At 35.0% G+C, this 72,089-nt stretch overlaps 1 pseudogene; it reads right to left on the bottom strand.

Moving 5' to 3' along the window:
- Positions 1-49,133: 49,133 nt before the first annotated feature.
- On the bottom strand, positions 49,134-58,876 carry LOC118022420 (annotated as a pseudogene).
- Between the last annotated feature and the right edge of the window lie 13,213 nt (positions 58,877-72,089).

Here is a 72,089-nt window from a genome sequence, read left to right as displayed (position 1 = left end):
CAGGCACCAATTTGTGGCGGTTAAAAACATGATTCCTAAGTTATTTGACATGACTCACTTCAAGAGGCAGGGTCTGTGACACTTCCTTTTGAACAGAATGGGCTTGTGACTATTTCAAGACACAAACTCTACTGAAAATTATGCTGCATGACTTCCAAGACTTGATCATGAAAGGTAATGCACCTTCTGCCTTGATTGTTGGAATACTCGAAATTGAGGCCCTCAGCCTACCTTTAAGAAAATTGACTAACTTGACATCACCATGCTGTGAAGAAGGCAAGTGACAAAAAAAAAAAAAAAAAGTCCATGTGCAGGTGCTCTAGCTGGCACTCTTAATCTTGGAGTCATCTTAAAGCATATATCAGAAACATGAGTGAACAAACCATCAGATGATTCCAGCTTCCACCTGCTGAGTTATTCTATCCAAACTTTGAATCTTTCCAGCAGAGGTCCCAGACATCATGAAGCAGGGAATGATGCCATGCTGTTATGCTTCATCCTGCTTTATTACCTGAATTTCCAACCCACAGAATTCATGAGCATAATAGTGTTTGTTTTAAGCTACTAAGTTCTGGGATAATTTGTTACATAGCAATAGTAACCATAACAGAATCGTGGTGCCTGGAAGATAGGTGCTATAATAAAAGTCTTAAACATGTGCCTTGGTTTTGGAAACAGGTGTCCAGCAGAAGTTTAGAGGACCATGGGATGCTTAATTTTATGTGTCAACTTGACTGGCCCATGGGTGCCCAAATATTTGGCCAAACATTATTCTGGGTATGAAATTAATATTTAAATTATTAGACCAAGTAAAGCAGATTGCCCTTCCTAAGATGGGTGGACTTAATCCAATCAGTTAAAGACCTGAATAGAACTAAAAGGCTGAGAAGAACAAACTGTTTCTGCCTGACTGACTGAACTGGGACATACATCTTTTCCTTCAGACTTAAACTAAAAAAATTGTTTTTTGTGGGGTCTCAAGCCTTTTGGCTTTCAGACAGAAACTTCCACCACAGGCTCTCTTGGATTTCCAGATTGCCAACTTGAGATCTTGGTAATTCTTAACCTTTGTAATCATGTGAGCTAGTTCCTTACAATAATTATCTTTATATCTATACAACTCTATATCTATCTATCTATCTATCTATCTATCTATCATCTATCATCTCTCTATCTGTCTAATCTCCCATTGCTTCTGTTTCTCTGAAGAACCCTGATTAATACAGACCTTGAAAAGATGATTTGTGAGAGCTTGGAAAACATCAAGGAGACTGTTGATAAAGAATAGGGAATTTGGGAAGAAACTGTTATTGGAGGTTGACAAAAAGGGTGACCATTGTTACTGGCATAAAGTTTGGCAACACTCTCACTGATGATGAGAAAAATAGCTAAGGGGATTTACAAGCTTCATATGACAAGATACAAGAGTAGCAAAAACTGAAAGAAAACTTGTGTTTTTAAGCAAAATTTAGAGGAAATATGAAGAGGAAATATGAAATTTTTTATTTAAAAATAAAACTATTTCTCCATCCCCATCTTTCTCAGCAGAAGAGTCTCGCATTAGAAAAATGCTTCAGGGAAAATATCAAATCCTGATTCCTCTCAGGTAAACATCTCAGGGTTAAGATGAAGTCAAGGGAATGACCATAAAAACTCTTTGGTAGAACTTAGAAAGACTGTAAATGGTGCCTTACAAGCCCTTTGAAGAGATAAAAGCCATCTAAGGATCTTAAAACCATCCTTGGCAAATTCCCTCTGTTAAATAGCAGGTATTCTGAGAATTTTAAGATCTTGTCTCCATCAGCCTCACAGGAAGCCAACACAGTTGAGTTTATCTTAAAGAGAATTGTGGGTATGACTTTTGTCTAATTAAGTGGAATATAGATCAAAACATAGGAAATCCACAAAATGTTTAAAGAAATTGGTCAGTTTTGATTGAAAGAAGCAGAGAGAGTCCAAAATAAAAAGAGGCCTTTGGACGTGCCACATTTCATGAGCAGGAAGCAAGCTTGAGAGGGCTTCTCATTTGAAGTACAGATCAAATTTTATAGAAAAAAAGAGAATAAAATAAAAGTAATAACCATGAGCTACAGAACAGAACTAAGAGTCTCTAAAAACTGCTTTAAGGAAATAGGAATACACCCTAGTCAAAGAACTCACAACAAATATGCAGCTGGATTTCAGAATTGTTATGGACCAGTGACTGCTGTGTGTCTCTTATTTCCCTCCTTTTTGAATAGGAGCGTCTATGGAGGTTACTCAGCCATTGTATGTTAAATATGTATTATACAGATAACTTGTCTGTTTTAGGTTCTTCAGATTGAAAACAACCACATTAGATGACTGTATCCAAGAAGCCAACTGGAAAGTTTACATGGCAAGATCCTGGAGTTGCAATTGATGATGAAATAGAGTGAGACTTCAGAGGGCTTGGGAGAAAAAAAAAATAATGATTGTATTTTGTACCTTGCAATGCAAGGGAAGAAATGCAAATAATGGTGGCTGAAGGTGAACTGTGGTGGTTTGAAAACATGAGCCCAAAATTGTCTGATGCTACTACCATTAAAATATGGAATCTATGCATTATAACACAAGGAGATAATCTTAGGATATAATCTTAAACAAAGGGAAGGCTATAACCTTAAACAAAAGAAAAACAACTTGTGACATGCAAGGGAACTCTCACAGGACTATCATCAGAGTTTTCAGCAGAAACTTTGCAGGCCAGAAGTGAGTGACACAATATAGTCAAAATGCTGGAAAGAAAAAAAAAAAATTCAAACTGAAATATTCTACCTAACTAACCTATCATTCAGAATTGAAGGAGAGAGAAAGAAATTTCCAGACAAGCAAAAACTAAAAGAGTTTACCACCAGTAAAACAGCCTTACAAGAAATGTTAAAGGGACTTCCTTAGTCAGGGAAAAAGGGCACTAATTAGTAATGAGAAATCGTATGAAAGTATAAATCTCACTAGTGAAGGCATATATACAATAGAGGTCGTGGATTAATCACTTAAAAGCTAGTGTGAAGGTTATAAAATGAAAGTAGTAAAAATAACATTAACTACAACAATTAGTTAAGGAATACACAAGATAAAAATATGTAAAATATGACATCAAAACCGTAAAATTTGGGGGGAAGGTTAAAATTGTAGGATTTTAGACTATGTTCAAACTTAAGTTGATACCAACTTAAAACAGACTGTTTTATAAATATATTATAAATATACATTGTTATATGTAAACCTTATGGTAACCACAAAGCAAAAACCTATAGTAGATACACAAAAGATAATGAGAAGGGAATCTAAGAATACCACTATAAGAAATCATCAAATCACAAAGGAAGAGAGCAAGAGAAGAAGAACGAAACAGAGGAACAACCAAACAGCCAGAAAACAATTCACAAAATGGCAGTAAGTACATATTTATCAATAATTACTTTAAATGTAAATGGACTAAATTTTCTAAGCAAATATATAGAGTGGCTGAATGAATAAAAAACAAAACTCATCTATATGCTGCCTACAAGTGACTCACCTCAGACATAAGGCATATAAAAACTGAAAGTGAAGGGATGGAAAAAGATATCCCACACAAATGAAAACCAAAAGAAATGTGGTGCAGCTATACTTTGGTAACAGACAAAATAGACTTCAAAACAAAGACTAGTAAGAGACAAAGAAGGTCATACATAATGATAAAGGAGTTAATCCAACAAGAAAATATAACATTTATAAATATTTATGTGCCTAACATAGGAGCATCAAAATATAGAAAGCAAATATCTAAAGAGAGAAATTGATATCAATGCAATAAAAGTAGGAGACCTTAATACCCCACTTATATCAATGGATAGATCATCCAGACAGAAAATAATCAAGAAAACATCAGCCTTAAATGACATGTTAGAACAGATGGACTTAACAGACACATTCTACCCAAAAGCAACAGAGTACACATTTCTCTCAAGTTCATACGGAACATTCTCCAGGATAAATCAGATAATGGGCCACAAAACAAGTCCTATCAAAATAAAAAAAAAAATGAGTATTAAGCATCTTTCCCTATCACAGTGGTATAATACTAGAAATCAATTACAGGAAAGAAAACTAGAAATTTCACAAATATGTGGAGATCAAAAATATGTTACCTAACACCAAATGGGTCAATGAAGAAATCAAAAGTGAACTCAAAAAATATCTTGAGACAAGTGGAAATGAAATACAACACACCAAAACATGGGAAGCAACAAAAACAGTTCTAAGACAATAGTTCATAGCAAGAAATGCCTACCTCAAGAAACAAAAAAAAAATCTCAAATAAACAACCTAACTTTACACCTCAAGGAACTAGAAAAAGAAGAACAAAGCCCAAAGTTAGAAGAAAGGAAATAACAAAGATTACAGCAGAAATAAATAGAGACTCAGATGACAATAGAAAAAAATCAATGAAACCAAGAGCTAGAAGAAAACTCGGGAAAAGCCCCTTGACATGGGATTTGATAATAATTTTTTGGAAATCACACCTTTGGAAAGTACAAGCAACAAAATAAAAGATATACGAGTGGGACTACATCAAACTAAAAAGTTTCCACACAGGGGTGCCTGGGTAGCTTAGTTAAGCAACTGCCTTTGGCTCAGGTCATGATTTCAGGGTCCTGGGATCTAGCCCCTTGTTGGTCTCACTGATCAGCAGGGAGTCTGCTTCTCCCTCTTTCTCAGCCCCTCCTCCCTGCTCATGCTTTCTCTCTCTCTCTCTCTCTCTCAAATAAAATGAAAATCTTTAAAAAAATAAAAAATAAAAATTTTCCTCACAGCAAAGGATACATCAACAAAATGAAAAGGCAACCTACTGAATGGGAGAAAATATTTGCAATTCATGTATCTGATAAGGGGTTAGTATCCAAAATAGATAAAGAATTCACACAATAGTAAAAATAAATAATAGTAATAATCCAATTTAAATAATGAGAAGAAAAAAATAAAGAAAATTAAAAATGGGCAGAATATCTGAATAGACATTTTTCCAGAAAACAAATACAGAAGGCAAACAGGTACATGAAAAGATACTCAACATTACTAATCATCAGGGAAATGCAAATCAAAACTACAATGAGATATGACCTCACACAGTCAAAATGGCTATTATCAAAGAGAAGATAAGTGTTCAATAGGATGTAGAGAAAAGGAAGCCACTGTGCTCTGTTGGTGGAAATGTAAATTGGTGTAGCCATAATGGAAAACAGTATGGATGTTCCTCAAAAAATTAACAACATAACTACCATATGATCCAGGTATACCACTTCTGGGTATTTATCTGAAGAAACAAAAACACTACCTCAAAAAGATATATGCACCCCATGTTCATTCAGTCTTATTTACAATAGATAAGATATGGAAACAAGCGTCTATTGACAGATGAATGAATAAAGAAAATACACACACACACACACACACACTGGAATATTATTTAGCCATAAAAAAGAATGAACTCTTGCCATTTGCAACAACGTGGATGGGCTTTGAGGGCATTATATTAAAAGATATAAGTCAGATAGAGAAAGAAAAATACTGTACGATTCCACTTATACCTGCTATATATATATATATGATGTACATATGTGTATACACACACACACATAAATAAGCACATAAATACAGAGAACAGACTGGTGGTTTCCAGAGACAGGTAGTGGGGGGTGGGCAAATGGGTTAAGGAAGTCAAAAGGCACAAACTTGTGGTTATTAAATCAATCAATCAATCAATCATGGGGATGCAATATATGGCATGGCAACTATAGTTACCAATACTATATTATATGTTTAAAAGTTGCTAAGGCTTTAGCAGTAGACATGCAAGCAGCAGCCCTAGTGGTGGAGGTGGTCACAGCTGCAGCAGAGGAATTGGTGGATGTGGCTATGGAGGCTTCTACCATAGTGATGGATATAGAGGAAATTATAATTCTCAGGGGGTTGACTGGTGGGGCAACTGAATCTGCTTTGCAACAAAATCACCCTTTCAAACAAGCTAATAAGCAAACCACATGTAACTTAGCCAGACTATATCTTATAGCTTCAAGACCTTGCAGTACATTACCAGCTGTGAGTCTCCTGAAAATTCAAGGGAACTTCAAAGTTACAAGAAGAAAGGAACAATCAACAGCCGTATTCAGAAACTGGTTTGAAGACTTAAATGCTATAGTCTGGATTAACTGCCCTCCTGCTTATTCTCACCCCAAGCTGCATTTATAATTTTGTGACTGAGGATAATTTGTTTGTTAATGTACAAATGTGACTTTAACTTTAGACAACTTATTATTTTGACGTCCTGTTGACTCAGTAATGCTCAAGATAGCAATTGTTTTGAAAAACTAAATTTACTGAACTTGGGCTAAAATCAAACCTTGGCACGTAGGTGTGTTACAACTACACAAATCATCCATTCATCTGTAGATAGTAATAAGAAAAAAAAAAAAAACAAAACTTAGGCAGTAGCCTGTGTTAGGACTTTTGGGTACTTGCAAACTGGGGAGAAAAACATCTTAAGGCAGAATTAGTTTCTAATGTGGCAAACTGGACTAAGTTAAAGCTCTGACTTGCTCACTCTACCCTGGATAGGCACTTAGAATCTTGTAGTTTTTAAATATAAGCCATTCCAGTCATGAGGTGGCATGTGTGAATACATTCATATATATTTTCAAAGCATTCTTCAAAGTTAATGTAAATAAGTGCAGCAAATACTCTTTTAATGTTTAGGTTATTAATTTTAAGCTAAGCAAATGTGGGCATACTATGACAGGAAAAGTTTAAAGATTTGATAACAAAAGTGTTTGAAGGAGATTTCATCTGATTAGATTCTTCTAATGCCTGCCACAAATAAAATTGAAATAGTAGGACAGCTGACCATGGCAGTGACCAGTCTTTTTTTGGACGTGGTTGGATTTTGGTCTTTAATGCATGCTAGTGTTAATGTTTTTTGGTCAAGAGGATATGAGCAGGAGGGATTATACAGCAGGCTTTATTTTAATGCAGACTCACATTACTCTGTTTAAGCTGTGTTGAAATGTTAAAATGGCTTACACCTGTAAGCTTTGTAAATCAAAATAACAAGAAACTGAAATCTTTGAGATCACACAGGTTGGAAATACGTACTAACACACATAGGATGTTATTTCTAGATAGTGCAGTTTTAGTCTATTTTAGTTGCATAGGTTTCCATTATATTTATAGTCTCTTTAAGATAAATTTGGCCAAAGATGATTGTCCACCACTAAAAATGCCTCTGCCTCTTGGGATTCTGTGCTGCTTTTGTGGCCAGAATGTAGTGATCTTTAAAAACCAAGCAGGCAAAAATTTTCATAAAGTGCAATAGATTTTCAAGTATATTATGCCCCGTTCTAAAAACCATCAAGTAGGTGCACTTGACAGTATTGAGGCCATTTGTTACGGTGTTATTTCAATTAGTATAGGTTTAGACACTTGTATATTTTGCCAATAGCTTTATACAGCTTATTGTATATTCAGAAAATGTTATATATGCATCTTGTGTATGTGTCCTTAAACTTCCAATCTTATTTTGTCTCTTGGAGATTGTTGAACACAGCTTGTTAAAAAGTAGACTCTAAAATTTTATTTGGGAGCACAGATTGACAGCTGAGAAGAAAACTATTTGCACATGACAGATTTTTAGATACTTTTTGCTGCTACTTTGTGTAATATTTATTGAACATTTTGACAAATCTTTCTGTAAGTCTAAAAGTGAATTCTTTTAAAGTTTAAAGAAAATGAAAAGATAGTACAAAAACACTAGCATTTGAATGTTGAATATCACCATATGTGAAATAATATATTCTGGGGTAGTGTGTGTTTTTAATGTTAAGTTCTAATAAACAATTGAGCCAAATTAAGCAGACCTGGCATTGGTGATGTGGCTAGTTATAACTTTCTGGCAAAATTTAAGACAAAATTAGCAAGTTGAAATTAAAGCATGCTTAGGTTTTGATACATTTGTCTTAAAATATTAATGAAACACTTCTGAGCACTGATATGAAGTGTCCACATTCTCAAAGGTTCTGTGAGTTTTCTTTAGTCATGTGTTTTGTTTGGTTTGGTTTTCAGTGACTGTCTGGCATATTTGCAATCCTCAAATATGTAGTTAGTTATCTTTGTGTATTGCCATAATTAGTGACTTTTACATTCAGTTTTATCAGCCAGCAATATTTTCAGTAAATAGGAATGGATTTAAACTTGCTGAATGTAGAAACACTGAACCTCAAGTCACTGTAACTTAGGAATTGCTTATTGTATTAGTTTTAGATGCTAGCACTGCATGTGCTGTGTTTATTCAGATTTCACTAGAATAAAAAGTTAAACACACCCCAAAATAAATAAATAAAAGTTCCTAAGAGAGTACATATTAAAAGTTCCCATCACAATAATAAAAAAAATATTTTGTAACTGCGTATGGTGACAGACTTATTACGGTGATTGTTTCACAATATAAATAAATAGTAAATCATTATGTTGTACACCTGAAACTAATATAATGCTGTATGTCAATGAAACTTCAATTTAAAAAAAGAAAAAAAGGTGGGATCTATGTCCACTGCTCTTGCATCTGGGTAAAAGTAACTAAATGGCTGCCTAAAGTGATGCTGGGTGGTGTCTAAAGCTGGGTCATAAAAAGCAATGCAGCTTCCAATTCGTTTGTTGGAAAACTCACCCTCAGAACCTGTGTCTCCATGTAAGAAGTCTAACTACCCTTCTTACATGGGAGGATTCAATGACACATAAAGAGGTCATGTGTAATTTACTCAGTTGGCAATCCTACTCTTCTGATCCTCCCAATTCAGGTGCCCAACATCTGAATGAATGAGCTTTTAGAAAATCCCAGTCCCTGGTACTGAAGCCACCTCAAGAGTCACACTTGGAGTCACAGCCACAAACAGTAAAGCATCTCACTACATACAGATTCCTGACCCACAGAATTCATGAACACTATAAAATGGTTGCTTTAACCCATTAAGTTTGGGGACAACTCATTACACAGAAATAGCAACTAAAATATGATCTCATAGAGAAGCTGCGAGTTATCATGAAAAGTACATAAAACAATTCCTATTGAACATGTAGTATGTGTTCAATAATTAGTAATAGATTAATAACGATGATTATAAGTATATGAATGTATGTGTGTGTGTGTGTGTACAGCACTGATATCCCCAAAGAGTATCGCAAGGGGAAAAAAACTTTGCATAGAACATTTTATGTAGAATTGAACCAGGCCAGTACCTTTAAGTTCAACAGTTATAACAAAGAGTCATCATTATATAGTTGAAGACCATTTAAAAGCTATTCAGCATGATGTTATTTTGTTAAGTGTTACTGTGATTTAGAAAAAAATACTATTTTTTTCAATAAGTACTCAAGTTCGCAAAATTTTCCTATACATGTAAACTTTCAAAAACTTTCCCATTCAAAATCATTGGTTATTTTAGTTCTTCCTAGCATGGCCTATTCTTTATAACACCTAAAGAAGTGGTAAAAAAAAAAAAGGCAATTAAAAACACTGCCAAATTAAAGATGAAGTACAAAGAATTATCAAAATAACATTTATCTACAATATTCAGATTTAAAAACCCATGAAATGCTGAAAAATATTAGCATAAGTAAAGAACACTTGGCGATATGTACATGGAATAGAAGTGAAATTGCTCTACAAATTCTTGACTATAGAGAATTCTTGGTCTAGCAGCTATGAGACTGAGGTTAAGACAGCAACAAAAAGCCATAAGGTTAGGTTTCACTTATCTAAGGCAGACATGGTCTGTACAAGTAGAGGTCAGAGTTTTGGCAAACTCCAAATAGCAATGAATTAGCTTTTTGTTTTTTTAATCACTATCATTATAAAAGGCTCCTTCTATGATGCCATGTGACCTTAAATATTTCCTCATCACCTCATTATTAATGGAAAGTATTAATTAATCATGTTCACTATGAGTAATAAAATATGTTGATGAGAAATATATAGTGAACACAGGGAATTGATTTCTTTAGCACTTTTATTTATTAAGCACATAATGGTGTTTATTTTGTCTCAATGAATCTTCCTTGCATTAGGAACTTTAACTCATTTTAATTCTCATAACTATATAAGGTAGTCCTCATATTTTACACATAAGGAAACTCAAGCACAGATGTTAAGCAATCTCACCAAGATCCCACAGCTAAGTGGCAAAGCTCAGATTTGAACCCAACATGCTTTTAACTACCTCACTAATCTCTTCAAAAATCAACTTTCAGATAACCCAGCGCAAGCCTTCACCAAGGCACACAACACCGTTGATGTTTCCCATCAGGTGCCGTTGACCTACTGGCCCCGATTATTTTGAAAATGTAATTCCCTTCTGATGCCATGTCCCTGACATAAAAAATTGTGATGTACCATCCCAGAGAAGATCCCTTGCTGTCTTCTGTGTTGGTGTTCCGGCATCCAGTTGTTCCTGGTCATGCCGTTGACCGCTTGTGAGGAGCTCAGTGGAATTGGCAGACATATCCCATTTTTAGCCATTCCACTGAATGACTGTGGTGTTTTGTTTCCACATTGAGGGATTCCCCTATTTTTTTGTTGTTGTTAAATGCTAAATAAAAAAATAGCAATGTGTGTGGGTTCTCTCCCCAGTGTAATATGGTAACATGTAACTTGCAGTGTTATCCAGCTCTCAAGGCAGGCTTGGTGAAAATGTAAGACACACAGCAGTGAGTCGGACTCAGATGTTGTGCTTCATGTAAACAGCTCAGCTTCTTCAGGGAACAATAATGACAAAATAAAAGGGCAAGTATTTAAGAAGTATATGTAACACATTAAAACTCTTTCAAGTAACTTAAGGTATTATGTTGTGGCCTAGTAGAAATGGGAAAAGGCATGGTTGGGGTCCACTGTTAAACAAGGTGACAGAAGTTGTAGGGTTACCTTTTTGGCAAGCTGCCATAGTGTTCAAACATGCATATCATGGCATCCCAAATTCCCCTTCACTTGAACTTTGTAAAACTGTGTATGGAACTGTAATGAACTTTTGATATTTCTTAATAAAGTTATTGAAAATCAAAAAAAAAAAAGGGACGCCTGAGTGACTCAGTCGGTTAAGCGTCTGCCTTTGGCTCAGGTCATGATCCCAGGGTCCTGGGATCAAGTCCCACATCGGGCTCCTTGCTCAGCAAGGAGCCTGCGCTTCTCCCTCTGCCTGCCTCTGTCTCTCTCTCTCTCTGATAAATAAATAAAATCTTAAAAAAAATTAAAAAAAAAACTGCCTCTCAACATAGGCAGAATCAAGTAACAAGCAAGATATTCTTTCTACATCTAAGGCATGAGTTTCTATTATACTCCCATTGGACACCAAACAAAATGCTTGAGTTAGATGGCAACACCAACAGTCAGAGGTGAATCCTTTGCTGTGTAATTGACTAAATAGATGCAGAAATCACTTCCTCCAAAACTTGAATGAACTATAGTAGTAGCTTCATAGCAAATGGTCATATAGAAAGTAGTTTCAGATTAAAATAAAACATATTGCTAGAATCTGAATTTCTAAAGCTTCGTAAAGTTTAATAAATTTCTATCATATTTTATAATCTCATGAAAATTAATTTTGAAAAAAAATAGAAAGTAAAACTGTGTCATGGACCTAAGCATATAACTTTCATACACTAAACATTCGTAGCCATTCACGGCTCTATGGAACTTGTTTAGGCGTAAACCTGCTTAGGTTTAGAGGTAGGAATAATTGCAATAATCCTATCTGTAAAGAATTTGATAATTTGTGAAAACATATACTGCTGCCTCACCTACCAAATATCTTTTTATTCTGCAACTCACACATGAGCTTCATTTTCTGTGCCTTGCAGCATTGCATGTCCGATGGTTAACTGGTGCCAGTATTTTTTTTTCCCTAAGAAACTCTCTTTCTGATGCTGACATCAAAAGTACAAATCCCAAAGAATTCAAAGTGTTCCTTTATATCAGAGAATGTGTACGTATTCTTTGACAGTGGTTGCATGAAGAGATCCTCTGCAATTCTTTTCTTCACCTTCCTTATCCGGATTTGCAAGTTTTGATGAATGGAATGATCAATGTGAAAAGTGAGAGGCTGAAAGCCCAAGTCAGACACCCAGCACCCAGGAACACGGTCCTTTTCTTCAATCTCCTCGTCACTCTTTTAAGAACAAAGTCTTATCATCAGTTCTACCCTCATGTCACGCCTATTTCAATTATTTAACAGAGTTGCAGAGACAGGAAAGAGAATGAGGATTGAATAGATGTCATTTCTCATCTTCACCTGGAGGTTATGTAGGCTGCTCCACGTAGCTCTGGGTGGGTATTCGCAGGCATGAGGGGGAGGAAACAATACTCACACTGCTATCTACCCCTGACCCGCTTCAGCAGTACTTCAAATTAAGGGATTCTAAATCCACGTTGGCATTGTCGGTGCTGCAAAAAGTTGAGTTAAATGTTGGATAATCAGCAAGCTCTAAAAATCCTAGCTAATCAAACATGTGTGGCTTTACCTGCTCTTCCCATACCCCAAGACACCTCCACATCAAGATTTTTGATCAACAGTCTTTGAAACAAAATGATCACATTGAGTCTCATTAAACAGCCATGAATTCAAAGTAAATTTTTTTTAAATGCACACCAGGGAGGAGTTTTAACAGTCTACCTGCCAAACAAATGAAAAAGCAAATAAACAAAAAGCAGAATCAAATCTGTAAATACAGAGAACAAACTGATGGTTGCCAGAGGCTGGGGGATGGGGGGTAGGGGTGGATGCAAAATGGGTGAAGGGGATTGGGAGATACAGACTTCCAGTTATGGAATGAGCACAGGAATAAAAGGCACAACATAGGGAATATAGTCAGTGCTATTGTAATCCAGTTGTATGGTGACAGATGGTAGCTACACTCGTAATGAGCATACCATAATGTATAGAGATGCTGAATCACTATCTCGTACACCTGAAGCTAATATAACAATGTGTATCAACGATACTCAAATTTAAAAAAAAATTAAAAATAAACAAAATATTTTAAAAATTAAAATACTGTCCAAGGTGTATCAGCAATTACTGTCTTCATTTAATTGTCAATAAAATGTGTTATTCAGTCTTACTTATTAATGCAATTACAACATCTGTTTTAAACAAGAAAAGCTAATGTGCATTATGGTTATTTCATTGCTGAAAGCAAATAATAATATGGAAATTTCCTAGTTTCATTATATAAAACTATTTTAATACTCTTAGTATACTCAGTGGAATTCACTATAAGCATGTGGGACTCTAATATTCAGTTGAGACTTAGAAGTTGGAAAGTACGCTTCTGAAGAAAAGAAAAGAGAACTAGCCTTCCTACCCCCTAGCATTCTCCATAAAGTGTTTCACATCTGCTAAAGATGTATTTCATTTGGTTAATACAGAGCATTCCAGATAAATGTGCACAGTTTACTCATAAATTAATGTTTGTGATTACTTTATCTGGATCTCAGCTATTTCCAAACTCAGAAGTCAGTTGCTACTCAAGTAACAATACAGAAAACTATTGTAACTACCTTTGACAAAGAATCATTTGGCACCCTGTTATGTTGTGATATAACATTCAACCCCCCCAAAAAATGGTTTAAACAATAAAGGAATTGAACCACTTCATTGGAAGGTGGTTTGGTTTTAAATAGGGGTTGGTTTCAAGCAAGGACTAACCCAGTAGCTCATCCATATATCACTCAGAACCTAGCTTTTCTTTCTTTCTCTGCCCTGCCTATTTCCAAGTCACCTTCACATCAGGAGTATCTCTGGTAAGCCTTGAAGCTCCAACCTTTTCCCTCACAACATCTAAATCTAGAACTCATGCTGTCGTACAAACCATCGAAAAGAAGAGAGTAAGTCTATTCCAGAAGTTTTCAGGAACAATAAAACTTCCTAAAGGAAGCTCTAAAGGATCTATGTGTGCCATTGATTCTGATAGAGTTATATGTCTATTTCTGAACCAATTACTATGACAGAGTATTATGACATAGTGACTAGTTTAAGGCAATCAAGACCCATCCTGAATCACGTGGCTAAGAAAAGACAGGGTTGGTTCTCTGAGCACTGTTACCAGAAGGAAGAATGCAAGACCACAGGTATCCACTAAGGCTGAGTCTTCACTACTCAGTCCTATCCTGCCTGAGCCAAATACACCTCTGAATACAATCATGGACTTTATGTGCCCAGAGTAGAGCATGACTAGATGATTATGTTAAAGGAATAACAGAAGAAAATAAAATAATCTTATTGTTTAAACAGGATCTGGTAAATGTACTTTTTCTCCAGGGGACAAGCTAAAGAGGTTAAGTACTCACTCAAATTAAAAACCTCAATGAGATACCACCTTCACCTTTGGTGAAGCTGGACTCCACTTCATGTATGCTGAATCTCAGGCAAATGTCCTCCCTACTAAACTATTCTTCCCATTATTATTTAATTTTACCTTATTTTCTCAATTTTGATGAAATGAACTCCAGTTATATTCTATAAATGGGACCCATTTTATATCCTTATTCTGACCTTATGTGTCATGGACAGATAACTATAACAAAAACCAAAACTCCCCAGTGAGAGGTTAACAGCTTTGGGGATTATATTAACTCTTTTAATCTTTGGGACTGTAATTTTGTGCCTCGAAAAACAAATCATCAAATGCAGTAATAATAGAAAGGACACTAGACTGGCAGTCAGAAGGCCTGTATTTTTGTCCCAACTTTACCACTAACTAGTCATGTGACATTGGCAAGTTATTTATTCCCTATGGGTTTCCTTTTTGGAATTAAGAATTTTTAAGGGACTTTCTGATTCTGGGATTCTTTGATTCTAAAATTTTGCTTAAGGAATGTGAAAGGGTATTGTACCTTAATTACAAAGAAACACATAAAGTGTGAATTGAGATTGGCTAATCTCAAATTATTCTTTGGCTCTGAGATTATGCTATTTAACTTTTATGATTGTCTACTAAAAATAGAATTAATAAATCTATCCACCAGATAAATAATAATTTATCCACTCTGTTCAAAATGAAGAATATATATCAAAAAGCCATATTGTTTTCAATTCACTCAAATTGCCAGGGAGCAGCTACCTTGAGTAAGGAAAGGTAGCCCAGTGGGCTGTCATTGGAAAGACAAATAGAAGATCTTGAATGGGACATTCCAGAAAAAGGAAGGAGAGGTAAATATTATTTAAGAAAAAAAAGAAAGAAAAATTGAATAGAGAAATATCATAAAATCATGAAAGTAGTAAAGAAAAATGTACATATAATCAAAGGTGTTTTTGTGTTCTTCCTCTCAAACCTCCTAAAGCATGGTTGCCATGCATGGTCAATTTGTGAGTGAGAAAAGGTTAGAAGGAAAGCATCCATAGCCCCTTTTCTCCTCTTATGAAACTCCTATCATCTTAGATACAGACTCTGTGCTGACGGAGTGTATGGCAGCATGCAATGCAGGTAGCAGGAACACCCTTGGTATGATCTCTGGTTTGTTTCTACATTTGAAATACAGTGGGCCTTAGAGAGATTTGCTTATAAATCCTAGAGAATTATTTTAAAAAAAATACATGCTAGTTGACTAAATATGGGAATCTACACAATCATCATAATTTCCAGTTATAGAGTATGAAATTAAGTTACCCCTAGAGGTCTAAGAATTTGATTATCCTTGTAAGAGACAGATGTCATAGAAGCCCAAATCCCTAAGGTGAATTAATTGCAGCCTAATAAGTGGTGTTAACATATCTAAAAAAGAAGGGAAAAGTGGATTAATAGAAGCAAAGTGGCCCTCTTACAAAAGTAGGCAAAAGAGATTTAAAGAATCTAGATTGGTCAGTCTCTGTACTCAACTAGAGAAGGAGAGTGGGAGAGATGTGGAGTTATGAATCTCTTTAGAGAGGGATCTTCCCCCATGGCTTTCTCAGGTCGTGGCTTTCTGAAGATATAGATGAACTAACTCCACTCCAAACCATTTAATTTCTCTCACTGACTCCATGTTATGAAGGTATATTTGATTGCTAATTTCCTTTCCAGAACTTTCTTCGATCTTGTACTTAAGCATTATAGATATATAGATAGATGATAGATAGATAGATAGATAGATAGATAGATAGATAGATAGATGATAGATTTGACCAACTTCATTGCACATAAATCTTCTATAACTTTGATTTATCTATCTATCTATCTATCTATCTATCTATCTATCTATCTATCAAGAGATTAATCATCTCTGGTTGTGGTTGTCTCTGGAATGCAAGTGTGAGGCATTGCCCTTTAACTGTCCAAACAACCTCCAGAGCTGATATCTCTGGAAGATAAGTCTACATCTTTCCCCTAACCATTAATACCAACTATATCCAAAATAGATATAATATGTTATTATGGTTTTTGTACTTCTAGGGTTATTTTTTTTTTTTAAAGATTTTATTTATTTATTTGATAGAGAGAGACATAGCGAGAGAGGGAACACAAGCAGGGGGAGTGGGAGAGGGAGAAGCAGGCTTCCCGCCAAGCAGGGAGCCCGATGCGGGGCTCGATCCCAGGACCCTGGGATCATGACCTGAGCCGAAGGCAGACGCTTAACGACTGAGCCACCCAGGCGCCCCTTCTAGGGTTATTAATCAAACAGATAATTATAGTGTTATGCCACATGAAATATGTCAAAATGTATGTTGATTATAAAGCTTATTTTTTAAATCTTAATCTGTGAATTATTTCTTATAGTTTAAATCTTCTGTACTATAATAATAGCTAAGAAATAGTTTATACATTTTCCTTTTTTTCTTTATATGCCTTAAAACAACAATAACAAAAAACTAGATGTGAAGTTAATAAATTTGTATATTCAAGGGACTCTAAATTTCTAATGGAACATGTCAAATTGGCTCACATTTGAATTAGCAAATTCTTCATTCTGAAATTAGATCATTTGCCCTATATATGCATGCATTATTTTGATAACTTTAAGATAAGCAAAATACATTAAGGAAACTTCAAAGGAAGATTTGTCTTATTTATTCAATAATCAGGAAATGTCCATTTTGTGTACAAGATGTTTTCCCTTCCTTTAGAGAGAATCAACACTTGAAATTACAGAAAGCATTGTCCTGAATAGATTCTTCTTGCTTTCCAACACACAGGGTATATTCTGTGTAATTTATCCACCTTAAATGCAATTTGCAATTTTCGGACTATTTATTTATTAGTTCATCAAAACAAGCAATTTAATGGCCTTTAAGATTTGACAGTATGTTTCAAACATCCTGTTAAAGAGAAACTCTTAATTCTATCCTATAGAAAACCAAGATGTTATTGAAACCAAAAAAGTGCTTCCCTTTCTGATGCTCAGAATTATGTCTCTTTTCAAAATAATATGTAGGCTGGGAGTTTCCTTTCTTTTTCTCATAATTAACTTTATTTCCCTTTAAGAATGCCCACTGAATCACACTGTGACTATAATAAAATACATTTGCCCCCGAAAGAAACACAGCCGTTCATAAATGGGTACTTCTTTAAAAGATTTGTGAGGATGTCTGAGTTGTGTCTGAACATCAATATCTGGATAAAGATTGCAGCTATTTTTAAGGTTGAATAATTTCATTATTATTTCTAAAGTGTCAAAAACCAAAGTTGTTTGATTCTTTTTTTCAAAAGTCATGTAAGCCATCCCAGCTTTCTCTGATTCATAGCCAAGCAGACATGAGCAGCAGGAGATTTCTGGTGGTGACATAATGTGATGGGTAAGGGGGGTGAGGGGATCGGGCTGGCGGAGGGAGGGGAACACTTGGGATTGAATCAGTGTATTCATTCTCAAATATCATTCAGAGACTGATCATTCTGGATATCAATCAAAATTGCCACTTAAGATTTTCACATGATCTTTCCTTCAAAACTATCTTAAGTTCTACCAAAGAACCTAGATAACAAGTAAATAATATATAACTTTTCTTGCTTTTAGCATTTCCGTATCTATTTTCACAATTGATCAGTGCCACTCACTCCACACCCCACATCAATAAATTTAAGAGACCGCTTTTTGATGTTCTGATAATCACATTACCAGATCAAAGAAAAGACACATTTCATAGAGAATACTTCCAATTAATACAAAGCTAATAAGTTTACTCACTTTACAAATATGTTTTCATTCTCAGAAACTCCAGAAATACCCAACGTGTCTATGACAGGAAAATTACTAAAGGAAAAGTACCTCTCAACTCTGAATTAGACAAATCTCTTGAAGTTTTGTACAAATTCTAGCCACATCAAGCTTTCCCTGCTCTTCAGTGACATTTTCAAAATCAGTTCAAACAAAATAGAAAAAGGGGATAAATGTCTTTTCTCATTTGAAGGAGTATTTGAGTTTATTAGCCTCTTCCTCTAAGGCACTTCTTGATACCTCACTCCCATCTACTTTGTTTATTTGTTTTGCTTTATTTTGTTTTTGTTTCCTTCTGTCCCTAGCACCTCTTTTTGAGAAAAAAAGATTAACATACAGAACTGGAGGTGGGGAAAGACTATTTTCTACAAAATGACTGAGACCCGAGGTCTAGAAAATAGTCATGTTAAAGAAACAAGAGGATTACAGTTTCCGGCATCCTATCTCAAGGTCCTTTTTAGGGGAACACAACAACATTTATAATATTTTCACCCAAATCCTTGAGTCTGCTCAATCTCTTTCCTAAAAAAGCTTTGAAATAAGTTCTCTGCATGTGATCTTTCAAGCAGTTTGTCAGAACAACGGCAGCTACATTTCACTGCAAATAAAGCCCAAGTGTGATAAACTGGATAATCTACTTCTCTAGCCCATGTAAGTTTCAAATATTGCTTTGTTTGCGAAGAAAAAAAATACAAATGAAACGGATTATCAAACAAAAGTAATATACACGTACACATTCGGAATGAATACAGAGAGCAACAGATCCTATGAGACAGAGACATGTCGCCCTAACTCGTGCTATGTGTTCAGTGACACAGCTGGCCTATCTGTGGCTCCTTTGTCACATTGTTAAGAAAGTTATTCTCAAACATTCTAGGTTAATGGGCAGTGAGCAAAATTAGCAAACATCAACAGCCCCAGGGTCTGCAAACGGACGACAGCAATGTCCACAACCACCCGGGACAGCTGGGCTGTGCCCCATGAGCCCTCAAAGTCCAAAGTGACTTTATAGATGTTTAGAAAAAGAGGCAGAAGTTTCTATCTGTCAAGCTGCAAGTGTCCTTATGGATTTGGTTCCTTTCTTCATCCAGAAGACAGTGGTTACATTGACTCTGCTCCTGTGAGTTAGAAAGGATGCTCCTGCCATCCACCACTACACGCTGAGAGCGGGAGCCCGCTGCCCTTAAGCCTCTGCCACGTCCCGCGGCGCCAAGTGCAGCGCAGGCTACAGTTGGCTGGGCTGTCCTGTTTTAGCAAAGCAAACCTCCTCTTACCTCGACTTCCTTGTTCTTCTCTTTGTTCCTGCCCACTGAACTTCTCCCATTGCTGGCAGTCTCCCGTACTGGGATTACGGAAATCTGGTGGAGGGGCATACTGGCAGGGCTGCACGAGGCCAGCTCGTGATTGGATGCCTTATCTCTTCACTCGCCCTGAGTAGCCCACCTGCACAATTGTTCATATCCTTGCTTTGCCAAGCTCAGTTCTAAACAAAAAAAAGGGGGGGGGATAGTGTTTGAGACACTGTGTGGCAGAAGCCAGGGTCTCTGGCCAAAATGTCAAGCACACTGAAAGGGAGTTTAAAAGAAACGTAGGACCAAATAATCCGGGGAGTGTGGCATTCTCAAAAGGACGATTTACTGCAAGTCATAACTGCATTGCTTTGTCACTGGAGCACCCCCTCTCCCCTAAGAGCATTGTGGGAGACTATTCAATTTCTATGGTACCTAATAACTGTCATGGAAACCAAGGAAACCTAGGTCTCACAGGCCCTTATTAGCAACCGCTTCCTTTAATGGCACAGACTCCCACATTTGCGGCGGCTGCCACTTCTGCTTTTGTTTCTCCCGATTCCCCAGGAGTCCACTAAGCACCCAGAGACATTGCGTCCCGCTGACTAGGTAAATAAGCAGAAGGCTGAAGAGCTTAGTGTCCTATTTGGAGCCAAATCTCTTCCTTGAAAAGCACGGCTAGCTGGCGGTGTCCTTCATGCATCCCCAGTAATCTACTTAGGTCAAGGGATCTGCCTTGAAGTGAAGAGCGTTGAACAAGGTGTTTAAAAATAAGAAGGGAGAGAGAAAGACAGAGAGAGACAGGGACTGGGAGCAAGTGTAAATGTCTTTCTTTGGCTGGTTGTAAGAGAGAGTTAACCGTTTCCTGCACCTTCCTTAGTAAGACATCAGCAACAGGAGTGAGAAGGCATCATCATTCTGAGGCACACAGCACCACACGGCCCATTTCAGCTTTACTGAAACTTCTGTGCCTCCGAAATATATTTGTTAGGATCAGTAGTAGCCTCTATTTACTTTGCCAGGAAGGAAACACACTCTGCTAAGCATGTGACTGTGCTCTTAACAGTTAATACAATTTGGAGAAAATAAATGGTTAATCAAAATTTCTGTCCTTCAAATTAAAAAAAAAAAAATCCATCTCTCAGTAGAGCGAATTCACAAAATACATTACCTTTTTAAAAATCACTCTCCCCTGTGATCATTTCCTCTTTGTTAGGGTATTCAGTAATCCGTCTTTAAAAGGACAGAATTTTAGATACATGCACTTTTCCAGACATTGTAAATAGATCAGATCTCTCTTTTGTGTTTTGTGTTTCTTCATCCCAAAAGAAGCAAAATTCAGAAAATCTGTTGTTTTTACACTTCCTTACACATCTAATTTGTCCCCAGTCACATAGGAGATCTTCAAAGTAGTTTTGAGCTGCGATGCCTCTCTAACTAGCCATTTCTATGGGATGTTTATATTTCTTTAAACTCAGGATAGAGATAAAAAGTAAAAAGGGTAGGTAGTCTCCTTGGCAAATTAGCCAACAATAATCACTGTAAAGATTGCTAAAAAACTTTAATTTAAATAATTGCTAAAATAAATACTTCAATGTACTTTCAAGTTTGGTCTAACTGTGAGTTCCTTTTGACTGGCCACCCTCTCATGAGCTCTGGCAGTGGTCCTCACTTCTACCATCCATCAGGCTCATATGGGGAGACTCTGTAACACACAGATACCTGAGACTCACTTTCCCACAGATTCGGGTTCGGTAGGACTACGGCGGGAACCTGAGGTGGGCATTTCTTAAAAATATCACAGATGATTCTGATACAAACCAATTTTAAGAACCACTGCACAATATCAATACAATAGCTTAAGAAAAATAAGCTAGTTAACGTTTGCCTTGTGACAAATCTCTGCTTTAAAATAGTAAAAAACAAGAGAGTTAGGTAGCCCTAACCTTGGCATTTGCTCATCGTCACTCTTAGTTTACAGAGCATATTTGTTAAATACAGTACTAAAAGCCAAACTCCTCCAAAAATGCCATGTTCAAAGTTAAACTGATAATATTTAAAGATTGCTATGGCTTAAGGATCACATCTATGACCTGTAATTATGAGGTGGGTAATTCCTTACTTTAAAAAGAATCATTAATCTCTCTGTCTAGAAGGGCTCTGTTAATTAAGGGAAGGTTGGAAATAGAAGTCTGTAAATTTAATGGTGTGTGACAAATACTAAAATGTAAATTATGAATCTGTTTAGAAAAGTAATATTGTCAGTGTTTACATCCATGAAAAAATCCATGAAAAGCTAAGGCAGCTTTCCAGATAATTTAGACTCCAGTACTTTTGCTTAAAATATTCATTGAAGTTACAGGAAAGGAGATTTTTAGCTTGAATTAACCAAAGGCTGTCTTAATACTTTACCTCATTATGCATGTGAGTTATTCTTTGTTTACTCTGAGATTTTTCAAAAATCAGATTTGAATTTCAAGCTAATTTGATTTATGTGGTTGAGTTATTTCAGTTAGCTTTATCTTGAAATTTAAAATGTAAATCAAATTTCAGGAAAAGGATATTTACTTCCTAGAGCATGTTATACACTAAACAAGAGGTTTATTATGTTTTTTCAAGTAAATGCTTCAGAAATAACAAGAAAAACTAATAACCAGGATATTTAATAACATTTAGCTGGCACTATATTAGGTATTCCCATAAAATGAACTTTCAAAATTTTTGAACTCTATTGGGGGAAAAAAGGCTTCTACCACTCTGTGGTACTTAGAACGCTAGAACATAACATCAGCTAATGCCAATGACTTGGATTTATCTAACACCTTTCTTAAAGCAGCTCCCAAAGTGTTCTGCCAACAGGAAGCATGGAGTTTCTCTGGGATAACTCATCATGCAACAATCCAAACCTAAAAAAAGAAAAATGTTGTGGAATGCATTTTTCCTATGGGAGCACAGTCCATCTTGCACAGTAATTAAACCCTATGGAATAAACAAGAGGCATTCTGCGTTCAACAACTGAGCACTACCAGGTACCGGCCATGCTACCAGAGAAGAGCTGTGGCTTCTGGAATCATTCAGCTAATTTGTATCTGTGTACACAATCTCAATACGTGATCCAGATTTCCAAACTTGATTTTTGTGGAAACTATTGACTCTAATTATCATTGAAGCCATTCTGGAACATTGGCTCTCCACCTGGACACTATTTCATACACGTGTCTGAATTACATTTGTTTTGCTTCTACTCTGTGGCTTCCAACCCTTTGGCTCTGGGAACAGTAGCTCAATTACTGCCTCTGGCTAGTAAATTTGGCATTTGCTGTTGGTAATTCTAATGTTAGGACTGAAGCTCTCCCTAAGAGATTCTAAATCTGGTACTTCTCCTTGTTCTCGATGACCTAAGTTATCTCTAGTCCAAAAGGAAAACAAAACAAAATATGCATCTGATTCTCCACTGTAAGTAAGACCTACTTCAATCTTTGTCAGCTTCAAAAAAAAAAAATGGGCCTCTAAGGGGTTTATTTTTATTATGATTAAGCAAGAAAAGAAACAGAGTATCAAGCAAAGACAAGTAACCAAGTAAATATCTGCTGATGTATTAACCGGACAGACTCATAATTCAACAAACATTTATTGAGCATATTCTCTGTTTTCTGAGCCATGCTAGGAATCAAGGAGCAGGAGGTTATATACAAAATTATATGGGAAAATTTCAGTAGTCAAGGAGTTTGCTGTGTCACTAAGGAGATATGACTTACACAGGTTAGTCAGTTTGAAAAATACATGGCACAATACAATCGATATTTGAAACGTAATACAGAATCTTAAATGTAAGTGTCAAAGAAGGTTTGAACACCAAAAAAAATCATCACAGGTCTAAACGGATCATTTTAAGGAGGAAATGGAGTCCAAGGTGGGGCTTAGCAGGGATAAGGTATTTAGTCACTTCATCGTAGAGATGAGTGTGAGACTGGCATGTGAAAGTTCAGGACATTCATTTAAATAACAGAGAAAATTTGTTTAAAGTTATCAATTGGTTTAGGCCATATATGGCCATTAGAATGTGCCACTGATTGAAACTTGGGAAAGGAGAGGGAAGAAACCAGGCCAACAACTGGAAGAAAGAACAAGTCTATGCAAAGCAATATCGAAATTATAAATGCACTGATAGCGGTCATATAAGTAATAAAGATAAGAACATTAAATGAATTATGAAAATGGAAACAAGGCATTCTGAGTCGGGGAAAGGATATTTTGTAACACACCCCTATTGATTGAATGGGTTTTCGACCTGCCATCGCACAATGAACCTGATGGCCACTGTCAGAGGTTATCGGGAAGAACATACGAGCAAGTTATCACGGCATAAAGAGTTTGTATCTCGTGGAAAAGAAGGGGAGAAAACTTAGGTTAAAAAGCTATTTTTAGGGGTGCCTGGGTGGCTCAGTCGGTTAAGCGTCTGCCTTCGGCTCGGGTCATGATCCCGGGGTCCTGGGATCGAGCCCCGCATCGGGCTCCCTGCTCAGCGGGAAGCCTGCATCTCCCTCTCCCACTCCCCCTGCTTGTGTTCCTGCTCTCGCTGTGTCTCTCTGTCAAATAAATAAAATCTTAAAAAAAAAAAAAAGCTATTTTTACTACGGAAATGCTGAAGAATATACTTACGTAGAGTTACTTAGGGTTAGGGAAAATATCAAACAAGCAAAACAAGATCCATGGGAAAAATGAGAGAACAAAATAAAAACAAAAATAATTAAAATTTCTGGTTCTGGGTTTACAAAAAGTCTGCAATGCAATGAATTCTAAGTGGGTGTGTTTTCCTGGGTTTTGCCTGATTGTTGAAATCCAACTGTGATTATATTTGGGATGTACAAGCATCTTTCATAATTAGAAGAATATCCATTTAATGCAGAAATTCTGTCCCTGAAGATCTTTCAGAAGCAACTGGATGATCAACCTTCAATACTGAACATAGGATGATGGGTGAGATGACCTCTCAAGACCTTTGATTTTATTCTCTGGAAAGTATTGGTCCTAATTTTGGACACATCGTTTTCTGAAGTTGAAGCAGACTATAATGGAGCCAAGTAATTTATTTCAGTCTTTTGGAGAATCGATAGCAATCCTCACAGTTACATAAAATGTGTGATAATTACAGCAGGCACTGAAATAGTCAGTTGTACTAGTTTGTATTTTCATATTACGCTCATGACAAAAGAGTCTCATCAGAAACAGAATCTCCTTCCTAACTTCATAGGACTGATCTTTACTCCATTCTAATTTGCTGAGGAAAAGAAAAAAAATCATTTTGTTCAATTCTCAAAAAAAAAAGAAATTTCATATTATAAGTAATTAAAAATCTAAGGAATGTAAACATACATTAATATTTAATCAACTTTGTGGACATAGTTTAGGATTAAATAAAGTAAAATTTTTATGTTGTATTTTACTTTCTTGGTCAGATAAATGAAATTAAAATTTTGTTTAAAAATACAAGATTTATTTTGGCAAATAAAGTTAAAGAGCTTTATCTCCAAGTATATAAACCTGTAGTTAATCTTTGTTAATGTTCTCTATGACTTTTAAAATATTAGTGTATCTGACAGAACAAAGCTCTTAGTGCAAATATCTATTTCTTTACACATCTTTCAGAAAATACAAAGGAGTCATCCCAGAAGGATGGATTGGCATCTATGGGGAATTCGGAGGCATGAGGGAGGGTATTCAAGTCACTTGCTTCAGAGCCTCCCAACCCTTATCACTGAGGAATGGGGGTGCCAGGGTGTTCTCACACAGGGCAGGGGCTCTCCCTCCCCTTCCATATTCTGAAACTTAACTGTCAGTGTCTCAAGGGGTCTCATAAACCCCAGCCTTCTCAGAACCTAGCAACACAGTTCCTCTCAACCTTTCAGTGACTTAAAGAAGAAAACAGTGGTTTCTCCTCATTCATGTCAAAATTCTGACAGTGCATCAGAAAATTAAAGAGCAAATTTAATTAAGTGCTTCTTGTATGGTTTTAAGATATTAAGCAAAGGGAGAATTGGACCTGACAATCCTAATCAAGCAAATACATACACATACATACACGCATGAATGCATGCACACAAGCACATATGCAAAAACACAAAACAAATGATGTTATTTTGGATTCCTAACTAAAATTTAAGTCCAGATATAAAGCTATATGTATCTGCTCAAACTTAACTTATTTGTACTCCCTATACAAATTTAAATTTCTCCTTCTAGTCTATTGAGTTTAAGTAGAAGACAGAATCATAGATTTTTATATTTAAAAGGAAAATCAGAAAGCACCCTACCACTTTACAGATGACCAATTAAGTCCCGGTAGACTGAATGTTTAACATAAGTGAAGACTAGTTGATGACAGAGTCAATGTAGATCTCTCTGATTCACAGAGACTCCTTGCCCTTTTGCATGATCTGAACCAACCTGATGAATATAAAGCTTAGATGCTTTTCAAAGTAAAAACAGGCTATGTAAAAAATACATTTATTTATGTATATATTATGCATTTATTTTCTCACTCTTAGCTATTCTGAAAGAAATATATTTTGTAGTATAATTGTGAACTACATGTATCTTCTCTTTGGAAATCACATTTTACTAAATATTTTTTTTTTAATTTCTGAAAGATCTGATTTTTTATTATTCAAGGAATAATTATTGTTTGAGGACTAGCTTTCTTTCCATTTTTTTTTTTGCTCTCATGACCCACTGTTTATGAAAACATGTCAAATATCATTAAGCCAATGTTATTAATGTTTTCAGAGTAAATTATATTTAGGACAAATGTTTCTTTTGACAATATAATAGGTACTTTGGAAAGTCATGTAAGAAACAATGGGTCAAATTCAGAAAGTAAATCTATATATTCTTCTTTCATATCTGGCAGATTTTTATAAAAACAGAATTATTAGCATAAGATTATATTTTGTATTTTCTGTCACTAAATAGGCTGTATCTCTAAAGTTCCAAAATAACAAGCACACTTGGGCAATTTGATTAATTTTCCAGATAGCCATGTATGGTCACAGCCAAAACATCATTTCTAATATCACTGAGAGAATGAAGGTGTAACTGACTGTAAGAATATTGATTTTCATAAGTTATTTATGGATATACATTCATACAGTTTTAGCCAACCCCAATACAACATTTCCCCTATAGAGAGTATCTTCAATTCAGAGTGATCCTATCAGATGCACATATATCTATTTTATTTCACCCAGAATTTTTTCACCCAAATGTAAAAATTATTACAGTATTTTTAGTTGGAAAATAGAACTTGGAAATTACCATCTTTTGACGAAAATAATCCATAATATATTTTCAACTTTAAAAATGAAAATTTTATTTTCCCACTTTACTGAATAGTTTTAATACACTAAATAAAGATTTTATAAGATAGAAAATATGCTACCTTAAATAATAGATGACCACTAATTTCCCAGTTTTTGCAGCTTAAGAATTGGGGGTTTTTGTCCAAAATCATAGAATCTAAGTGGGTGTAACCCAAACTGAGCAATGTATTTTGAGACCATTGAGTATACAAAACTATCTCTTGATCTTTTTGAGAACAAATTGCTTATTCTTATTTTTTTTACACTAGTATGTATATTTTTTGCAGACTTTTAGAAATAGGACATGGAATCCCACCAGAATTTAATAACACTTCTTTTCAATGAGCTATACTACTCCCTATAATGGGTTGAATTATGTCTCCCCTAAAATACATATTACAGTCCTAGCCCTCAGTACCTTATTATTTTATTTGGAGAAAAGTCTTTAAAGATGCCATCAATTCAATATGAGGACATTAGTGTGGGCCCCAATCCAGTACAACTGGTGTCCCACCTAATAAAAGAGGGGGCAGAAGTTTGGACACAGAGACAGACATGCATATAGGGAGACTGCATGTGAAATTTGAAGTTATGCTACCAAAAGCTAGGGCCTGCCACAGATGCTTCCTTAATGCCTACAGAAAGAACAGGGTACTACTGACAGCTTGATCTTGAACTACTAGCCTCCAGAACTGTGAGACAATTAATTTTTGTGGTTTAAGCCATCCAGTTTTTGGTACTCTGTTACAACAGCCTTAGGAAACTAATTCATTCCTATAGACAGGTTCTTCGAACCGTTTTTTCTATTAACCCTACCCTAGAAGTGTGTAATACACTTTTAGTGAGTACTAAAAAATAACGGGCTATAACGCCAGTTGAACAATGTACTTTAAGAGACCAATAGAAAACCATCTCTTGATCCTTTTGAGAACAAAAGTGCTTTCTCCTATTCTTTAAACCAGCATTTATATCTGTGCAAGAGTTTTAGAAATAATTAAATGAAATAAGAAATGAGTTACTCATTAACTTAGAGTAGCTAATATAATGGTCCCAGAGAAAAGAGTGTGCTAAATTCACTAAATAGTCCCTTTGCATATATTGTCATTTTTAAAATTAATGTCATGCTCTAATTTATTTGCTGATATGAATGAAACTATTATACCAACTTTTTAATTTACCGTTATAAAATTAATACACTATTGGAAAATAAGGAACAACTGAAACCTTAACTCCTTATTTCATTGTCTATACTTAACATTTTTTTGATGCATTAAAGCAGTTTGGGTTAACCATTACCTACTCCATATTCAGACAGCTAAGATAGATATGATCTCTTTCTAGAAAAGAGGAAAGTGATGTTCAGAAAGATAAATTTACATTTCTACCTTCCAAATGCTGAGTAAGAGAATTAAAAGAAGCACTCAACTATCCCGGTTTTTAACTCTACGCAATTGACTATTGCTCATCAAATCTGGTGATGTTTTTCTTCAGGTTAGAAATACTTTTGGTGAGAGGCAAATGATGGGTGTACAAAAGATAGAAAGCAATTTGCTGAAACCTGAGCATCAAGAAAGACATGTTACTTAGGTTGACCCACATGAGAGTCAAAACCAGTAAAGCCTATGAAGCATGATATGTAATATGTGAGTGCTGATAAAGGACCAAGTGAAGCAGATGGTCCTGAGGATAGTCTTAGAAGAGTAGTATCTATTGGGTTCTAAGATGGCACATCTTTTTGGAAAATAAGAATGACCATCAACAAGAGCCAGAGCATTAGTTAGATAAAAGCAGTGGGCATCAAGTCCACGGGAAACAGCTAAGGATAGAAAGAGAAGACCAAGGATGATGTAGTGAGAGCCAAGAGCAGAGAAAAGCAGTTTAGAAAGCAGCCTGATAATGAAGAGCACACATCCTGTCTGCATCCTGTGTGTTCCCTTATGTGTGGTTATAGGGACTTGAAGGAGCGAGAGAAAAAGGATGGGAGGAGTGGTAAATGGTTGAACTCAAGTTGCAAGACAGGTGTATTTTGAAGTAATGGAACATGTATTCCCTGTCTTGAACATATTTCAACAGTTAGAGGTCCATCTGAGTCATTATAAGAAAAAAAAATTTTTTGACAATTAGAGCTGTATGAAAATAAAAACCAGCTATTCTTTTAGTTTAAACTTTAATGTTCAAATAGGGTATACACAACTACTTATTGGGACGATTAACAAATAAATGTAAAAATCTTTTTAAAAACTGAACTTATGGTGAGTATAGCATAATGTAAAAAGAAGTTGAATTACTATGTTGTACACCTGAAACTAATGTAACATTGTGTGTCAAATAAAAAAAAAATTGGATTCAATAACTTCTGAAGTATCTTTTAATTTGGGGACTTTATGACATTAGGTTTTGTGTTTATCTAATATGTCAGATTGCTCCTTGTGTAAAGATGTTAAAGATATGATACCATATACTTTATCAAAGTAAGATTCAATATGAATAGGCAAAGAGCTGCGGTTGATTACTTACCATAAAATATAGAAAAAATGAAAGAGAAAAGCACAGGGAATAAGAGGTTAGATCTTACACAGAAGACTTAAGTCATCAGCTTGTGGCAACAAATGTAAAGAATTTCCCTGTCTAGATATTGACTATATTGCTTATCAATTACACGCTCTTTATAATTAAAGTAATTGACTTAAACACACACACACCAATTCTACATGTAAAAGCTCTAAAAGGAGGCAGAAATAATGGGACAGTTTCCTAATATAATTAACTTTGAAATACTAAAGAATTTTCAAAGTTATTACTATAAGAAAATTTCAAAGAGAAGAGACATTTATTAAAAAGATTAAAGGGTATAAAATGAAGTATGAAATGTTATAAAATATTTGAAAATGGTTATTGAATATTTAATAGTATTATTATAACTACTTCCTAAGGAGAATAAACCAAAAGATTTACCAGATGTATATTATATCATTTTTATAGGATGCTATCTATATTCATGATTAGATCTCCAAGACCTAATAAATTAGAACACTATAATAATCACTCGAATATTTTCTTTATTTTTTAAAAGATTTTATGTATTTATTTGTCAGAGACTGAGAGAGAGAGAGAGTGCACAAGAAGGGGGAGTGGCAGGCAGAGAGAGAAGGAGGCTCTCCACTGAGCAAGGAGACCGATGTGGAACTTGATCCTAGCACCCTGAGAACATGACCTGAGCTGAAGGCAGACGCTTAACCAACTGAGCCACCCAGGCATCCCATATTTTTCTTTATTTTTAACCGTATTAATAATTGTCTAGATCTTCAATTTTCTAAGCCAATAAGACTCTGAGGGTTTTTTTTTTCTCATTTTCTTTTCTATAAACAACATTAATTATTAACACTGGTGTACTCTGTTAAATTATTGCCTATAAACTTCTTGGCACATGGCCTGTCATGGAGTAAGCTCCATGTAAGAGCTAACCACTAATATCTGAAGTTTAAAATTACATAATAAATGTTTCAGTCATAAAAAAAAACTGTACTTATATTTAAAAGAATAGGAAAGATTGGGGTGCCTGGATGGCTCAGTCATTAAGCGTCTGCCTTCAGCTCAGGTCATGATCCCAGGATCTTGGGATCAAGCCCCGCATCAGGCTCCCTGCTCCACGGGAAGCCTGCTTCTCCCTCTCCCACTACCCCCTGCTTGTGTTCCCTCTCTCCCTGTTTCTCTCTGTGTCAAATAAATAAATATAATCTTAAAAAAAAAAAGAATAGGAAAGATAAAGCATTTAAAAAATAATTGGGTACATTCCTTCAAACTCTTAAGAAAGGAGCATCCAAACACATAGTAAAACCCAGCATCTTATATGTAAAGGAAATTATTTCCACTTGTTGAACAAACAGAAATATGCATGCTGTACTGAATAACACTTTTTAAAAACCAAGAATTTTAAGAAAATAGCAATTACCTTACATCCAAACTGTAGTTTTATACAACGTAACTCTTCATGATCAGAGGGTTGCAGTAGCTCAGTATCATTATTATAAATCTGAGTTATTATATTGTAGAAAATAATGATGATGACAATAGTAATTACTATTTGTTGAGCCATCTACTATCGCCAAATAATGTATCAGGCACTATACATCTGTATTACCCAATTTGGCTCTCGTCATAATTTTTCTAGGCAAAATTATTATCTCTATTAAACAGATAAAGGAACTAAGGCTCTGAAAGATATGATTGGTTCAAGTTTCCACATAGAGTCAATGACGACTTAAGATTAAATTTAACTCTGCCTGACACAAGCATCTTTAAAACAACATGTTAATAGAAAGTACTGACTGATAGAATGCAGAAAAACTACAATATTGATTGTGTGAGGTACCAATCAGATTCAGCATGGTACTCTGATTATTCTGTCCTTGCAGTCCATGCCACAAAGTCAAACAGTCAATGATTGCTCTTAAAACTTAAGTAAAAGACACCCAGCTCAATGCACTCTATAATAATGTCTTTGCTTTCATAAGAGTGGGCAAAATGAATATATCTACCACAAGTTTCCATGCTATTTGGACACTTCTCCAAGAATGTGGAGCCAATAGAGTATTAGTAGGTCAAAGTCTAGAAAATTAACTTCATACTGGTTGAAAAAATAATTGAAACACAGAGGTTATAAGCTACTTTTATGCAAGATTATAAAGCATTGAACTGAAAAGATAAGTGTTCGGCAAAGGATTATTTCCTGAAAATTTTCACAGATGGCAGTCACCATGGATGCCAAATAATCACAAGAAGTACCTAAATTTTAGAAAACAAACTTAATTTACTACCCTAACAGTTCTTCAGGAATTGGCTGGTAAATTAAATAAAACATTCAGTGACCATAAATCTATAAGGAAAGAGAATGAGACAGACAGGCAAGCACAGAGAAACTGAACAACTTTGTCTAAAATACTTTAAAAGAATAATATTTGGGCTAGAATATTTGCTAATTCAATTTCTTAGTTGGATTGAATTTAATAATTATTTTTAGTCCCTGAAGAAGTTACACTGAAGAAGAAAGAACACTTGAATAGAATATTAAGAGGTACTTATTCCTAGACCACACAATGGACATTTACTAATAGTTCATTTGGAAATAAAATGCAATCTGAACTATGATTTTATTATAAACATTTTACATAATTTTAAATTTGATATCTTTTCCTTTGTAGAAGAACAACCACCTAATAAAATGTTTACTATTATACAGGGAATAGCATCAACATAATAAAGGAATAAAAACACAGATCTCTGTGTAGAATTTTAAAATTAACTGATGATTTTTCAACTGTTGTAGAAGAGGAGGCAATTACCCAACATTTTTCTAAAAATAGCTACAATTAACAAATAAGTAAGACATGAAAGAAAGTGATGACCATTTTGGCCATATTAAAATTACCACATAAAGTTTCCACTTAAGAACAGAGTTTAAAGCTTATACAATCATATTGTCCAATAATCTATATTTTCTTTTAAAGAAGAGGCTAATTTTAAAAAGAGGCTAATATACATTTTATCCTTTAAGTTGTTTTTAAATAAAGACAGTCATTTACTAGTAGATAAGAGTTTATATAAGAATACTAGAAAAACATCTAATAACTTCATTTGAGGTCGATACTAAAGAGTTAAGAACTAAGTGATTAGATTATATAAAATGTATAAAGCACATAGATCATGAAACATTCCAAGCACTCAAGAAAGTTAAATTATAAATACCTAGAAACAGAATGGAAACCATAGAATCATGTAATGATACAAGAAACAAGGTAGATATTACCAGGATGGAAATGATATAAATGTTAAAAATTAAGGGAGGGAGATCACTCTGAGGCTTCCCCTCCCACTGTCTATAAGTATAAACAACTGTGAAGAAATATGAAACTAGGGAAAATATATTACACAAATGTTTCCAGGCATTGGACATCCAGGCAGCACAGATCCATGATTCCTGAAAAAGGGGATCAATGAGATGATTTCTACAATTTTCTAGTTTTCTGCCTACAGGCAGTTTCTGGACTCTGGTACAGAGAAGAACAAATCCAAAACGTGGTTGTCTATCTTAGTGGAGGAGATAGAGATTGAAATGGAGGGAAATAAAGATGACTTGAATTTGTGAAGCAAAGAATCAGAAAGAACCTGTAGAAAAACAGCTCTAGAAATCTGTATAAAGGTCCCCTTGAGTCTTTAGCCACACACTAACCTGCATGTTTGTGAGGTGAGACTCCCCAAGATGAAGGAAGGAAAGAACAACTATCTCAGAGCTATAAACCAAACACATCCCAGAATTTACACAGGGTTCAAGATCTAGTAAGTGAGAGAAGACAGAATTTATGGAATTATGGGATATTTAACAGAGATCCCCAAACAATTACACCTTAGAGTAAATTCTAGTAAATAGAGCTTACATGCCAGCCTCCACAGGGATAAACTAAACCTCAAGTAAATTAACTATTTGCCAAAACAACTTTTTGCACTTTTTAAAGGAAGACAAGAAAATCCAGATTCTAATATTCAGAATATCTAGCACTGAATAAAACACAACTAGACATATAAAGAAGCAGCAAAATATGATTCATTGTCAGAATTGAAGTCAGCAATGTTGCAGATCCAGAAATTTCAGAAATGAGGGAATTAACAGATAAGCCATTATAATAGCCCCTATAAACTGATTAAAAGGAAAACATAAAAATAGTAGATAAGAAATTTGAATACAAAAAAAATGGAACTTCTAAAAATAAAAAAAATACATTATCTGAAATGAAAATTCACTAAAGAAATTTAAAATCAAAATAGACATTATAGAAAAAGATGAGTAAACCTGAAGCTATAACAACAAAAAAACTCTCCAAACTATAAAACAGAGGGGGGGTGGAAAACACTGAAAAATAATAGATGGGGAGAAAACCAAGCAGTTGGAACACTCATGCAATTGGAAGGCCAAAAGGGAAGGAAAGAGAAGAAGGGACAGAAATTATATTGGAAAAAATAATGCTCAAAAATTTTACAAAATTTATGACAATTAAATTGACAAATCCAAGAGGCTTATCAAGCTCCAAACCGAGGAAATATAAAGAAAATCGGACCCGAGCACACCAAATTCAAATTTCTGAAATCCGTTAAAAAAAATCTTAAAGAATGCTGAAGAGAAAAAGACCTGTTTAATACAAGAGAAGAAAAATAAGAATCATGCCAACTTCTCTTTAGTTCATCTGGGAGAAAAAAAACCTGTCAAGTCCAAATTAAATACCAAAGAAAATACCATTCAAAAGTGAAAGTAAGGTAATTTCCACACAAATAGTAACTGAGAAAGTTTTCTCCATTATAAATAATATTAAAGAAAGTTCTTTAGGCAGAAGGAAAGTAGCACCACATGGAAATCTGTATCCACACAAAGGCATGATGAATGCCAGAAACAGTAAATATGTGAGTAACTATAAAAGACATTTTTTCTTATTCAAAAATTTTATTTAAAAATCAATTATTAAAAGCAGTGCATTTTAGAGTTTATAGCATAGACAAAAATGAATCTATGCAAAATTAAGACAAAGAATGGAAGGAAGAATCAGGGAGGTTATCAATAGGGGGACTTATTTATGTAAAATAGTATGATTTAGGGCATATATGTAAGTGGTATGAGAGTAGCTGGTGACAAGTAATATATAAATATTTAAATACTGGAAATCACTATAAAATAAAATAAAGTTATATAGCTAATGAGACAAAGATGGTGATAAAGTTGAGTTCTAAAAATACTCATTCCAAAATAAGACAAGGGAAAAGAGTAAAAAAGAATAAAAACATGGGTAAAAAGATAGAACAATAAAACATAAAGCAGGATAGATTGTAATCCCAAAGTAAAGCTAGTTATATTAAATATAATTGTGTAAACATTCCAATTAAAAGACAGAAATTGTAAGATTATGTTAATAAATAAAAGCAAGTTACATGTAGTCTGTAACAGAACACACTTTAAAAGTAAAGACATACATAGGTTAAATGAAAAAGTATTTGAAGAAATATGTCATTCAAACACTATTCAGAAAAAGCTGGAACTCAGGCAAACTAGAATTGAGCAAAAGGAATACTTCTAGTAATAAAGAGATATATTTGATCATGTTAAAATGATTAATTCTTTAGGAAGATACAAAAAAAAACATAAATGTCTGCACATTGTAACAGATTCTAAACAAATAAAGCAAAAATTGATAGAACTGAAGGAGTACACAAATCTACTATAGTGTGTGTTATAGCCTATGATTTCAACACTCTTTTTTCTGTAATTAATAGTACAGGTGGGGGCGCCTGGGTGGCTCAGTTGGTTAAGCGACTGCCTTCGGCTCAGGTCATGATCCTGGAGTCCCGGGATCGAGTCCCGCATCGGGCTCCCTGCTCGGCGGTGTGTCTGCTTCTCCCTCTGACCCTCTTCCCTCTTGTGCTGTCTCTCATTTTCTCTCTCAAATAAATAAATAAATAAATAAATAGTACAGGTGGAAATAAAAATATTCAAAAATAACACTGTCAACCAACTCCACCCAAGAACTACAGAACAGAAATTCCTTCCAAGTGCACACAGAACATTCACAAAGATATACCCAGGGCAGTGAAAAATATTCAATAAATTTAAAAGAGGTGAACTAATCAAATATTTGTTTTCTGATTACAATGGAATAAAATTAGAAATCAATAACAAGGAAATCTAGAAAATCCCCAAATAGCTGGAAATTAATCAATATGTTTGAATAGAGCCCATGAGCCAAGGGAGACATCTCAAGGGCAATTCAAAAACATTGAGAAATGAATGAAAATGAAAATATAGTATATAAAAATTGTGGGATGCACTTATATCAGTGCTTAAGTAGTAATTATTTGTAGCTTTAAAGATTTATATTAGAGAAGGAAAAGGGTTTAAAACTAATGATCTAAATTTCCACTTTAGGAAGTGATAATATGATATCACATTAAATGAAAAGGAAATAAAGGGAAATAACAACAAAAAGAAAGTGTTGGTAAATTAGGAAAAAAATAGAAAAAAATCAATGAAAGTACAAGCATATTCTTTGAAAAGATAAATAAAATTGATACATTTTTAGCTAGGCTGATCAAGAGGGGGAAAAAAGCTCTAAGTTACCAATAACAAGGAGACATCACTACATAATGAACAGACACTAAAAAGATAATTAAGATTACTATGAACAATTTCATGTCATTAAAATTGACAAATTAGATACAATACTTAAATTCCTTGACAGATACAAATTAATAAAACTGATCTAGGAGGAAATAGAAAATCTTAGTAACCCTATTTCTATGAAAGAAATTGAATTCATAATTTAAAACTCAACAAAAAAAATTCTGGATCCAGATGGTATCACTGAGTTTTACAAATTTTGAGTAAGACTTAAATACTAGTCAGGGTGCCTGGGTGTCTCAGATGGTTAAGTGTCTGCCTTTGGCTCAGGTCATGATCTCCAGGTCCTGAGATCTAGCCCCATGTTGGGCTCCTCACTAAGTGGGGAGTTTGCTTCTCCCTCGCCCTCTGCCTCTCCCCCTGCTTGTGCTTTCTCTGTCTGTCTCTCTCTCGCTCGCTTAAATAAATAAATAAAATCTTAAAAAAAAAAGAAATAAATGACTAGTCTAACACACATTCTTTTAGAAAAATAGAAGAAGGGTACATTTCCCCAACTAATTTTTTAAGAATAAAACTACCCCTATATCAGAGACATTCCAAAGGGAAAAATTATAGGCCAACATCCCTTATAAACGTAAATGCCAAAATCGTTAACATAATTTTAATAAGACGAATTGAAAAAGAATAATATATCATGACAAAATGAGGCTTATCCCAGGTATGCATGTTAGTTCAACTACAAAAAAAATTAATGTATTCCTCTGTAAAGACTAAAAGAAAAAAATGAAAACATGTTTGACTCAAGGAATAGAGAAAAAGCACTTGATAAACTCAACACTTGTAGACAATAAAATTTTAGCAGAATAGGAAGAAAAAGGAAAAATTCCCCCAATTTGATAAAGGACATTTATTAAAAACACCTAGTTAACAAAGGGGGGAGAAAAAGAAAGAGGGAGGCAAACCAGGAAACCTATTCTTAACTATAGAGAATAAACTGATGGTTACCAGAGGGGAAGTGGGTGAGCGGATGGGTTAAATAGTTGATGGGGGTTAAGGAGTGCACTTATTTTGAGGAGCACCAAGTGTCGTATAGAAATGTTGTATCACTATGCCGTACACCTGAAGCTAATATTATACTGTATGTTAACTGGAATTTAAATGAAAACATTAAAAAAAAAAAACACTTCTAACTAACACCACACTTACTGATAAACAAACAATATTTTAGTTTTCCTCCCTATCATCAGAAACAAGACAAGAATGATCACTCTAATAATTTCTAGTCAATATTGTCTTTGTTTTCAGAAAATGTGATCAGGTAAGCAGACGAGATTTAGGAATCTCACAAAAAGCAATTGAACTGAGTTAAGACAAATTATAGAATTGAAAATTCATACACAAAAAATCAATTGTATTTGTATATACTGACTACAAACAATGATAAAATGTAATTTTTAAAAATATCATTTACAATACCATCCAAAAACAAATACTTGGGGATAAATTAAAGTATATGTAAGATATGTACACTGAAAACTACAAAATGTTGCTGAAAGAAAATAAAGACTTAAATAAAATGGATAAATATATTATGTTCTTTAGAGTATCAATAATGTCAATTCTCCCTAAATTTAGAGATCCAATTCAATTACAATCAAAATCTCAGTAAGCTTTGTATAAAAATTGATAAGCTAATTATAATGTTTATGTGCAAATGTAAAGAATCCAGACCAGCAAAACAAATTTGATTAAGAACAAAGTTGAGGAATTTGGATTACCAAATTTCAAGATTTAATACAAATTAAGTAATCAAAACTGTGTGGTATTGGTATATGGATAGACAAATGGGCCAATGGAAACAAAAAGGGAGTTTTCAAGTATACCCACGCATCTGTGGTCAACTGGTTTTTCTACAACATGACAGGTTAATTCAACAAAAAGAATTACATATTTTTGAACAAATGGTGCTATAATATCCATATGCACATTTAGAAATAAATGAATATTGATCCTTACCTCACACCAGATAAAATTTTACTCAAATTAGAACAAAGACCAAAGTATAAGGGCCAAAACAATAAAATTTCTAAAAGGGAAAATAGGAGAAAATCTTGGCAACCTTGGGTTAAGCAAATAGTTTTAGCTAAAAGAAAGCCAAGAATAGTGGCGCCTGCCTGGCTCAGGTAAGCGTCTACCTTCAGCTCATGTCACGATCTCAGGGTCCTGGAATCAAGCCCCATGTTGGGCTCCCTGCTCAGCGGGGAGTCTGCTTCTCCCGTTCCTCCCCGGTTGTGCTCTCTCTCACTGTCTCTGTCGCTCTCTCTCAAACAAATAAATAAAATCTTTAAAAAAGAAAGCCATGAATATAAAGGAAAAACATTTGATAAATTTTATTCAAATCAAAACCACTGTATTTGAAAGAAACTATTAAAAAAATGAAAAGGTAGGGGCACCTGGGTGTCTCAGTTGGTTAAGCGTCTGCCTTCAGCTCAGGTCATGATCCCAGAGTCCTGGGATCGAGCCCCGCATCGGGCTCCCTGCTCAGCGGGAAGCCTGCTTCTCCCTCTCCCGCTCCCCCTGCTTGTGTTCCTTCTCTGGCTGTCTCTCTCTGTCAAATAAATAAATAAAATCTTAAAAAAAAAAAAAGAAAAGGTAAGCATGGAGTGAGAGAAAAGATTATATATTATATACATATATATGATATATAACAAAATACATAAATAATATATAATAAAATATTTTTCTCCCACTCCATGGCTTACCTTTTCATTCCATATATATATAATTTCATTTTTTTATTTATATGATTATAAATATTTATACTTATATCTATAGCTATGTTTACATATCTATATACTTAAATATTTATCTGTCTATTCAGCATACACTTACATTGCAAATATAAAAAAGAGTTGTTATCACTCAATAATAAGACAACCCAGTATAAAGTTGGTAAATTATTTTCATGGATGTTTCATCAATGATATATAATTGATAAGTCTATGAAAAAAATGTTGAACATAATTAGTAATCTGGTGATGCAAATTAAATCAAAATTTGATACCATTACATACCCACTAATAAAGACAAATTCAAAAAATAATTATTATTATATTTGTGTTTGTTATTATTTACATACAGTTGTATAAGTTATGTAACTTCCGGGTAAACTGAACCATCAACATTTTACAGTTACTTTTGCTTACCATGATAATGCATACCAAATGCAAAGATTTTGCTTACCAAAGTAATAATGGACTCATCACAGAATGACATAGAGGTTTTCAAGTCTAATACTTTTCATACAACAGGACAGGGTGTTCATGGATGGCAGCTACGTTATATTGCAAAAATCCATTTACTAAGTTAGTTATTTGAAGTTTTACTTTAAAATCTGTAGCCACAAGAGAAGTTAATATATTGGTCTTTCAAAAACTGCCTGACATTCTCTTAAAATGTTTGTGCTCATTACTTCCTGTTGGCCTCTCTCCTATTCTCTGACCTTCCCTGCTCTGTTCCATATCCCAAGATAAAATATAGACTGCACCAATTGGGACTGTTTTATACTCTGGATTTGGCTGGGTTTGGTAAGTGCAAAGTACAGCAAGGGAAAGGAGAGTTGTGGAGCCTGAGGTCAAGGTATTTACTCTCCCAATCCTCTCTCTATTTCATTATATTTTGAACAGTAGTTGCTTATCTGTTTAGCTATAACCCCTGTTGGGTGGTTCTTCAATTGCTCTAGGTCTCTCCAGATGCACTGTTTTCTCTGCTGTTCCCACCAGGATTCACACCATGATTACCCATGCGCTCACCATGGTTCACTTAGCTCGGTCTTCTTTAAATTATTTTTAGTAAAACCATTATGAATACACTGTTTGGGGGGGCACCTGGGTGGCTCAGTCAGTTAAGTATCTGCCTTTGGCTCATCTGAGGGTCCTGGGATTGAGCCCTGAGTTGGGCTCCCTGTTCAGTGGGGAGTCTGCTTGTCCCTCTCCCTCTGCCCCTCCCCCCAACACATGCTTTCTCTTTATCATAAATAAATAAAATCTTTTTCTTTTAAATGAATATGCTGGTTTCTGCCACTACCCTGATACAATAATTGGTATCATGAGCAGGATTCTGTGACTGGTTTGCTCTCAGATACCTGAGCAGACTGATAACCTGCTAAAGTAGCATCATAATTTTCAATTTTTTCACTAGAATGACATGAAATGAATTACTGATTGATCAAAAATCATTGAGTGATCAACTGTCTTTGGCATTTAGTTTTTATGGCAAGAAAAATGGTGATTGCTAAGATTATGGGATGGGATGACTGATTCTGACTATTCTGGAAAATTTACACAAAGATAAATATATGTCCAAAACGATGAATGCTCAATTCGTGTCACAGGTCGATATGCAGAATGTTGATAGCACCCTTAAAAAATCCCTTATTTGTAGTAGCATAGGACAGACAAGGCTAAGGATCAAACCCAAGTTCTAACTGTAGGAGATGCAGAGTTGTGATGTTAGTAAAATGGACAACTTGCCGTATCATTCATGCTAGTGGAAGAAAACTTGTTGTGAAGAACTGGAGCCACAATAACAGGGATTTAGACACTGGACAAAAACAATCAAAGCTGAAATTTTGAATTTAAAAATCCTCCTGAAATGTTCTTGTCAATGGAAGCAGCTCCTCAACTTCAGCTCACAGAACCTGTCTTCCTTTCAAAGAAATGTTTCAGTGACTTCCCTTTGGGCAGCTGCCTCAAAACAGTACGCTTACTATTCTCAGGATCCAACATCACCATCACCCTTCATTGCCTCCAGTCTAATAATGAGACTTATACTTCAGTACTAACCAGAAAACTAGCAGAGTCCTTTCCAAAAGGAGAAACTATACTGAAGGAGTTGCAGGATATTTGATAACTTCATTTGGCAAGCGCCAGGGGATGTTGGGAGATAATCTAAAGATGGTATAGTAAGAATGAGAAATTGTGCCATTGGACTAAGCCAATACTATCAGGGTGGGAGTATTCACCAAGGACACTGGATAAAATATGAAATAAAGCTCCTACATGTGGTGGGAATAAATCTGAATCAAGTCACCATTGGGGTTTCACCACCCCTTAACTTAATCCTGGACCTAAATCAGTTTACAGACCTACAACATATTAATTTAGAAGGAGGTTTGGTTATTTTGAAAAGCTGCAATACGACAAGTATACACTGTAGATTTTCACAAGCTTTCTCCAGAGGGTGTTTTGGTCAACAATCAAAGTAAAAACAGCTCTGGAAAAAAACAAATTACCTAGACCTTCAGTATAATCTAAGATATAGGTAAGATTGTGACTGAATTAACCTTAGTCTGTAAAGAGATGGTGGCTATGGATCTTTGAATTTCTTCTACATTGGGGCACCCTTTCTTTCTTTTTCTCTTTCTCTCTCTCTCTCTTTCTTTCTTTTTTTTTCTTTCTTCTTTCTTTCTTTCTTTCTTTCTTTCTTCCTTTCTTTCTTTCTTTCTTTCTTCTTTCTTTCTTTCTTTCTTTCTTTCTTTCTTTCTTTCTTTCTTTCTTTCTTTCTTTCTCTCTCTCTTTTCTTTTTCTCTCTCTTTCCTTCCTTCCTTCCCACCTTCCTTCCTTCCTTCCTTCCTTCCTTCCTCCCTCCCTCCCTCCCTCCCTCCCTCCCTTCCTTCCTTCCTTCCTTCCTTCCTTCCTTCCTTTCAATTTTAGAGAGAGAGAGAGAGAGACCATGCATGAGCAGGGGGAGGGGCAGAGGGAGATGGAAAGCGAGCATCTCAAGCGGACTCCTCGTGAGAGTGGAGCCTGACTCAGGGCTCGATCCCAGGACCCTAAGATCATGACCTGAGCAGAAACCAAGAGTCAGACGCTTAACCGACTCAGCCACCCAGACGCCCCTAGAATGCATTTTTCTGAAGTTAATCAAAGGACGAAAATAGAAACTGACTGGTAAGGAAAGTGGTATCAGTGGAGCATTCTCCCCAATCCACTTGCTCTCCTTCTCTTCCTTGCTGTATGCTGAGAAGATAACCTCTGTGGACTATAACATGCAGCCTCCTCTACCCTCTAGAGTCTACCTGGGAAGTAAAAGCAGGATAGTTGAGAGCAAATGTTAGAGGTAGATCATTTATTTTGGGGGGTACCTCCTGCCTCATTGTAGTTTTGCCAGTGGCTCTTTTCCTCATCAAATGCAGCTTCTCTTGGACAGCCCCTCTCCCAGGGTTTTAGCTTGTCCTGGGTTATGGTAGTATCATTTGATTTGCTTATCTCTGGGCTTCCCCTTTGCCTTTTTACTTCCTTCACCCTGTACCTACTTTGCTGGATTCTTTCCTGGAGTCTTTGCATTTAAGCTTTTTTAAAATAGTAAAATATTTAATTTTTATAAAGTCCAATTTATTTGTCTTTTTTCTTTTTTGGAGTACACTTTTTGTATCATAGCCAAGAACTCTGCCTAGCAAAAGGAAAAAAAAAAAAAGATTTTCTCCTATGGTTTCTTATAGAAGTTTTTATAGTTTTACATTATATACATAAGAATATGATCCATTTCAAGTTAATTTTATATAAGATGTAAGGTATATATCAAGGTTAATTTAGTTGCCATGGATATCTAATTGTCCCAGCACCACTTGTTGAAAACTATCCTTTATACTACTTTTTTTGTAGTGTAAGAGCCTTACAATGATTCCTAATTATTCCTTCCCATCCTTTGAGCTTTTCTGCCATGTATTCTACTTTTACAAATACCATAAAAACACAATATATTGTCACTATTTATCTTTACTTAAATCCTGTTGATTGTACAATGTGTTTCCTACCAGGAAACTGATACTGTATCCAAGTTCTCCTTTTCTCTAATACTGCACTGTCCAATACATTAGCCACTAGCCACATGCGGTTAAACAAATGAAGTTAAAATTCCCTTTTTCAGTTATACTAGCCACCTGTCAAGTGCTCAACAGCCACACGTGGCTAGTGATCACCTCATCATACACACGAAAGTACAGAACATTTCCCTGGTCTCAGGAAGTACTGATGGACAGCGCTGCTGTCATAAAGTGTCTGTGGTGAGCACGTATTGCTGGGTATATTAAACCTTCTTAAATTCTATCTTTTTTGTATTGATCTAGAGTGACATTATTAAGTGATAAATTTAGGGTTGCTTGAATATGATCCCTGGGGTAATTTTTTTAGTTTACTCTAGGATTTGGAGGTAGCAGCCATTAAAAAGAAATGCATCAGGGATTTCATAGTTTCAAATGCTGTTTTTAAATCCGTAGATATTTTTTAAATGCTTTATTTCTCACAGATATAAGATTTAAAAAAAAAAAAAAAGCTGTAGTTCTCTTGACACTGTATTCTTTTGAGAAAACAAGTTTTGAAAAAAGTGTCGTCTTTTCCTTTCTGATTTCTACATTTCATAGGGATTTTATAAGTGACAAACTGAAAACAGTCAGTAGCAAAAACCCTTGGAAAAGCAAAAACCAATTAGAAGACAATATACAATATACAAAGCAATATATAATAAGACATATGTTACTGTTTCCTCTATTTATAAACAATAGTATTTTTGAACACTCTTAATAATCTTTTATAAAAAAATCCATTTTAAATTTAGAATTTGATTTTTTTTTTTTTACTGAAGTATAGTTGACAATGTTACATTAGTTTCAGGTATACAATACAGTGATTTGATAACTCTACATATTATGCTGTGCTCACCACAAGTGTGGCTACCATCTGTCACCATACAGTATTCTTACAATACTTAAACACAATATTATTTTACTATAATAATAAATTAAAATATCTCCTAGAACACAAGCATTCCCCCCACCAAAGAAGGCTTTTTGGGAGAAAAATGAGAATCTAGCTTATTTTTAAAAAAACTTAAAGCAGAAGCTTATACATTTTTTCTATTGTTCTATAACCTTCAAATGCAATAAAAGTATTTTTAATATTCTTCCTAAAACTAAACCTTATTCTTATCATAAACTCTCTGTCAGTGAAGATGAAAATCTGCTCTCCAATAACCTTGTATAATAATGTGCCATCTATGTTTTCATCCTTCTTCAAGATCAAACTACCTGTTTGCAGAAACATTTTATGTGAAATTCAGATTCACTTTAACACAAAAGATTCACCCTAACCATAAATGACATGCCTGAGTGTGATGACTTTTAATTACAATTAAACAACGTTGAGGGATATTAGGTCCTAGGGAGTATGCAAGAAAGCATGAGAAAATAGCATTGTGGAGGAGTTAAAGCTTATAAAAGTCTCTGTTTAAGAATTAATATAGTATCACACATAATAAATTTGTGTGGGACTGATAATAACTGCAGCATAACTTTCAGCCTGAATGTATCAGTATGTCTTTGAGAGGGCATTTCTAACTGACAAAGTGACATTAGAGTGGTGAATAGAAAATGATCAGAAGAGGTAGGTAAGTAGAGAGAGGGTGGTATGAAAAGACAATTTTGAGCCTGTAATAATGCTATGCTATATTCTGGTCTATAAAAAAGGGGGGGGGGAAGACAACCCTCCACCACAGAAATCTGTATCAGAATTTTATGGAAAATTGAAGGAAAATAAATGATGGAAGTTTAGGGTGGAGAATATACAATTCTCATATCTTGTGGTAAAGAGTCAAAAGTTAATGTCTGCTGTTCATGGAATAAGATATAGGAGATTCTATATGTATTTAAAGTTATGAAGTTCTTGAGGTGCCTGGGTGGCTCAGTTGTTAAGCCTCTGCCTTCGGCTCAGCTCATGATCCCAGGGTCCTGGGATCGAGCCCCACATCGGGCTCCCTGCTCTGCGGGAAGCCTGCTTCTCCCTCTCCCCCTCTCCCTGCTTGTGTTCCCTCTCTCGCTGTGTCTCTCCCTGTCAAATAAATAAGTAAAATCTTTAAAGTTATGAAGTTCTTAATAGAATAGCTAATCATAATAATCTCACTTAAAACATTAGAGAATGGGGGTAGTAGCGATGGTTGGGGTGGTGGGTATATAAATAAGCTAAATTTCATCTGTGTCTGTGGGAATCAAAGAATATTTGCAAGAATTACAAGTATAAGGAATGAAGATTAACTAATGCAGTCACTAAGACAAGTAAAAGCAAGAATGGTTTCCAGTAACGGCCTCTGGAGCAAGAACCTGAAGTGGGATACTGTTGCTTTAGATTATGTGCTCGTATTATATTAGCTGAAATTCCAATGTAAGTCTAGTCCTTAAAAATGGGTTATTACATCTAAAAGGAAAAAAAGATGTTCAAATTCAGAGATAGTTTGTTAAAAGTATCTTTTTCAAAATATTACTTACTTTAAAAAAACAACTGAAATATGTATAGGAGGCACAGTGAGTCCTCTCTGGTAAATATGCTGAGGAGTCAAAATATGCCTTGTAACTTCACCTTAGTTTCCCACTTTTCCATATGTTCCATTGTTCATTTTCGCATCCAATTTTAACACATTAAAATGTGATTTGCTTTCATCAGCTACATAAAAAATGACTTCAGAATATATTCAAAATACCAAATACAACAGAAAATCTTTTTTCGAGTTAAAATACCCAAAACAATTATACAATAATGAAATAAATCTGCATTGCCCAAATTATTTTTTGGTTTGCAACATGCAACTAATATCATAAAAATGGTTACCAATACCAACAAAGAATAATAATAGTAAACATATTGAGCTCCTAGTACATACCAAACACCATGCTAAGATCCTCATTTGAATATTTAACCTTCACAAAAATTCTATGAAATAGGCAATAATAATAACTCCATTTTCCAAAGGAGTAAACAAAGTTTCAGAATGATTACATAATTTGCCTATGATTATATAGCTAGGATGCCTCAAAACAGAGATATAAACTCTAGTTGTCTAACAGCTATGTGTTTAATTACTTTTTTGATCCCTGCTATTCCAAGCTCCAAGTATCACGGTAGAAAAGTTGCCTTCTTATCTATTCTGAGGCTTCAACTCTCTTGCCCCGTTTGTGGTGATGAGACTCTGGTTGTCATAGCTGCTTTTGCAACTGTATAAACATAGATAATTTAGCTTAATTTTTTAAGTCCATTTAGTAATCATGAATTTACAATATATTTATAAGTTTCATAGCCAAAATTTGCAAAGACTTTTGTTTAAGTACTAATATCTAGTAGGGGCAAGAATTCAGGGAAGTGGGACCTTGGCTATCAACCCTGGGTAGTAATTAAAGTTGGTAAAACAAATAGCCAAACTGTGGAAAGAGCCAAGATGTCCATCGACAGATGAATGGATAAAGAAGATGTGGTATATATATACAATGGAATATTATGCAGCCATCAAAAGAAATGAGATCTTGCCATTTGCAATGACGTGGATGGAACTGGAGGATATTATGCTGAGCGAAATAAGTCAAACAGAGAAAGACATGTATCATATGACCTCACTGATATGAGGAATTCTTAATCTCAGGAAACAAACTGAGGGTTGCTGGAGTGGTGCGTGGGGTGGGAGGGATGGCGTGACTGGGTGATAGACACTGGGGAGGGTATGTGCTCTGGTAAGCGCTGTGAATTGTGCAAGACTGTTGAATCTCAGATCTGTACCTCTGAAAAAAATAATGCAATATATGTTAAGGGAAAAAAAAAAGAAGAAGATAGCAGGAGGGGAAAAATGAAGGGGGGGAAATCGGAGGGGGAGACAAACCATGAGAGAGGATGGACTCTGAAAAACAAACTGAGGGTTCTAGAGGGGAGGGGGGTGGGAGGATGGGTTAGCCTGGTGATGGGTATTAAGGAGGGCACGTTCTGCATGGAGCACTGGGTGTTATGCACAAACAATGAATCATGGAACACTTCATCTAAAACTAATGATGTAATGTATGGTGATTAACATAACAATAAATTTTTTTTTAAGTTGGTAAAACATCTCCAGAGGGAAATTTAGTCTGAAACTTTAAGATTTATTTATTTATTTATTTATTTATTTATTTATTTATTTGACAGAAAGATAGAGAGCACAATTAGGCAGAGCGGCAGGCAGAGAGAAAGGGAGAAGCAGGCTCTCTGCAGAGCAGGGAGCCCGATGCGGAGCTCGATCCCAGGACCCTGGGATCATGACCTGAGCCAAAGGCAGCTGCTTAACTGACTGAGCCACCCAGGCACCCCTAGTCTGAAACTTTAAAAATAGTTTTTATCCTTTTATTCTACAATTCTACTTCTGGAAATCTTTCATTAGCTACAAGTAAGTTCACCGTAGTTGGGTTAGAATATGAAAACAAACAAACTAACAAACAAGCATGCTAAATGTTTACCAGCAAGAAGACAGTTTAAAAACTATGCTGTGAGGGCGCCTGGGTGGCTCAGTTGGTTAAGCGACTGCCTTTGGCTCAGGTCATGATCCCGGAGTCCCAGGATCGAGTCCCACATCTGGCTCCCAGCTCAGCGGGGAGCCTGCTTCTCCCTCTGACCCTATCCCCTCTCATGCTGTTTCTCTCTCTCTGTCAAATAAATAAAAATAAACAAAATCTTTAAAATAAATAAATAAATAAATAAATAAATAAATAAAATAATAATAAAACTATGCTGTTTCAGTTCAATGATGTAATATGCTGTTATTATAGGTGAAGCTATATAAGAATATTTTATGGCACAGTTAATGCCAAGAGAAAAGTGCATTCCTCAAGGTGGGACTACAGGAATGTTTCTTTTTCATTTTTGTGTGTTGTAAATTGTATCCAAATGTTTAAGCATTTGTTTTTTGAAATAAAAATTAATGCTTAAAAATTTTTGTTCTTGTGATGAGAACTTTTAAGATCTCATTAAAAAATTGTAACTACGTACAGGGAAGTATGTTAATGAAACTTACTGTGATGGCCATTTTGCAGTATATACACATATCAAATTATGATGTTGTACACCTCAACTAATACATTATTTTAATTACACCTCAATTTAAAAAAAGAAAAATAGCAATTACTCAAGGAAGATATCCTAATATGGGTTACATGGATCTATAGATATCAATAGGGATCCAGGAGTCTTCTGAAACCTTATGCAAAATATCCAGTGTCTGGGAGTTTGCATATTCTTCTGTAGAGAATAATATCTTACATTGATTCTCAAAAGTGGCCAATAACTCAACTGAGTTTCACAACTATTAATCCAAAAGCTGCATATGAATAAAATTAATTTAGTTTGCAATTTCTTTGATTATATGGACAACTCGAAATTTCAAGGTAAATTATTTATATATTATAAGTCATCATCACCAACTAAAACAAATCCTTTAATGTCTATAGTCACAGAGATAATGTCAAAATATTTTTTGTGGCATTGGATTTCTTAAGTATTTATTATATGTTTAATTCATCTATTACTCAGTAAAATTTATAATAAAAGTACTCTTTCATATACAAGTAAGGCCAGATTAACAAATCTACCTAACAGAGTTAAGATTGCAAAAAGCTTAAATAACCAAATGCATATATATGTGGATAAAACCAGGTATATGGCAATATAGAGTGAGATCAAGAAACATTACATTTAATATAATCTAAAATACTATCTGCAAGATTGTTACTATTTTTCATTCAAAAGATAAAGTATATGTTATGATTACCTCATTTATAGCTTTTTGTTTGAAATTTTAGAAGATTCTATGGTAAATATGTACAACACCAATTTTATTCAAAAAAAAAAAAATGGCACAGGCCAATACTTTAAAACAGAAATATTTCAGTTTACAAGGCTTTTTTTTTTTTTGGCAGGTATAGTACGAACTTAATTCTCAAAATGATTGTTTGTCATCATTAGCCCAGTTTTATAAACAACAATACCAAAGTTCAGAGGAGTTAAATCATCGTTATTAAGTCACTCAGACAAGAAATAGCAGAGCAGGGCATCTGACATACAGGTCTCTTGTTCCCAAATCCAGAGAGTTTAGCAGAGATATGTGTTATGAATTGACTTCCACACATAGACCTCTAAATACATGTAATATATTATCATTATCCTTATCATTATTATTATATTTTTAAAGAAGTAAATCTTTATTTCCTCATTTCACAAATAGAGCTGGCTGAGTTGGTTGCTTTTTGGCGATTAGTCAAAGAGATCATATCCCATATCCTCCTTCAACTCCTTGGACTCTTCCTTTGCTTCAACCTTGGTTGGGGCTGCAGCAGCAACGGGGGTAGGGGTGGTGGCAGTGGTTATGGGGCAGCAACCAAGGGTGCAGCTGCCACAATTGCAGATGGATCAGCCAAGAAGGCCTTGACCTTTTCAGCAAGTGAGAAGATGTAATCAGTCTACACAGACAAAGCCAGGACCCGCCTGTAGCCACGATGTTAAAACAAGGTACTGATGCAACAGCTGGGTAACCAATCTACAGACAGATGCTGGCAACACTGTGGACACCTTCCAGGAAGCAAGAATGTAGTTCCCTCTGTGTTGCCAAAACACATCAAGGTTATAGATGCTGCCACCATCAAATACCTGCTTGGATTACCAACCCAAAGGAGAAGGGGGAGATGTTCAGCAGTGTGGCTTCACTGGCTCCCAGTTTGGCTCTAGTCTTAATCAGCTGCCCACCACTCAGGATTTCAATGGTGCCTCTGGAGATGCCTAAAGCCTGAAAGAAGGACGTCTTCTCAGTATTCTGCGCTGGCACAGTGACTTCACATGGAGCCATGGCACCGGCACAGGTCCCCGTTTGAACCATATTGTCCAGTAACATGTCCCTGATCTCAGTGAGGTCCTTTGGGAGCACATAGCCCATATTCCCCTGAATATGAAGCAACAGTTTCTCCAGAGCTGGGTTGTCTTCCAGATGCCTTCAGATGGCCTTGTGCATCATAACATGCCATATCATTAACAAGATATCAAATAGAAAATGCCACTGATTTCCATTAATTTTATGCATGTGAATAAATGTGTATATTTTAGTTAACATTCTTGACCAATAGAAGAGTACTTGCATAATTTTTTTAACATCAAGTATTATGTGGACATGTAACATTACTGTCTCTGATAAAAGAGTTAATGATTTTAGGGAAATCAGATGTCTGAAAGGTTCACCAAGGATGTCTAAATGCATGTGCAGAAACATACACAAGGCATAAATAGAGAGTAGCAGTGACATTACTCTGTGCTTATGGGAAATAAATGATTCATCAACAACCTGACAAATATAACTTAAATCCACAGCTTCTCTGTAGATTTATGTTAAATATTCATTCTCTTTTACATAAGCAAAATTTGGAGGTTCTCCATAGGTTTAGAAGAATAATGATCACTACCTAAACCCTAACTATGAAATATAAAAGCAAATTCTTTGGACTATTTTAGGAAATTAACAACCTCATAACTTTGAGAAGAAAATCACTAAACATATTTTCAATGTAGAGTATATAAAATTCCTCTGTTTGCCTATTGATTAGAAATTTGTGCTTAAACCTCTCAAGGAAGCAAAATATCTATGGAACCAGTATTTCCATGTAAATAAACCACGAGAGATTAAAAAGAAAAAAAAAAGAAACATTGACACTGGCAAAAAAAAAAAAAATGTTACGCATTTTTAAGGAGAATACTGAAGCCAAACATACTGGATTCCTTGGTTCTAGGTAAACTTCATGTGGATGAAAATCTTAATGAAATTAGCTCTAACTAATAGATTTTTATTAACGAAAAAAGTTGTTAAAAATGAACCTGTGAAATGTATGTTTTAATTTGAATTAATGGTAATGATGTTCTGAGAGCTTAGTTATTTAGTTCACCCAGAGACATGCCCCCTTAAATTATGGTTTCTAAGCAATTTTGGGGGGTTCTCAACAATTTGACAGATACCACTGGCTTGTTGCCATTGTTTCTGCACTACAATTTGAGGGGGAATTGAAAGACTGAAGCAAGATGCTATGAAGATCTGTGTTTTGTGATATAAAGAGGTAAAGAAAAGTGACTTTGTGATTGAACAGGGAAGCTATAAAATTAACAGTAAAATTACTCTCTAGTGATTCAAATGCTGTCTGAAAACATATGGAGTATAAATAAATGGAATATATAAATTAATATTTAACAGAATAAAAATAGAATTAGAGATAAGTGATTAGATTATGGATATATTTAAAGGTAGAAGCACCAAGATTTCACGATTAATTTAATATGCAGAAAGAGAAAAGCACAAAATGCAATGCTAAGTTTTTGGCCTTGTGCAAATAGATGGATGGTGGTATGTCCAGCTGAGGTAGTGAAGGCTATGGGTTGGGCAGGTCTGAGAGTGGGAAAGGCATGTTAGATGCGAGATGTCTATTAGACATTCAGGCAAACATATCCAGTAGGCAGTTGGATATGCAAGTTTGAAACTCAGGAGAGAGGACTGGAGTGGAGGTAGAAATTTTGGAGTTGTTAGAATATAGATGATATTTAAAACCCTGCCACTGCTCAGGTCATCAAAAAAGAGAATGTACTTAGAGATGAGGAATGATGAAATCCAAAGCCTGGTTACACTTATGGTTAATGTTAGGAAGTATAAATATACCATAGAAATGAAAATGTTCACTGATAAGCAATAAATCTCAGTCACCTATCAACTACAATTTTGGAACCCTTTCGCAGCCCCAGTATGTCTGCTTCTCCAGTCTTCCATTTGCTGGGTACTGCCATAATGGCCTTTGACTATCTAAGTTCTTCTGTCCTTCATCTTCACTTTTCACTCTTCTTTCATGCCCACCTTACCAGAACTACTCTAATTTTTCTGTGCAAATTATTCTCAATCCTCACAAAATCTCTAATTTCTAACAGATATTAGTCCAGGGCACTGAAGTTGGGCCTCACCCATGTATCTGTGAATTTCCATCAAAAAGAAGTTCTACATAACTTATGTGTTTCCATATATAAATAAACTCATACATAAGTCCATAATATATCTAATGGAAAATAAATGAATATAAAATGTACAGTAATATTTTGTTACAGGAGACCATAGAGATAAGATCTACAACTTTCATGTTTTAATGCTTAGGAACCATAGTATTATTCTATCTAAATGAATACAGTCACATAAAATGATGAATTACAAGTAGAGCCACATTTTTAATGTATACTTATATTAGAAAAAGAATCATATATATAAACATTTTGTGTGACAGGCAGGGACTTTTCCATTTCTCTCTCCATTTGCTATTCTTCCATGGTAAGTACAGCACAGCTTGTCTAGTTTGAGAAGAACAAGGCAGGGAGGCTAGTGGGAGCTAAAATGTAGTCTGTGTTTACTAACAAAGCCCTGTGTCCAGGTGTGGTTTATACAAAGAAAACAGACATCCTTTTATTAGTACAAAAGGAAAATTCTTTCACCAAGCTGGACTGGGCAGGGCCATGCCTAACTAGGAAAAGTGTGTAGCAGCATTTTAGAGTATCAGCAGGGGAAAAAATGATATATTCATCGTTTAATTAAAAATAGTTTATTGAAGGGATCATTTAAAGAAGTATGCCGAAAATCTAAGAGATGGGGAAGCACTCAGGGGGTAGAAACGATGGTAATTTATAACCCTAACTGTAAAGGGACAAGGTGAATGTTACCAGTTACTGGGAAAAGCTGAAGTGGTGGCAGAAGCGCTGCCTGATAGAGGTTATAGTTAGAGGTAGGACAATGTCAGAAGGGGGCAAGAATAATATAAATATCCAGACCCATTCTACTCCCTCTCCCCCCCAATCTTTGGCAGTTGCTGACCACAACTGCAATCCAGAAGGAAAGACAGATGGAGTGATGTAACACATTAAGGGCAGCCTCTCAGGGCCCACAGCAAGAGCAAAGATAGATAACTGTTTGTTAATTTATAAATGATACATTTATAAACACTGTGGCATTATTTTATGTTAAAGATAATTTCTTATAAAGTGAGATTATTAAACCTTACTTATATTACCAAATTTATTATCTCCAGTTGCATGGTTTTAAGTGCTACAATCAATAATTTTTATAATTCACTAAGAATAAACTAATAGAAAAGAAATTAAAAAGAAAGGGTACTAATTAATAACAAAAATAAATATGAGAGAATAAATCTCATTGGAAGGGTAAATATATAGTAAAGGTAGTGGGTTAATCCCTTATAAAACTAGTATGAAGATTAAGGGGTGCCTGGGTGGCTCAGTCGGTTAAGCGTCTGACTCTTGGTTTCTCAGGGTTGTGAGATCAAGCCCTGAGTCAGGTTCCATGCTCAGTGCAGAGTTCGCTTGTCTCTCTCCCTCCCCTTCTGTTCCTCCCCTTGCTCACACATGAGCTCTCTCTCTTTCACTCTCTCAAATAAATAAAGTCCTTAAAAATATATATTAAAATTTAAAAAAATAAAACTACTATGAAGATTAAAAGACAAAAGTAGTAAAAATGCTTATGATTACAAAATTGGTTAAGGGATACACAAAGATAAAATTCTGTAAAATATATCATCAAAAATATACAATGCAGGGAGGGAAGTAAAAATGCTGAGCTTTAGAATGAGATCAAACTTAAGTTGTTAACTTAAAATAAACTGTTAAAACGGTTATATGCAAACTTCCTGGTAACCACAAAGTAAAAACCTATAGTAAATATTCAAAAGATAAAAAGAAAGGAATATAAGCATACCGCCAAAGAAAGTAATCTAACCACAAAGGAAGAGAGCAACAAAAAAGAAAGAAACAGAGAGGAAATACAAAAACAGCCAGGAAACAATTACCAAAATGTCAATAATCACATACCTCTCAATAATTAATTTAAATGTAAATGGACTAAATTCTCCAATCAAATACATACAGTAGTTGAATGGATTAAAACAAAATAAAAAACAAAAACAAAACAAATAAACAAAACAAGACCTACCTATAGGCTGCCTACAAGAGACTCATTTAACATGTAAGGAAACACAGACTGAAAGTGAAGGAATGGAAAAAGATGTCTCAAGAAAATGGAAACCCAAAGAAAGCTGGAGTAGCTATACTTATATCAAACAAAACAGAATTTAAACCAAATACTGTAATAAGAGACAAGGCTGTGGCATAATAATAAAGAGGTTAATCCAACAAAAGAATATAACATTTGTAAATATTTATGCACCCAACATTGGAGGACCTAAATATATAAAACAAATATTAACTGACCTAAAGGGAGAAATAGACAGCAACAGAATAAGAGTAAGGAATTGAATACCCATTTACATAAATGAATAGATCATCCAGACAGAAAATTAATAAGAAAATATCAGCCTTAAATGAAACGTTAGAACAGATGGACTTAACAGGTATTTATAGAATATTCCATCTAAAAGAATAGAATACACCTTCTCTCTCAAGTGCACATGGAACATTTTCCAAGATAAATCATATGTTAGGTCACAGGACAAGTCTTAATAGATTCAAGAGGATTGAAATCATATCAAACATCTCTATGACCACAGTGGTATGAAACTAGAAACTAAGTACATAAATAAAAGTGGAAAATTCACAAATATGTGGACATTAAACAGCATGCCACTAAACAACTAATGGCTCAAAAAAGAAATTAAAAAAGAAATCATAATTGTACCTTGAGACAAACAAAAATAGAATGTAACATACCAAACTTTATGGGATACAGCAAAAAGCAACTTGAAGAGGGAAGTTCATAGCAAAAAAGACCTACCTCAAGAAACAAAAAAGTCTCAAATAAAAAAAAAAAAACTAACTTTACACCTCACAGAGTTAGAAAAAGAAGAACAAATAATGTGGAAAGCTAATAGAGGGAAATAACAAAGAGTAGAGAAGAAATAAATGAAATAGAAACTAAAAGAAGAAAGATCAATTAACCTAAGAGATGGTTCTTTAAAAAAAAATAAAGAAAATTGATAACCCTTTAGCTACACTCACTAAGAAAAAAAAGGAGAGGGGACTCAAAGTCAGAAATGAAGAGGAAATACTATAACTGATACCACAGAAATACAAATAATCATGAGACTACTATGAACAAGTATACTCTAACAGATTGGACAACCTAGAAGAAATGGATAAATTCTTAGAAATATACAACTTACAAAGACTGAATCATGATGAAATAGAAAATCTTCACAGACAGATTACAAGGAAGGAGATTAAATTTATAATCAAAAAACCTCCCAAGAAACAAAAACCCAGGACCAGGAAGCCTCGCAAGTGAATTCTACCAAATATTCAAAGAAAAATTAATGCCTATCCTTGTCAAAGTTTTCCAAAAATAGAAGAGAACTCTTCCAAGCTCATTTTAAAATGCCACCATTACCATGATACCAAAACCAGAAAAGGATGCCACAGAAAAGAAAAATGTAGGTCAATATCCTTGATAAGCACAGATATAAAAATCTTCAACAAATTTTTAGTAAAATGAATTCAACAATAAATTAAAAGGATCATAGATCATGATCAAGTAGGATTTATTCCAGGAATGCAAGGATGGTTCAACATTTGCCAATTAATGTGATATACCACATAACAAGAGGAAGGATAAAAATCATATGATCATCTCAATAGATATAGAAAAAACTTTTGATAAAATTCGACATTATTTATGATTAAAAACTCTCAACAAAGCAGGTATAGAGAAAACATACCTCAACATAAGAAAGACCATATATGACAAGCCCATAGCTAACATCATACTCAATGGTGAAAAACTGAGAGCTTTTCCTCTAAGAACAGCAGCAATACAAGAATGCTCACTCTTACCACTTTTATTCAACACACTATTGGAAACCCTAGCCACAGTAATTAGGCATTAAAAATAAATAACAGGGGAGCCTGAGTGGCTCAGTCATTAAGGATCTCCTTCAGCTCAGGTCATGATCCCGGGGTCCTGGGATCAAGCCCCACATTGGGCTCCCTGCTCCACAGAAGCCTCCTTCTCCCTCTCCCACTCCCCCTGCTTGTGTTCCCTCTTTAGGGGTCTCTCTCTCTGTCAAATAAATAAGTAAAATCTTTAAAAATAAAAATAAATAACAAATATCCAAATTCAAAAGGAAGAAGTAAAACTGTCACTCTATGCAAATAGAATATTACATATAGAAAACCCTAAAGATTCTATCAAAAACTGTTAGAATAATCAAATTCATTAAAGCTGAAGGATACAAAATCAATACATAGAGTAATCTGTTGCATTTCCATACAATAATAAAAAACTATCAGAAATAGAAATTAAGAAAATAATCCCATTTACAATTGCATCAAAAAGAATAAAATGCCCAGGAATAAACTTAACCAAGGAAGTGAAAAACCTGTATATTGAAAACTACAAGAAATTAATGAAAGTTGAAGAGACACTAATAAATGTAAAGGTATTCTGTGCTCATGGATTGGAAGAAGTCATATTTTTAAATGCCCAAAACCCAAAGCAATCTACTGATTCAATGCAATCCCTATCATAATCCCAATGCCATTTTTCATAGAAATACAACAAATAATGCTAAAATTTGTATGGAACCACAAAAAACTGCAAATAGCCAAAGCAATCTTGAAAAAGATAAACAAACTGAAGGCATAACACTCCCTGATTTCAAACTGTATTACAAAGCTATAGTAATTAAACTACTATGATATAGGCATAAAAACAGACACACAGATCAATGGAACAGAACAGAAAGCAGAGAAATAAACCTATGCATAAATAGTCAATTAATTTACAACAAAGGAACCAAGAATATACAATGGGGCAAGAATAGTCTTTAGCATAATTGGTGCTGGGAAAATTAGACAGCCAAGTGCAAAAGAATGAAACTGAACCACTTTATACCATACACAAAACTTAACTCAGAATGGGTTAAAGACTTGAAAATAAAGCCGGAAATCTTAAAACTCCTAGAAGAAAAGATAGGTGATAAGCTCCTTGACATAGGTCTTGGTGATGATTTTTTAAGTCTGGTGTCAAAAGCAAAAGCAACAAAATCAAAAATAAACAAGTGGGAGTACAACAAACTAAAAACATTTTCACAAAAAAGGAAACCATCAGCAAAATAAAAAGGCAATCCACCAAATGGGAGAAAATATTTGAAAATGTGATGAAGGCTAATATCCAAAATATATAAAGAATTCCTACAACCCAATGGCAAAAAAGCAAGCAATCCAATTACAAAATGGGCAGATCTGAACGGACATTTTTCCAAAGAAGACATACAGATGGCCAATAGATACATGAAAAAATACTCAACATCATTAATTATCAGGGTAATGCAAAACAAAACCACAATTAGATATCATCTCACACCTGTTAGAATGGCTATTATCAAAAAGACAAGACATAACAAGTGTTGGCAAGGATATAGAGAAAAGGGTACCCTCTGTACACTGTTGTTGGGAATGAAAATTGGTGTAGTAATTATGGAAAACAGTATGGAATGTTCCTCAAAAATTAAAAAGAGAACTACCATATGATTTAGCAATTCTACTTCTGACTACTTATCTGAGGAAAACAAAAAGAATAATTCTAAAAGATAATGTGCTGCCTCCTGTTCACAGTGCATTATTTACAGGAGCCAAGATATGGTAGCAACCTAAGTATCCATCCATGGATAACTGGATAAAGAAAATATGGGATACACATACACACACACACATCACATATGGTATCCATGGACCTTGAAGGCATCACACTAAGTGTACCATATTATCTGTCTTATATGTGGAATCTAAAATAAAATAAAAATAAAACCAATCTCATAGATACAAAAAACAGATTGGTGGTTACCAGAGGCAGAGGGTTGGGGGGGGGAGAAATGGTTACACTCTTTGTTTGTTTGTGTTTTAGTTTAAATAAATTGAATAGTGTATATATATATATAGAGAGAGAGAGACAGATATATATATAAAGGTGTAGGAGTATTATGGGTACAATATTGGGAATGATGGCTGGAGAGAAGCAATGTAATTTTTTTTTAATTTTAAAAAGAAACAAACAAACAAACAAAACCTCTGAGACAACTTGCAAGGATGCCAGCAGGAAGGCACAGAAGTCACCTTGAAAAGGCTCCACTGGTCAAACGGATAATTTGAGCATCAGAGGAAACAGTCAACAGAACTAAAGACAAACTACAGAATGGGAGAAGATATTTGCAAATGACATATCAGATAAAGGGTTAGTATCTAAGATATATAAAGAATTTATCAAACTCAACACCCAAAAAACAAATAATCCAGTCAAGAAATTGGCAGAAGACATGAACAGACATTTCTCCAAAGAAGACATACAAATGTCCAAAAGACACATGAAAAAATGCTGCACATCACTTGGCATCAGGAAATACAGCGATACTACCTCATACCAGTCAGACTGTCTAAAATTAACAAGACAGGAAACAAACGTTGGTGAGGATGTGGAGAAAGGGGAACCCTCTTACATTGTTCGTGGAAATGCAAGCTTGGGCAGCCACTCTGGAAAACGGTATAGAGGTTCCTCAAGAAGTTCAAAATAGAGCTACCCTATGACCCAGCAATTACACTACTAGGTATTTACCCCAAAGATCCAAATGTAGGGATCTGAAGGGGCACCTGCACCCCATTCTTCATAGCAGCAATGTCCACAATAACCAAACTGTGGAAAGAGCTGAAATAGCCATCAACAAATGAATGGATAAAGATGTGGTATATATATATATGTATATATACACACACACACACAATGGAATATTACTCAGCCATCAGAAAGGATGAATACTTAACCATTTACATCGATGTGGATGGAACTGGAGGGTATTAGGCTAAGCGTAAAAAGTCAATCATAGAAAGACAATTATCATATGGCTTCACTTACAGGTGGACTATAAGAAAAGGGCAGAGGATGGAAGGGGAAGGGAAAGAAAACAGAATGGGAAGTCATCAGAGAGGGAGAAAAACCATGAGAGACTCTTTACTATAGGAAACAAACTGAGGGTTGCTGGAGGGGAGGTGGGTGGGGAGATAGGGTAACTGGGTGATGGGCATTAAGGAGGGCACGTGATGTGATGAGCACTAAGTGTTAACGCAACTGATAAATTATTGAACACTATATCTGAAGCTAACAACATACTGTAAGTTGGCTAATTGAATTTAAATTAAAAAAAGATAAATATATACATGTGTTTTAGATAAGGGAATAAAATAATCCATTCACCTCTCATCATTAATTTGAAAAAACAGAAAAATATCTGTATATTTGTTTTACTTTTTAAATTCAACACACTGACAGTTTGCCAACTCAGCTTTTTGAGATGTTTCAAAAAAAATAATCAGAGCCACAGGCTTGGTATAAAACCTGACTCTTCTTGTGGAACTTCTTGCCTTGGAGTAGCAACGTGTATTGATTTTGACATGCCAATAAAGTTACATGGAAAGAAATTGGGTTAAAATTGCATTTACTGTGTAACAGTAAAAAACCTATGCAACAAAATTAGGTGAACAGTAGTGATATTCTTAACATAGAAGTCCTTTCTAAATGCTATTACCACCAAAGACACAAGGCACATGTAATCACAGTCAAAAAAAGAAAAAAGAAAGCAAAAGAAATCTATCACACTTTCCAATTTCACATGGTGAAACACATCTACTCACTGGATGTTTCATTAACAGAAAGAACTATGAAGAGAAGGTACCCTGAAGTATAAACTTTCATCTATTATTTACTAAGCTCAGGTTAATTTTCTGTTTAAAACATTGTTTCTCTCCATACCTTCACAACACATAAATAAATAAAAGCATAGTCATATTACTTTCCTATTGTAGTACAGTGCTACTTCATAGTAGAGTTTCAGGGAATATTAAATGAGTATTTCAAGAATTCCTGAATCTGGTTTAAGAAAACGGAAGCATTTGCATAGGTGAATTCTTTCCCCACACTAAGTACTGTAAACCTGAGTTCAACTTTATGATATTTAAGACTTCTAGAAATGACCAAATGAAAGAGGCTAAGAATATGTATATTCATCTTGGATAACATAAAGCCCACCTCATGAACTTTTTAGAATATGTATTAATATATATTTGTATTTATATAAAGTATATAATCATAGACACAAAAACATTTGAAATATATATAGAATTAAGTGGCGCCTGGGTGGCTCAGATGGTTAAGTGCCTGCCTTTGGCTCAGGTCATGATCCCACGGTCCTGAGATCGAGTCCCACATCCGACTCCCTGCTCAGTGGAGAGTCTGCTTCTCCCTCTTCCTCTGCCTCTAGCCCTGCTTGTGCTCTCTCTCTCTCTCTCAAACGAATAAATAAAATCTTTAAAAAAAAGAAATAAATATAGAATTAAACAATATAGAACTATTTTTTAAATTACTTTTTAATTAGCCTTCTGATTTGGGATGAATGTGTGTTGATGATTGATAAGTATATTTTTATGACTTTTTATTTTATTTTACTATGTCATGTTAATCACCATACATTACATCATTAGTTTTTGATGTAGCGTTCCATGACTCATTGTTTGCATATTACACCCAGTGCTCCATTCAGTCCATGCCCTCTTTAATACCCATCACCAGGCTAACCCATCCCCTCACTGCCCTCTCCTCTAGAACCCTCAGTTTGTTTCTCAGAGTCCATAGTCTCTTATGGTTCGTCTCCCCCTGCGATTTCCCCCCTTCATTTTTCTCTTCCTGCTATCTTCTTCTTTTTTTTTTTTTTTAACATATAATGTATTATTTGTTTCAGGGGTAAAGGTCTGTGATTCTACAGTCTTACACAATTCACAACACTCACCATAGCACATACCCTCCCCAATTTCTATCAACCACCCACCCCATTCCTCCCACACCCCCCACTCCAGCAACCCTCAGTTTGTTTCCTGAGATTAAGAATTCCTCATATCAGTGAGATCATATGATCTTTCTCTGATTGACTTATTTCGCTCAGCATAATACCCTCCAGTTCCATCCACGTCGTTGCAAATGGCAAGAGTTCATTCCTTTTGATGGCTGCATAATATTCCATTGTATATATACACCACATCTTCTTTATCCATTCATCTGTTGACGGACATCTTGGCTCTTTCCATGGTTTGGCTATTGTGGACATTGCTGTTATAAACATCGGGGTGCATGCACCCCTTCGGATCTCTACATTTGTATCTTTGGGGTAAATACGCAGTAGTGCAATTGCTGGGTCATAGGGTAGCTCTATTTTCAACTTGTTGAGGAAGCTCCATACTATTTTCCAGACTGGCTGTGCTAGCTTGCATTCCCACCAACAGTGTAGGAGTAGGAGGGTTCCCTTTTCTCGGCATCCCCACCAACATCAGTCATTTCCTGACTTGTTAATTTTAGCCATTCTGACTGGTGTGAGGTGGTATCTCATTGAGGTTTTGATTTAGATTTCCCTGATGCCAAGCGATGTTGAGCACTTCTTTATGTGTCTGTTGGCCATTTGGATGTCTTCTTTGGAAAAATGTCTGTTTATGTCTTCTGCCCTTTTCTTGATTGGATCATTTGTTCTTTGGGTGTTGAGTTTGATAAGTTCTTTATAAATTTTGGATACTAGCCCTTTACTGATATGTCATTTGCAAATATCTTCTCCATTCTGTCGGCTGCCCTTTGGTTTTGCTGACTGTTTCTTTTGCTGTGCAAAAGCTTTTTATCTTGATGAAGTCCCAATAGTTCATTTTTGCCTTTGCTTTCCTTGCCTTTGGCAATGTTTCTAGGAAGAAGTTGCTGTGGTTGAGGTCGAAGAGGTTGTTGCCTGTGTTCTCTTCTAGGACTTTGATGGACTCCTGTCTCACATTTAGGTCTTTCAACCATTTTGAGTCTATTTTTGTGTGTGGTGTAAGGAAATGGCCCAGTTTCATTCTTCTGCATGTGGCTATCCAATTTTCCCAACACCATTTGTTGAAGAGACTGTCTTTTTTCCATTGGACATTCTTTCCTGCTTTGTCGAAGATTAGTTGACCCTAGAGTGGAGGGTCCATTTCTGGGCTCTCTATTCTGTTCTATTGATCTATGTGTCTGTTTTTGTGCCAGTACCATATTTTCTTGATGATTATGGCTTTGTAATAGAGCTTGAAATCTGGAATTGTGATGCCACCAGCTTTGCTTTTCTTTTTCAACATTCGTCTGGCTATTCGGGGTCTTTTCTGGTTCCATACAAATTTTAGGATTATTTGTTCCATTTATTTGAAAAAACTGGATGGTATTTTGATAGGGATTGCATTAAATGTGTAGATTGCTCTAGGTAGCATTGACATCTTCACAATATTTGTTCTTCCAATCCATGAGCATGGAACGCTTTTCCATTTCTTTGTGTCTTCCTCAATTTATTGAGTATTTTATAGTTTTCTGAGTACAGATTCTTTGCCTCTTTGGTTAGATTTATTCCTAGGTATCTTATGGTTTGGGGTACAATTGTAAATGGAATCAACTCCTTAATTTCTCTTTCTTCTGTCTTGTTGGTGTATAGGAATGCCACTGATTTCTGTGCATTAATTTTATATCCTGTCCACTTAATGAATTCCTGTATGAGTTCTAGCAGTTTTGGGGTGGAGTCTTTGGGTTTTCCACATAGAGTATCATATCATCTACAGAGAGTGAGAGTTTGACTTCTTCTTTGCTGATTCGGATGCCTTTTATTTTTGTTGTTGTTGTTGTCTGATTGCTGTGGCTAGGACTTCTAGTACTATGTTGAATAGCAGTGGTGATAGTGGACATCCCTGCCGCGTTCCTGACATTAGGGGGAAAGCTCTCAGTTTTTTCGCATTGAGAGTGATATTCGCTGTGGGTTTTTCATAGATGGCTTTTATGATATTGAGATATGTACCCACTATACTCTGAAGAGTTTTGATCAAGAAAGGATGCTGTACTTTGTCAAATGCTTTTTCTGCATCTACTGAGAGGATCATGTGATTCTTGTTCTTTCTTTTGTTAATGTATCACATTGATTGATTGGTGCATGTTGAACCAACCATCCCAGGAATAAATCCCACTTGGTCTTGGTGAATAATCCTTTTAATGTACTGTTGGATCCTACTGGCTAGTATTTTAGTGAAAATTTTTGCATCCATGTTCATCAGGGATATTGGTCTGTAATTCTCCTTTTTGATGGGGTCTTTGCTTTTGGGATCAAGGTAATGGTGGCCTCATAAAGCGAGTTTGGAAGTTTTCCTTCCATTTCTATTTTTTGGAACAGTGTCAGAAGAATAGGTATTAATTCTTCTTGAAATGTTTGGTAGAATTCCCCTGGGAAGCCATCTGGCCCTGGGCTCTTGTGTGGTGGGAGATTTTTTATTACTGCTTCAATTTCCTCAGTGGTTATAGGTCTGTTCAGGTTTTCTAGTTCTTCCTGGTTCAGATTTTGTAGTTTATACATCTCTAGGAATGCATTCATCTCTTCCAGATTATCTAATTTGCTGGAATATAGTTGCTCATAATATATTCTTATAGTTGTTTGTATTTCTTTGGTGTTGGTTGTGATCTCTCCTCTTTCATTCATGATTTTATTTATTCGGGTCCTTTTCTTTTCTTTTTGATAAGTCTGGCCAGGGGTTTATCAATCTTGTTAATTCTTTCAAAGAACCAGCTCCTAGTTTCATTGATGTGTTCTACTATTCTTTTGGTTTCTATTTCATTGATTTCTGCTCTGATTTTTATGATTTCTCTTCTCCTGCTGGATTTAGGCTTTATTTGTTGTCCTTTCTCCAGCTCCTTTAGGTGTAGGGTTAGGTTGTGTATTTGAGACCTTTCTTGTTTCTTGAGAAAGGCTTGTATTGCTATATACTTTCCTCTTAGGACTGCCTTTGCTGCCTCCCAAAGATTTTGAACAGTTGTGTTTTCATTTTCATTGGTTTCCATGAAAATTTTTTTAATTCTTCTTCAATTTCCTGGTTGACCCATTCATTCTTTAGTAGGATGCTCTTTAGCCTCCATGTATTTGAGTTCTTTCTGACTTTCCTTGTGATTGAGTTCTAGTTTCAAAGCATTGTGGTCTGAAAATAGGCAGGGAATGATCCCAGTCTTTTGGTACCAGGTGAGACCTGATTTGTCACCTAGGATGTGATCTATTCTGGAGAATGTTCCATGGGCAGTAGAGAAGAATGTGTATTCCGTTGCTTTGGGATGGAATGTTCTGAATATATCTGTGAAGTCCTGTTAACTATATTTTAAACATTAATATGGTTTTGGATTTTGCACTAATTACACACATGATGATGTTTTCTTGTTTCCTTTTTAATATTCAAAGTAAGAATTTGTTCAACAGCAGCAAATATGTTTGTTTTACTTACGCCTGTCCTGTATTTAAAGGAGTGGTTTTATTTTGTGCTTGAAGAGCTTTCAGCATAGAAATCCAATTTAGAAAGTAACACTGACCATTTTCTAAGCAAAGGATTACAGAATATAACCAAAAATTCTGAATCATTAATCTAATATCAATCTGATGAGTAGGCTGAAAGACTCTACCCTTCTAAAATTGTGTGCATATTTTTATCAAATATATGTTCACTACCACCTTTTCTGAATCTCATAATTATTTATAATAACAATATTAATAGAATCATAATGCAATAAAACTATTACCACATATTATATTATGAAACCAATCATGCCAACAAGCTGCAGCTCTCAGTATGTGGCAAATATACTTAAATATTGGTCACATAAGTAGAGCTGTATGACAGAATCTAAGTGTGCAAACTGAATATTTTTTATGAGGCAAGAAGAGAATTTAGCCATAGGTAGAGCTATGAAGCCTACCCTAGTTATCAGGACCTCCACACCCTTTGACCTCTCTCAGAAATCTCTCTCTTCTTCACCCTCCACAGCACTATATTGACACCTTATGTTACGGCACTTAGATTTCCTGTTGGAAATCATTGTCTTCTACATGCCTTATCTCTTCTTTTACCCTGGAAGCCTTTTGTGGATAAGATTCATGTCTACTTCATCAATTTATCAGCCACACTACTACCATAGTGATTCCCTTGTTCATGTGCCCTTAGCAATTATTTGTTGAGTGGCTGAAGACATTAATTACAGAGGCAAATTGTACATGCCTTACAACAAAGAGCACTATATTTTAGATTAAAATATTTTCTATTCTATTCTGCCAGGAGGATGGAACTATGGTTCTCAAAAGTATGGTCCCAGAACCAGCAGCATCAGTATCACCTGGGGGGTTATTATAAATGCTAATTCTGATTTTTGATACACTGAGTCAGAAACTTTGGAGGTGGAGTCCAGCAGTCTATGTTTTTATAGGTCTTCCTAGTGATTCTGATGTAGGCTAAAGTTTGATTACAACTTGCCTAAAGATTCATGGCAGTCTCATAATCTTTCATTTGCTTTTGTTTGTAGCTCCCATAGAACACTAAGTAATCTTATTTCCTAGAATAAAGGTGGGTATTGTATAGGAAAAAAATGGTCCCATAACCAGATTTAAGTGATCAAGCTGGGCTTCGAAGACAAGAAACTCCTCCCTACTAACATAATTTATCATGTCATCTATTGCCCCTGACCTCTAGAGACACCAATACTACTGTAAAATGATATAACCAACAGTTCTCAATTTATTCCTCCTAATATTATTTTCTAAAAGAATGACATATGGTTATCATGGTCTCCTATCTTTTGTCCCAGGAAGCTGCTCATCCTGGGCCAGGGTCCAAGAATGAGACTCCTCTGTCCTTCCAGCTTGAGCGTCTCTAGGCCAAATAAGTAAGGATTCATATTCTAATTAAAATAAATCATTCTGTGAGAGGTGAGGTTAGACTCAGCGAACAGATGGCGCATGCCTGGAATTAGGCCTCAGAATCTTTCTAATAGCCTTTCCCCTCTGTCTCCTCAAACCACCTTAGGGTATCCTTTTTTTTTTATTAAATATAATTTTCTCCCCTAATCTTAAAATAGCTACCACAGGGTCGTCTGGGAGTACAAAGGAGATGGAACTGAGATTCTAATGGTCAGCAAATTTAAGAAAAGATAACCTTTACAGTATTGCAGGAAAATGGAAATGAAAATAAGGACCCTCTAGTGGTTTTGGGGATTATGGAACTGATGTGGTTCTGGTTACAAATACCTAAGGTCACAGAAGTACACATGTGCACACACACAGACATGCACGCACATAGTCAATATTACTGTATGAAAATTAAAAACAAAAATCAAAGTATTTCTACAAATCTCAAAAAGAACCCAATCAACCAACTAAACAAACAAAAAACAACAACAACCAAAAATAAGGACCTCTAAAAGATTTTAAACTTTCTAAATGAGTGAAATTTTGATTAATTTTAAATTAATATTCTCTTGGCAAATTTTAAGGGTTATTTGATTCAAGTTTAGTCAAGTTTTTTTTAATGCAGAGATAATGGAATTACACTGATGAAAGTATTGTGGCTTGTTTTAAAAAACAGCAAAATGTACTGGACTAACAGTAAAAAAAAAAAAAAGGTTAGTCTTATAATAAACTTCTTCTCCTAGCTTTTTTCTTTGTCATTATTGTCTCAAATATAAGCAGGCCAAGACAGATTATTAGCTACATGAGGGCAAAAATATAGTTTATTCTACTTTATACATGCAGCAAAATATCTGAAACATAATGTCAATAACTACGAAGGGTCTAGGATCTTACTCTACTCACAAGCTCCCAGACTCACAGATGCTGCAGAAAACACAGAATTCCTGAGTCAGAGAGGAAGGCAGTTAATTACCCGTAACAATAGCACTGGCCAAAGTATGATCATTTTCTAGCCCCAGTTCCCTACACCCAATTATCACAGATTGACACAATAAGAGAGAGGTGACGCCTGCATATGCAGTGGATTGCTTTACAGGAGAGGAATCTCCATCTTAACCCCAATGTTTTATAATAAGCCTTTTCCCCAGAGCAACATATTATCTTTATATGGACAGCCAACAAATCTTCCTTCTTTCCCGGAAGGGACAATATTTCTAATTTTCCAAGTCTCTTTGTCTTGGAAATATTCTTGAAAAGATCATCCAGAACAAAAGCTGTCAGTGCCTTTGTTCACAAGATGTGCAGACACACAAAAGACCCATGGAGAATTGTCTCCCAATACATAATAGGTGCTCATTTCCAGTTTTTGATTAATTGATGGAGACAGTTAAAATTTTTCCAATTATACACACTATTTCTGAGTATTATCTGACATTAATTACTGGTATATCTTAAATGACCAATATGAATATAATATTTTCATCTTTCCTACTAAAATAAGTCATTAAGTGCTTAATATGTCTTTGCTCTACACTAAACATTATAGCTTATTAGTAGAAATATCATCCTTATCCTGTAATGAGTTTATAATTCAAAATAAGACCTATTAATAAAAAAATAAATATATTAGATCCTGAAATACATGAGTCAACATGAAGAACATTATTTTCAAGACATCACTGTAATCTCTGAATGCAAAGAAAATTGAATTACATAATTAGTATAAGGATTAGTAAAAGTTACTGTAGAAATATGATCATCTAGAACAGGGAGAAAGAAAGCAGCCAGTTACTCAGATGAGAGCTCACAGAAAAAATTTATGGGAGAGAAAATACTTTCAGATCTGTTTAAGAGAAAGGGATACCTTGATGAAGAATAGGGAAATGCATATTAAATACAGATTAATATTTTTATAAAAAGGTTGAAAAGGTATGTTATATTAGAGTTTAAACCTCAGGACAAAATCACTGCCGCAAACTTAATTATATTAAATAAATGAATATTCCTCAAGGAATGGTAAGCTGTCATAAGTGTTATTAAATATAAATACACATATTTGAAATAGAGGAAATTTGCTTAAAGGCATATCCAAATGAATTTTCCTAAAACACTTCTTTGGTCACTCTGCTCCTGAACCTAATGACATCCATATAAATAAAGCCCTGGACAGAGAATGCACATAAAAGCTGAGAATGACCTTCAGCTGATGGGCAACATGGAAACAGAGATCTCAGCCCTACAACCACAAGGAAATAAGATTCTGCCATGAATAAGCTGGGAGCAGACTTTTCTCCAGAACCTCCATATATGAGCTTAGGCTGACCAATACCTTGATTTGAGTCTTGTGGGATCTAGAGCCAGAGTCCACATGGACTTCTGACCTACTAAACTATAAGTTAATAAATGAATGGTTTTAAGCCACTACATTTGTAGTAATTTGTTATGGCATCAACAGAAAACCAATACAGTGACATATCCCTACTTAATTTTGCAGGTTTTACTACTGTGCTCACCCTCCATTTGACTACATAAATATTCTAATTCTAATCTGTTCTTACTTTTTTGTTTTCTGAACATACATATGTCTTCCAGAAAGACATTTGTGGGCCATTTCTGCTAAATAAAATCATATCCATCCTTCATGGTTTAGCTTAAATCTTAAGAAAAATGATTTCATCCTTGACCATCTAGGGCTAAAGAAATTTCTAAAAAAATGCAAGACCACAAAGGAAGCCAAAGGTCATATGACTATCCTTTAGTTGCATATCCTCAGTTGCTAAGCATTGGATGGATTATTTGTCCTTAGCTTGTGTTCACTTTTTAATGTTCTTTCAGAAAACAACATAGTAAACAACTAATTTGCACTTTTAAGAAATTCAGTATGACTCCAGTTTTCTCTTGCATATATATTATCATTGTCTTTATGGTCCATCAAAATTCCATCTCCTTTGTTACTTCAGTTTTGCTCATCTCATTCCTACCCAGTCTTAACATTGAAAGTGTTTTCCTTAAAGGTTTTTTTGGTTTTGTTTTAGTTTTTTTGGTTTTTGTTTGTTTTGGTTTTTTGCCTTTGACATTTTAAAATTTGCAGATCTCAATTTATCTTGCTTAGCATCTTGGCCTCATGATACAAAATCCTTTACAAAAAACTTTCAATTCTTTGGAACTTTTGTCTCAGTTATTTTTCCCACTAGAATATTCCAATCAATACTAATGAGCTACTGAAAATTCCTATCTAGAATTAATTTTCAGGGTAAAATTTTTCATCTTCTCTTCCTTAAAGAGGTTAAATCTTATTATTTGTTAGCTACCTTTATAAAAGATTTTATATACCTTTACTTATCTCATCTACCCCTACCTACTGGAGAAAAAAAGCATCCAAAAGCCAATTCTATGTAATTCTCTTAGTAAAAAATTTCTAGAGAACAAATACACTATTAAAAGCCAATAGTTATTGAACATTAATTAACAGATGGCAAAAATCTAATGTATTAAATAGTAGTTACTAGTTCATAAAACACTTTCTGGTTTGTTCCAACAATCTAGGGTAATATGTATTACAGTCTATTTTTCACAAATTATGATACTGGGAACGGAGAGGTTAATTACCTGGACTAGATATACTCAGCTATTAAAGATTAGATTTACTTTACCTTTAAAATACATCAAACATCCACATTTCCATTGCTATGTTCTCATCTAAGCCACCATAATCTCTCAACTCAATTACTGAAATTGTCCTCTAGCTTTTTGTGATTCAAAACACGGTTCACAGACCAGAAGGCAGCCTTCACATCACCGGCGACACTGCTGGACATGTAAGGTCACAGGCACACCATGGACCACTGACTTGGGATCTGCATTTTAAGGTATCCCATGTGATCATAGACACATTAAAGTTTGATAGGTATTATTCTAACTTACACCCCTACTTCTTTTCTTGCCTTCTATTTCTACACAGCAACCAGAATAATTCTTTTAAAATGACAGATTATATCACTATTTTCTTGAACACTAGAGACACATTTGTTACCATGTCTCAAAAGATTTTAATATGCTCACTCCATTTAGCCTTCCAATTCTAATCCTTGGATTTTACCTTACATATAATGACGTTCATCTCAGAGGTATATAAAAAATGTATATAAATTTATATATGGAAACTGACTAAATGTTGGTTCAATTATGATACATCTACATGATATAATAATGTACAGCCACAGATAAGCATGTCTTTTATAGAATATTTAGCCAACTTAAGAAATGTACCTGACATGCTTATAAGAAGGAAGGGCGGTTTAGGACACAAATATGTATGATATGCTCCATATGTGTGTGTGTGTATGTCCCTGTAGCAGATAAACCAGAATCTTAATAGTGGTTTTTCCTGGTGGAGAAAAAAATTATGTTCTTATCCATGCTTTTCTATATTTCCTAAATTAGTATTCTTATAATAGGTAGCATTTTCCATAGGAACAATGTGCCAGATGTTTTACTAAGTCTCAGAATTTGAGGAGATAGGAATTACTATTTTTTCCCTTACTAGAAGAGGTACCCATGACTTATAGAGGGTAGGTAACTTTCCCAAGAACATATAACTAGCAAGTAGCAGAGTAGCATTTGTGTTAGATCTGATTCCATAGTCCAGACACTTAATCATCACGTTACTCTTAGTGTTGAGGGGAAAACAAAACAGACAATGCAATGGTTTTTAGGACCACAAAAGTTTAGAAACAATACAGAATTTATAGAGAATTAGCCTGATTCCTTCAAAATAAGGAAGAACTTTTAATACTTTAGTTTATAGGACACTTCTGCTTTTACCCACCCACAAAACCCTTTTAAAATGCAAAAGAATTTTTATTTGCATCCAAGGAGAGTAAATATCGCAACAATATTTCAGATATTGAATACATCAAAATACACACATGAGACTCTGACCTCCAGACAATGAATAACAGAAATTAGTCAAATGACAATGCTTGCTAATTTCTACTAAAAAACAAACAAAAACAAAACAAAACAAACAACAACAAAAAAAACACTATTACTAATGTTCTAAGACAATTCCTCTGAGATGTATTTCTATACATCTTGTGACAGCTATCTTTGTTTTGTATTATCTCTTCAAGGATGTTTGCACAGCAGATAGCCTTAGAAGTTAGAGACTACGTCTCTTTCGAATCAGGATAACAAAGATAATGCTCTCCTCCTGGGCAAAGATTAGATAGTTCTGCCAGCAGTCCCTTGTAAGATTAAAAGTTTTTGAAGTTCAGGGTTCCTTGGCTATGACACAGACCTACTGTGTGCACAGCACTCAACTGGGCTGCTCCTTACCACTCCCATGAAACTTGTAAAGAAAAGGTAACTGATGCAGTTGAAACTTATTCTGCCTGTTGTGCCAGGCATGATGAAGTCTTTTGTCCCTGACCCAAAGGCCTTATGTCTTCTGTCAGCATCTATGCAACTGGCAGGCTAACTTGCTATCTTTCAAGCAAAGTAAAATCTCAGACCCATGCCAGTTCCTGACACCAGGATGGAAAATCATAGTAGTCACTGAGAGAGGGTAAAAACTAACTAGGAGTATTAGAATAGAGGTAATTAAAATGATCCCAGAGTAGAACTATGAAAGGACTCCACTCATTGTAGAAGTCTCTTTCCAAAGCCTGTTTTTTTACATCTGGAAGGCCTCTTTTCTTTCAGCAACTGTCTCATCTAGTCTTTTCATCTTTTCCACTTTTAGAGTCCTTCTAAAAGAGAATATAATTAAATCTGAGTTGATTAAATTGAAATAAGATTATTAAATTCTTTAAAATATTTAGTAAATTATTGATGGAAAAAGTATATTGATTTAGAGAAAATTTTGTGATATAGGATATATCACAGGATATAGTGAAAAACCTTTTTAATTCTGTCTGAAGAAAGTCTATTGAATACATTAAGAAAGACAAGATGAACTTTGATGTTTCAGAATCATCAATGACTATGTCTCATGGTTTTAGATTTGGATATATGAAATTGTTGACATCTGAACATTTTTTCCATATAATATTACTTCCTATGGGTCAACCCCATACATGCAATTTGAGAAATGAAAATTAAGAGTCTAATGACATTTCTCATTTAATGATGCCATGTTTGAATACAGTTAAAAGCCCTTGCATATTTTGTGATGTTGGCACACATGATGGTAACAGTGATACTTGGCAGGTCAATGTTTGATGTGATATAGAAAAGATGCAAGCATAATCCATCTCCTGGTTTTCTAGTGTGTCCAAATTTTTGTTTGACCAGCAATACTTGGATCTTAGCTTTTTAGACACAGGCCCCTTTTCCTCTAAAGGAGATGGTTTTCTTAACTGAGCCTATCCATCAGGAGGCATTTAAA

Source organism: Mirounga leonina, unplaced genomic scaffold, assembly GCF_011800145.1.
Source record: "Mirounga leonina isolate KUSES-001 unplaced genomic scaffold, KU_Mleo_1.0 Mir_176, whole genome shotgun sequence".
NCBI classification, from domain to species: domain Eukaryota; kingdom Metazoa; phylum Chordata; class Mammalia; order Carnivora; family Phocidae; genus Mirounga; species Mirounga leonina.
The sequence above is the reverse complement of the archived record's forward strand: the minus strand, read 5'-3'. Positions and strand labels throughout refer to the sequence as shown.